Genomic DNA, 72,089 nt, shown 5'->3' with positions numbered 1-72,089 from the left:
CGCGTATCATAATACTAGTTATATTAAAAGCACGAAGGCCATTGGCGAAATATCGTTCGCTTTTTTTACCCTTTAAAAACAGTTTTTACAGTAAACAAAATTGTAATTTAATTTACTCTCCTAATAATTAGGATTTTGAAATCAATTAAACTTTTGCATATATTAAACCTTTCCTTATTAAACTAGGTAAGAAAACCTAATATTTAGGAATTTAAATCAATAAATATTTTACCTTATATAAGTTATACTAATTGAACATAATTCCTTTCTGATGTGCACGTTCTTATATGGTGACTTCAAATGATTTTCAATCAAAAACTTAAAATATGGGAACCTAAAATCATATATTAAATTAAAAGTATTTAATACAATAATGTATAAACTAAAATTATTTTAACGCGAAACAATCATATATGCATTTTAAATATTCTTATTTTAATCAAATAAAATATTTAATCCATGTTCAAATAAGCACCCAAAATGATTATTTGATGCCTTATATAATCATATTAATTAGTACAAGCCTAAATTTATATAATAAAAACACGAAACCTCAACACGAAATGTAATTAAATTTGTATCCTTTAAAAATAAATTTCATATTGAATAAAAATGTAATATAAATAATTTATAAATATTTAAGACTTTAAAATTAATTAAAAGTTTGCTTATTAATTTTTTTATGTGAACTATGTACGGAATCCAAATATTTAAGACTTTCAAATGAATTATATATATAGAAAAAATATCTATCTAAATATTTAGGACTTTCAAATGAATTATATATATAAAATATCTAAATTAATATGTGCACAAACACAATTAGTGAATTCAATAAGTTTTTATAGTAATTTGTTCGTCCTATAACTTATGTTTTAATGTCCACGCATGTTTCAACAAAGTTATATAAATCATAAAAAATTTAAAAATAAAATAAATTAAAACCTCACTACATGGATAATATCGAAACCTTTGAACGAAGATAAATTGAGAAAACATATGAGTGATATTTTTAAAATATGTTATTCGATAAATCTTATTTGTGTCTTCTCGAATGAACTTGAGAATATCTTTTTAAAAATTAAAATAATCTTAAATCTTCAAGAGTTATGCATTCTTATTGAAACTAACAAAAAAGCACGATAACTCATGAAATTAAAATGACAAAACTATAAAATTGGAACATAATTAAACGTGAATATATTGAATAATGTTTGAGGACTTTTATGAACAAAATTTTTTCTTTTATTGTATTAGTTATAGACGATCAATAGTCATCAATTTCAACAGCTTATACTTTATTTATAACTCAAACATAATTTAAAACATATATAATTTTCTTACAAAATATTACTCATTGAGACGGGGAACACGCGCATCGCGCGTACACTAAAACTACTTATTATAAAAGCATGAATATAATGTCGGTTTACAAAAATAACCTTATAATATTAAGCATAATAACTCATAATAAAAGGACATAACCGGAATTCCAGATATTAGCCTTATAATCCTATTAGTTTTAGGACATAATACTACACGTTAGGAATCCTACATGATTATCTTTAAGAATCCTATTAGTATAATTACTTTCAGGATGTCTAATTCATATAAAATTGAACAAGTAAATATCTTTAGTCCTGTAATCTTATTACTTTTAGGATACACCTTAAAAATTCCTATTTGATTCTTATTTACTTTTCGGAAAAAATTCTTAAAAATATTACATTTAGAACAAGTAACTATCTTCCATACACGTTCTTCTTGGAGGAAGTTGACACAAATCTAAATTTCTTTGACGGGTGAATCTACTAAGCTATCACATAAATAAATACCTAATTATTAGAATTCAATTTGCTTATTTTTATTTCAAGAATATTAAACTATAGTACTATTTAGGGTTTGATCTAATTTTTAGGATTTTGAAGTCAACTATTAAATGTATTATCCACCTGGACAATTTAACATTGTGCAATAGAATCATGACTTTGCATAGACTTCTAATTCCAATTTTCTTCTCTTATAAATATGAAGTATGGAATATTTCATGCTGTAGAAACATTTAACGCGTAAGCTGAATGTTCATGTATAATAATAGTCGCAAGAAATATATTTCTTCCATGGATGATGAAAAGCTGAAGGTAGTCAAATAGAACTATTGGCACTACAAAAATATACAAAAGATCTCATGGCAACTATTGGTGGTTGTATAATAGCCAGAGCCATCAACGATATTTTTCTTACCAAGATAAGATGATCTTTAACGTATATGCATTATAAAAATTATTTTATTTTGGTCATCCTAGAAGTATATATATGTTAATGCAAACAATCTAATATTCTTTGCATGGTTAATATATAAGTATTAATATCACCGGACGTGATTCATATTTTTATTTTTTCTATTAAAAAAGAGAAGTTGGTCGACCAAGGGCAAAATTGCCCTTTTACCTTGCCATTTTATTTTTCCCCTATTTCTATCTTTAACAGTGCTCACTATTTCGACACAAACGAAAGATATGGGTCTAGAAACATCTCTCCTATGTTCCATCAAAAACTTAGGTGAACTCTTTGAGTTCTCCTTCTTCAGAATTTGAAGAAACCATTTCGGGTATGATTCTCTCACGGTTTTTGCTCCAATCTTTTTCTTTTTTTCTTTGTCTTCTTCTTCTTCTTCTTTGAGATCTCTTAACAATTTTCTATTTCATGGGTGAATTTCCTTGTCTGTTATTATTCTATGGTGACATAACATTCTTTATTTTTATAAGCAGTGATTGGTACTTTCACTATACTGTTTAAGATGTATTGTAGTTGGTAAAGTTAACTCACTATAAAAGAATGTGAATTTAAAATGGATATCTTTTTTTGCTCAAATTTAATATGCCAAAGTTTAATTTATCCTTTGTTAATGAAAAAAAAAAGTTATATTCTTTGGATTTATTTAATATGGTCATCAAAGTTATGAAAATGATATAGTAATGCCACTTTTGTATTTTTTGAGAGATTTATTTCTTATATTGCTTTTTGTTCACCAGAAGACATGGCAGTAACATGGTTGTGAACTTGTGATCCTTTTATATGTCAATAACTTGCTGATCACACGGACGATGACAAGATGGTTGAAGAATCTAAGAGGTACTACACCGAAATTTCAAGATAAAAGATCTAGGAGAGTCGAAATTCTTCCTTCGAATTGAATTTGCCGGGTTATAATAACAAATCTGATGTATCAACACATGTATGCTATCATAAATCTTAAAGCTGAGATTAGAACAATGAGATTACAGATTAAATTGACGGTATCATACAAAACTAACAGGTAATCCTTTAGAGCTCAAGTTGAATTTCGCAAGTGCTAAACTTGACGAGCACACAGGAAACAGTATAAGGTCCTATAGAATGCTAGAGTTACCATAGATTGATTGGCATAATTGTTATAGTCATAGTGTATAATTGTGTTGCCGAGTATTAGATTGTTACATAGTGTATAGTAATTGACATGAGGTTGTTTTCTTTGTTTATTTAAGTTGATAGATGTAGTAGTGTGGACATATATTTGTTTTTCCCATCTTTTTGCTGCGGCTTTTTCCAAAGAGCTAAAATACATAACCTGTCAGAAATATAGAAGCTTCCATTCTTGAGAAGTTGCAAAGAAATATAGAATGAGACCACAAACTCTGAACATTTTCCCATCTCAGTCCGTGCATACCAACAGTTAATGTTGGCTTAAGCTTGCTACTCTCGGAACAGGTTATGATTTCTCCAAATAGCTGCACCGTGGTTTTTTTTTTGGCCATGCTAATTGTTATACTTCGTCCACTACATTCGTCTCTTACATTTTATTATATACAGAGTTGATATTCTATACTCATTCGACACTTAACTGAAAATTAGCTTCGTTGTTATTTGGTTATCTTTGACATGATATTTATGTGTCCGGCAATATGATATAAGGAAGGAAATGGGACAATATGGCCACCATTAATGTGTTCAAGTAATGGAAATGTATGATAGTTCTCTGCAAAGAAGTGTTCCAGTTATATGTCTACTTTATAGTAGTTTTTAATGGGCAAACTTGTGCGAAGCAGAGACTTATATCTTTTATGCAGCTCTTTAAAGACGATTCTTCAGATAGTACCATGACACTGACCTTCAGATCTACTGATTGGGAATTATGATTTCTTATATTTGGTAGATGAATACTGGATTAGCTTCACCAGCTATTAGTGATTACAAGAGTCCATGGATGTGTTAACCCAAAAATAATGTTCTCTCTGCTTCTGGTCTTTAACCACCCAACGCTGGTAATGTATTTTCAATTGAAAATTTCTTTTTTCAAGATACTAAAATATTTCCCCTTTTTTTAGTTTCTTCTTAAAAGTTCTTATTGCTTTCAGCGTGGTGGTAGCGAGAGGGAAACAGGAAAGGTACAACTTCATTAGAGCAAGATTCACCAAAAACACTAGATATAAAAAGTTTGGTTTTGTTAATTGAGAAAATTCATCTGTTTATATTTCCTTTACTTATTATGTTGTTGAGTCCTTCTATTATTATCATTTGAAGGAGGTTTTTCTACGTGATTGCATTCATTGTGTTATTTTGATCTTCATATTTAATTTGTCCATCAGTTTGAGATCAGTGGGATAGAGATGCTTCCTGAATAGTTCAAAGAAGTCCAACTTGAGAGACACTCTAAACACTAATTGCAAGCAATAAGAAACAACATGGACATTATAATGCAATTTCTGGTCAACTCAGTGATGCTGGCTTGAAATATTATGATATCTTATTCATGAGGAATGAGTAATTTCACAATGAAAAGGTTATAGGACTTGATATATGTTAAATGCAGAATATAGTGATCCCTGCTGGCTGCCGCTAATAAAATATTGACTTTTCTTGGTTGTCTGTCTTCAAAATAAGAGTCCAACAGTGGGGCGCTTTAATGTTATTGGCTAATGTAGCATCTAGATATATGTATGTATCTAGATATATTGGTGATTGCATATTAAGATTATCTTGATAAATTATTGACTTCACTTTAAGATTCTTGAAGCTCAAAGCAAAAAGAACACATTACTTTTTTGACTTACCGAATTAATTAGAATGTCTTTGACTTAGATTCTTATGATAGACTTGGAAACTTTGCTTTATGACGCAAGATCTGTCGTCATAAAAACTTGAAGAAGTGTCTTCCACTTATATAATTTTTGTACTTTTTGTATATTTATTTGGTTATTAATTTTTTTCAATAAAATTCAATTTATTTGATATATCTTGGAACATATCAGTAGAGCCTCTAATTTGCATGTTCACTTTCTCTTTTACAGTAACGTTTATGATGCTTCTTAAATGGATTTTCTTTCAATACTTGTACGAAATCTCTTTTTCGTGGAAATTATAAGCTATTTCCCAATAAAGGATAAGTATTAGCTTCTAACATTCGAAATTTTTCAAAAAATTTTTATGTTACTATATTGTTGATATGCAGGACTTTGAATGAGTATACATGTGATGGTACAAAATACTAAAGGAAATTAGCTTTTATGAAAATGAAAGATTTTTGACTTCGATTCAATGGACCAATTCCTCCCAAGCTTGGCAATTCTCCAACCATTGTAGAAATATTATGCATTTTAAGTCTCTTACTGTTATTGTCATTGTATGTGGATGTACCTTTATAGTCTCAGCTAAATATGGTTTGTCATTGTTCACTGATTCAGATGGATTCCCTGAGTTCAAGCGTATGTGACATAGCCTACATTATGCTTTTTAAGTTTTTGTACTTTTATGTTTGAGACTTTTTATTTTTAAGAACTTAAAAATGTACATTACCTTGTAAATAAATGATGTTTGAGACTTTTGAAGTCATTTTACAGTCCAAATTCTAAGGTTCATGCTTAGTTGTCACCTCGAGTTACGTTTACTTGACTTCCATGTTATGGGAATATACTGGTTGAAAGCAATGGCCAGTGATATCAGAGGCATTTACAAAATTATCAATATTCTGAATGATATGTATTGGTATTTAAACCAAATCAACGATTTAGAAAAAAAGTCTGCTACCTAAAAGTATGAAATGTTGTGCCCGTGCAAAGCTATCTAGTTTCAATAGAAAACACATATGATTTTGTAAATAATATTAGGTGAAGTTTTTCCTTTTTTTTTGTTTGTTATAAATCATATTTAATTGATATACATATTTCTTTCCGAAAGAGTAGAAGCTATAACCAATTAATCATAAAATTAGCAAATATCCGCAAAAGAAAACAAATAGCGGATGGTTCTTGTGGTTCTTTTTGGGGCATCAAAGTAATCGAATATTTAAGATTTCTCCTAATTCTTTATTAATGGGATATTAAATTTGCATGTACATAAAAATAATAGATTTTAAGCATAAAAAAATCTGATGGATGTTTAAAAGAAGGAAACCCTAATTCTTTTTCTCCTTCCCTCATTATAAATTTGTATACCTATAATAATTATCTATATCTATCTATTCCCTTTAATTTTGAGTATTTGAGTATAAGTTAACCAACATGAAATTATCTCTTTAAAAAATTATTTAACCAACCTAAATATCCAGAATTTTAGCAAGAAAGAGAAGACAAATGAAAAAAGTGCATTAACTTCAATGATAACTAACAACTAAAATTCTCAAGATCCATGATATATATATTGAAGTACTATTCTTGTCCATGTGGAATTGGTAAAGGGATTAGCTTGATGAGTTCTTGGAGTATATTTGTCATGCTACTCAATTAGATATATTTAATATCTCATTAGTGAAAGTTAGATGATAATTATCAAGTAAATAAATTTATAGTTAAATTAGGGTAAGAGGCACTTTAAAGTGTTCTTATGCAAGTAAAATTGTAGAACCAGTAGGAAATAACGATTCAAATAGTAAAAAAAAATTGAGTTAAAATTGAGTTCTTATAAGAATTGATGATACTTTTAGAAAAGAATTTTGGAGAAAAGACTGAAGTAGTAGAATGAAGTAGCATGACAAAGAGAAGACTTCTAGGTTTACTGTGAACCATGATTTTTTATTCTTTTTTTTTTTTTGAATATTTCAAAACCTTATATTTATTAAAAATAGAAGTAGGTTAAAGGCCGTACAATTTGTTTTTTAAGGGAATGAATAGGAAAAATACCAACTTATTTTGAACTTTTTGACAACTTTTATTTGTATAGCTGATAAAATAAATTTGCAAAGGAATATTTTATTATACTCACTTTGAGATATTGATTTTTTGTCAATTTATTTTCTCATTGAACTGCTTTTCAATGGTGATACGGGTACTTGATGTTGTTTAATTCATATATACTTTCACACTATTGATATGTATCTTGGGGAAAGTCCATTAATTTGTTCTAAATCATCCTTTAGGCTTATTTAGTTGTTTATTTCCTAATTGTTGATTCCAGTTCTTCAAAAGCATCGTTTGATTTTAAACATCTTTCAATTGAAGGAACTATGTCTCATTTTTCTTATTATTTAAGTTTACTTATATATATATTGTATGCATGATAATTTTGGGATTTACATGCCTTTTAGTGATTAATACGAAATAATTACGTGCTAACACACGTATATAGAAATTAGTAATTATAAAAAAAGGGAAAATAGCGCCAATTAGGAGTACGTAAAACACTTTTTTCCTTGTTGAACATTAAACAAAGCAAAAGAGAGAGTTAATTCCTTATATAGTCACCCAAATTACGTTGATAAAGTCACTTTTGTTTTTTTTAACAATAAAATCATTCATGTTTTGCTTATTATCCCACGGATCACACCGGAAAACCTCTTTCTTTCTCCGGATTATATGTGATGTTAACGGGCGGATTCATAGCCCATGTTATGGGGTACGTGAACCAGTGGCCTTTCCGTCAAACTAGATATCTTATGTATGTAGTTTTAGAATTGGTCTACTATTATCCGCTGACTCCATACATATTTCAGAAGGACTAATGGTGCACTTATTGAATACAAAATTATTTATCCAAAAGGAATATATATCAATTTTTACTCAATACATCCTTTTTTCTCTTTCTTTAATGGGGCATATATGTCCTAAATATTCTAGATCCGTCTCTGCCATTTTTCAGTCGGGATCAGGAAACAACTTTCGTTTGACTATTACAGCTCTTTGTTAATGCTTTATTTATTATTTCTATAATTGTCGACTTGGTTGTTTAGGAAACAATAAATACTCCAATAGAAAAGGGAGGAAATCATGTGGTCTATTTAATTTTTATAACTCGACGGAGCAAACTCTAACCCCCCCCCCCCCCTCTCCTCCCCCCCCAAAAAAAAAAATACCACAAGATGAAAGGAAAAAAGCGAAAGTCTTAAGGCTGTTTAAATTTATGAAAAAGTATAAGGGTGCTTTAAATTTTAAAATAAGGTGCTTAACGTCATATTCAGTATGTACCAATTTCCTTTATTTTATGCTTTAAGCTTTTCATTGGTTTTGTTATTATGCCTACTTCTTGAAATATAATGAGAGAGCAAATAAAATTAGAATTTGCAATTCGTTTATCCAATTACTACTAATGTTAAAAAATACTACTACTATATATGAAAACTTTATCACTGTTGAAAAAAAAAGAAGCTTTATGGGTGACGCGTGACAATCAAGGAATATTCTCTTGAAACTTGATGTGTTAGAGTCATGCACTGGCTGCCGGAAAAAAATAATAATAAACACTGGGTGTAGTGTTTAATCAAAAAATAGAATTTTAGTCAAAGTTAGAATTTAAAAGAACGCGGGTTACTGATAATCAAAAGAATATGTAGAAGAAAGTAATTTAGAGTAACCAGAGTATAATCAGGAGAAAAACAAATGAATCAAAGTATATTCCGATCGTGTCTTGTCTTTACAAGTGGCCAAATACCTCCCTTTTATAGGTATCTTGAAGATATGCGTTTCCTCCAAATCATAATGAGTCTATTATGAATAATTAAAGACATTGAATGCTACATTACACAATCATTGTAATCAATACAAATTCTCTAACGTATCCAGTATTTAATGCCTGTCGAATTCCGTATCTGCGCTCTTTATCCATTCCTTTTGATAAATGATTTAAATAGGTACGGGCGCTGAATCCTTCAAATGTCCTCCAGTGCCTCTTCCTTTGCCTTTGCTCGTTTCTACTACTGCTCGTGCCTCTTGACTAATTATAATTCTTTGATCATTTGACCACGTGTCTCAACATGTCACTTGCATATATAAATGCAATTTTTCCCAATACAGATAGTCCCCCCACTTTCCATTTATTCATCAATTGAATATTTGGGAAGTGGATTTCATTAAAACGAGAATTTTTGTCACCATTAATGCTATGACAAAATTGATGCTTCAATTGTCACTTCCATTTAATATTTCGTACACGTATCAATTTTTCATTGGCTCTGCAGTTTTTGCAGTTTTTTTCAAGGTTTTCACGGTTCCACTATTAATGAAGTGTCAGTTATCATAATTATGGTCTTTCCACCTCCGCACTTTTACCTTTGGCTGTTGCTTATCGGTATAAATATAATTTTTTTCCCTTGCCTTTTATCACATAAAGCTTATTGAACACTTATTTCTCCAAATCTCTGTTTACTTCTTCCTTAGATCATTCCTCTTTGATATGTCTTCTCCAAGCCCTAACCCTGAGAGAGTTTCCATTACTGACTCCTTCCCCAATGCCCCTGTTAGGCATAGAAGGGGAGGTAGACTTCGTAGTTTAGGATCTACTCGAGGTGGTTCGTCTATACCTTCTTCTGGTTCTGGTCCTTCCTCTAGAACCAGAGGTTCCCTTTCTCACAAATCTTCTTCTAGGGGTAAAGATCATTCTGAACCTTCAGCAACCATGAAGAGGAATGATCTTTACCCCTATCAGAATGATCTTCTTCTAGGTTCAGAATGGTCTATACCCCTATCAGAATGACAATTCTAGAAGAAGGGACTATCTCATCTAATTTTACCTCCCCCCCTTTTTTTAGCAACCATGAGAGTTGTGGGGGATGTTCCTAATTTCCGTGGTTGGGTAGATAAATTGCTGAAGATCGCGCCAATGGACGGTAGTTCTTGGAAAATACTTTCTAACCGCTTTGGTTGGAAGGTAAAGACTCATGGTAAGAGTTCACATTTTGTTCTTTTCGTGCCTATATTCTCCTTTATTGTTTTAACTTTTATCCTTCTTTTTGTCAGGATTTGCTATTCGAGGGGTTACTGCTGAAGCAGTTGCAGCCTCTCGTGTCTCTTTGGGGACTCGTACTCCTTCGGGAACCCGTATCTCTTTAGAGAGAGAGCCCGAGAAATCGTCTAAGGTTCCTCTTCTGCGAAAAGGAAGGTTGTTGAAGAGGAAAATTCTGAAGAAGAGGAAAATGAGAGTTCCTTGGTAACGAGGCCACGAGTTAGGAGACACATCGTTTCCGATGACGAAGTTGAAGTTTTGGTTTCTCTTATCGAACCTGTTGAAACCCCAATAATAATTCCTGATGATGACGTCACTCCCCACGATACTCGTGAGTCTATCGACCAACTTTTCGTCAATGGATTTGGTCGTGAAGATGTCGGGCCTGTTTTAGACGAAGTACCTTTATCGTCTTTTTCATTACCCGTGCCTGTGATTCCTTCTTTACCGGCCCCAGCTATTTTCGTTCCTTCTTCTACTGCTCTTACCTCTTCTCCGGCTCCTCCTTTGACTATTCCCCCTCCTATAGTTCATCATACTGAAACGGGCTCTTCAAGTAGAAGTGCCGCTATGAGGTGGGTAACTATTGAAATTCCTGCTGAGAACAACCTTTTGAGAAAGTCAGGTCAGGCGGATGTATGGCTGGAGCCTCTTATTGGCCCAATTGAAAAAGCAAAGCTGGAGAGCCACAGTTCCCTGACTTTAATGAATGATATCGTGCATGCCACTCTGAAGGTATTTTCCTTCTCTCCCTTTTTTACTTTGCAAAATTTTTCATCTTTGGGATTCTTATTTCTTCTCTTTTTTTAGGCCAATCTTATCGGCACAGAATTGATGAAAAGAATTGCCCCTTTGGAGAAGATAGCACGCGACTCTCAATTGGAAGCAACCAATTGGAAGGGGCAATTTGAGAGTGCTCAGCTTGATATAGAGAGCTTACAAGAGAGCAAGAATATCTTAGAGCAGTGAGTACGGGCTTTAACTTCAGAATTGACGGTTACAAAAGCTTCTTCACACCAAGCAGAGAAAGACAAAGAGCATCTCGAGTCCTCCTTATCAGAGCAGCTATCTAAAGCTAGTGAAGAGATCAGAGAATTAAAGGCACTTTTAAACCAAAAGAAAGTTTACACTGGGGAGCTTGTGCAAAATTTGACTCAAGCACAAGAAGACCTCAGAATATCTGCTGATAAGGTGCGTGCTTTAGAATGCTCCCACGCCTCTCTTCAAGCTTCCCACAGCTCCGCCTTGGCTGAAAATGAAGAACTAAAAAATGAAATCGCTGCTTGGGAAAAGGATTATGAGATCCTTGAAGAAAAATCTGTTGTTGAGGCAAGTTGGGCTTTTTTGAATTCCCATCGTGATACCCTACTTGAAGTTGGCCAAGAAAACTTCAACCTGGAGTTAGAGTTAGCTAAAATCAACGAAATCATTGAAAAGGCTCAACAAACTCAGGACTTCCCTTCTCCTGTGGATGAAGTTCCCGTGGCTGAAGCTCTTATGAATGTTGAAGCTGATACGGGTATCATGACTATTTCAAACCCGATCGAGCCTGTTGCTGCAAGCCAAGTTGAAGCCGTGCCTGCTGATGCACCTGCCCAAATTGAGCCTGCTGCTATCGACGTTCCTGCCTCAATACCACAAACTTCTCAGTGACTAGTTTTAATCATTCAAATGATTTTATTTTTGTTTTGATTTTGGAAGATTGTAACCAAACCCTTAACTTCATTTGAGGGTTGATTTTAGAAACGTCAGTCCCCAAGTCTTTTAATTGGTCAATCTAAACAATTTCGTAGTTTTATGACTAAGTTCGAACTTAGTCTTAGATTTTTTTACATATTAAGAAGTTTATTATCTTAAACTTCTGCTTGCTTTATTCTCGCCTTTCTTTTTAAGGACTTACAGAATAATTTGCATTTTCGTTTTTCAAAAAATGCTTCTATTAACCTCATGATTAATTTAAATATGAGTTTTATAAAAGAGGGCCATTTTATATTCCAATACTTAATGAAGAAGACGTATCAACTTCATAATGATATTATCATATGACAAAAGAAATAGGAATACATATGTTTCTCTGAAATAACTTTGACAAGATTTTATTTTTGAACCTTGTCTAGTTCCGAATAAAACTTTACATGTATTTGAATTACATCTATAACTTTCTCGTAACTGTTTTTCTTGTAATAGATTCAAAAGAAGAATAATAGATACGGGGTTTTTCCTTATAACTTGTTTTAGTACATAGCCTTTGCCCTAACTATAGTGAGGTTTTTCTTTGGCCTTAGCTCGTGGCTTTATGACTTTACTCTGTACTTGACTCTTTCAGGCTTGATTTTTTCTTAATCTGCTTTGCCTTCTTTATACATATGTTCGTGTATATTATGTAGTCCCCCAAGTGTTTGAGTGTTGAAGTATGAAGCCTCGAGCACTTGGTAGTTTCTCTCATTTGGTCCTTTTCCTGAAAAGGAAAAACATATGGGACTCGGAGGGACGATTATAGATGAAGACTGCATAACCCGTTTGCATTTCTATCAAAATAATTGTAACCTTAGGCCAGAAATTTTAGGTTACTCCATGTGCCTTACAGGTCGTGACTCATCATTTAGTACGGGTTAGCATTTTGCCTGACCGTGGGTTTTCCTTAGAAATAGTATCTCTTTAAATGAACAGCATTCCAATGCGAAGGTAGTATCTTGCCATCCATTGTCTCCAGTTCATATGCTCCTTTTCCTGCAACATCACGCACTCTGTAGGGTCCTTCCCATATTGGACTTAATTTCCCTGTGTTAGCTACCTTTGTAGACTGAAAAACCTTTTTAAGCACGAAGTCCCCAATTTTGAAGAACCTGAGGCGTGCTTTTCCATTGTAGTATCGTTCTATGACTTGCTTTTGTGCTGTCATTCTTATTAAAGCAGCTTCTCTCCGCCCCTCGAGTAAATTTAGGTTGACCCGCATCTCCTCGTCATTAGATTCTTGTGTCGCCTGTGTGAACCGTGTACTTGGTTCCTCTATCTCAATTGGAATTAAAGCCTCAGCTCCATAAACCAATGAGAACGGTGTTTCACCTGTACTTGTTTTTGCAGTTGTGCGATATGCCCATAAAACTCCAAGTAACACTTCAGGACAGTTTCCTTTTGATTCCTCTAGCCGTTTCTTTAAATTATTGATAATGACTTTGTTCGTTGATCCTGCCTGTCCATTACCCACTGGATGATAGTGTTGACGTAATCCTTTTAATTTGCCAGCTTTGAAAAAATTCTGTGATCTGAGCTCCAATAAACTGAGGACCATTATCACATACGATCTCCTTTGGTACGCCGAATCGACATATGATATTCCGCCAAATAAAGTCTCTGACTTCCTTTTCTTGCACCTATTTGAATGCACCTGCCTCTACCCATTTAGTAAAATAATCAGTGAGAACAAGCAAAAATTTTACCTGTCCTTTTGCTTGCGGTAATGGACCTACGATATCCATTCCCCATTTCATAAATGGCCATGGCGCAATGACCGGATGTAATAATTCTGCAGGTCTATGCATATTGTTACCGTACCTCTGGCATTTATCACATTTGGCCACAAAACTTTCTGTCTCATCTTCCATTTTAGGCCAGTAATAACCTGCCCTAATTAAGGTTCTTACTAGTGATCTTTCACCTGTGTGATTCCCGCAATGACCCTCGTGTATTTCTCTCATTACATACTCTGTTTGCGAAGGCCCAAGGCATCTTGCTAAGGGTCCACCGAACATTTTACGATATAAATTGCCTTGTTCTAAGCAGTACCGAGCGGCCTGCCTTCGAAGCGCATAAGCCTTTTTCTTGTCATTAGGGACGGTTCCATACTGCAAAAAAGCAACAATTTCGTTCCTCCAATCCCAGGTTAAGTTATTAAAATTTACCTCATTCGCATCAGGATCAAGAACTGAATGAAATAAATGTATTACTGAGGCATTTGCATCATTTGCCATGTCGGCCGCAGATGCGAGATTTTCCAGGGTGTCTGCTTCAAGATTTTCGTCCCTGGGTATTTGTCTAACTTTCCAATCTTGAAATTGTTTTATCAATTCCCGTACCTTTTCCAAGTACTGCTGCATCCTTGCTTCTCTGGCTGTATAAGTCCCCAGCATTTGATTAACTACGAGTTGTGAATCACTCTTGGTTATAATCTGATTTATGCCAAGTTCCCGTGCCAGTTCTAAACCTACAATCATAGCCTCATATTCTGCCTCATTGTTAGTTATGGAATGATATTTAATAGCTTGCCGAATGGTTTCACCCGTAGGTGGTACCAATACTACCCCCAAACATGCTCCTCTCACATTAGATTAGCCATTAGTGAATAAAGTCCAAGTTCCTGGGTTAGCTCCATTGAACACCTGTAATTCTTTTTTGCTTCTAACTGTATTCCCTGACTAAAATCAGCCACGAAATCAGCTAATACTTGTGATTTTATAGCAGTTCTAGATTGGTATGCAATTTCGTATTCACTTAACTCTATTGCCCACTTAGCTAACCTACCTGATAACTCATGCTTATGTAATATGTTACGTAAAGGGTAGGTAGTTACCACAATGATAGGATGATACTGAAAGTAAGGTCTTAACTTTCTAGATACCATGATTAACGCAAATGCAAGTTTTTCTAACTGAGGATACCTCATCTCTGCATCTAAAAAAGATTAACTTACGTAATAGATAGGTGATTGTTTACCTTGCTCTTCTTGGACCAAACAGCACTTACCGCCACCTCCGAAACAACAAGGTAGAGGGGTAGCTTTTCCCCAGCCTTTGGTTTTGTCAACAAAGGTGGATTTGATAAGTACGTTTTCAAATTCCTAAGTGCTTGTTGACATTCCTCATTCCATTCAAAATGATCCTGCTTCTTAAGAGCTGAGAAGAATTTAAAACACTTCTCTGATGATTTAGAGATGAATCTTCCCAAAGCCGCAATTCTCCCTGTTAATCTTTGAACTTCTTTCTTATTTGAAAGTATGTCAGGGATTTCCTTAATAGCTTTAATCTGTGCAGGATTTACTTTAATTCCACGGTTAGAAACAAGAAAACCGAAAAACTTGCCTGATGCAACGCCAAATGCACATTTTTTGGGATTTAACTTCATATTAAATTTGCGCAAAATTGAAAATGTGTCAGATAAGTGTGCTATGTGATTTTTTGAGTACTGAGTTTTGACAAGCATATCATCTATATATACCTCCATTGTCTTTCCTAAATATTCCTGAAATATTTTGGTAACTAACCTCTGATACGTTGCACCTGCATTCTTTAGACCAAAGGGCATTACTTTATAATAATAAGTTCTCCTGTCTGTTATGAATGAAGTTTTTTCTTCATCTGTCGGATCCATTTTAATCTGATTATAACCTGAATATGCATCTAAAAACTTAACAATTCGTGACCTACAGTTGCATCAATCAATTGATCTATGTGTGGTAGTGGAAAAGAATCTTTAGGGCAGGCTTTGTTAAAATCTGTATAATCTACACAAACCCGCCACTTACCATTTTTCTTTGGAACCACAACAGTATTGGCTAACCAATTAGGATATTTTACCTCTTGAATGGAACCAATTTTTAGCAATTTTTGGACTTCTTCTTGAATCACCTGATTCTTGAAAGTTCCTTGCTTTCTTTTCTTTTGCTTCACAGGAGGATATGATGGATCTTCATTTAGTTTATGAGTCATCACCTCCGGTGGTATTCCTGTCATGTCGGAGTGGGACCAAGCAAAGCAGTCCATGTTAGTTTTCAAAAAGTCAATTAACTTACCTTTCATTCCTTGGTCAAGATTAGCTCCGACATAGACTTTTTTATCAGGACATTAAGCGAATAACACGACAGGTTCTAATTCCTCTATCGTTGTTTTGATATCTTCATTCTCTTCTGGTTATTGAATGGTATCAGGTCTTGAGTCTACATCTGTTCGCGCTTTTTCAATTTAGGTTTGTGTTGTGATGTCCTCAACTGCCTTCTGTGATTGCAATTTGCCTCCACTTCTCGTGCTTGTATCTGCAACGGAGTTAATAGCCCTGGACGTATGTTGATCTCCGCGAATTTGAAAAATTCCCCATGGCGATGGAAATTTAATAACTTGATGCAAGGTTGAAGGAACAACATCCATTTCATGGATCCATGGTCTCCCCAGAATCATGTTGTAAGCCATCTCCATGTCTACTACCTGGAACTTTGTATCTTTGACGACCCCTTCAGCAAAAGTGGTGAGTGTTACCTCTCCTTTTGTGACGACACTGGAATTATCAAATCCAGATAGAGTATGCGCCTTTGGTATTACTCCATCTTCAGCTTGCATCTCACGTAGCACTCTTAGCAAAATAATGTTCACAGAACTACCTAGATCAATCAAAACTCATTTCACATTAGTATCATGCACAATTAAAGATATTACCAGTGCATCGTTATGAGGGATTAATACGCCATCTGTATCTGCATCATTGAATGTAATATTGCCTTCTTCTAGAACATGCCGCACCCATTTCCCTTGGGTAATAGTTACTTTGGAAGTTTTGTTAGCTGTAGTATATGACACACCATTGATGTCTTTACCCCCACTTATAACGTTAACAGTTCTTTTGGGAGAAGGTGGTTTTGGAGGCTCCTGCCTGTTCTTCATGTAAGCTTGCTTGCCTTTCTCGCTGAACAACTCAGTAAGATATCTTTGTTTTAATAAATGATCAACTTCACTTTGTAAAAATCTGCAATCTGTTGTTTTATGCCCGTGATCATTATGGAACTCGCACCAATGGTCATGGTTGCGCCTGTTTGGATTCGATCTCATTTCCTTTGGCCATCGAACCTTATCTCCCATGATTTTCAAAACAGCTACGAGCTCGGAGGTGCTGACATTGAAATTGTAACCTCTGAATCTCGATTTTAAATTTCTTTCATCATCCCGTGACTCATAGTTGTTTCGCTCGTTCCTAAATCTTGATGAAGAACCTGATTCTCTGTTTCTTGATCTGTGATCATACCTTTGATTATCCGATTTTGACTGCGAGTCTTTCCCCGCAGGTCCCATATAGGGCTCGTACCTGTTTTTACCAGATCTTTTTTCGTTCTCTGCACGTCTTAAACGTATACTTTCTTCTTTTTGGGATCGGGGAACAGTATCTTCCTCAATCCTCAACTTCGTGCTATACCTGTTATAAATATCATTCCACGTTGTAGCTGGGAATTTTCGAAGGCTTTCCTTGAGTCTCCTCGTAGCTTCCGAGCTTTTTCATTCAAATTGCTTGTGAAAGCTATAACTGCCCAGTTATCAGGTACACGCAGCAATGTCATTCTTTCGCGTTGAAATCTGTCCACGAATTCTCTAAGCAATTCTGAATTTCCTTGCTTCACCATCCGTGCAGATCTTGAACGAGTACGTTTTATCCCAATAGAAATCTAAACTATCCCGCTTGAGCTTCTTCCTTTGGTTAGAAGAGAGCTCACACGGGATTATACCAATCACAAGGAAATTAGCAACATAGGCAAACCATGGCATATCATTCATTGACACCGAAAGGAGTTGTTTGTCGGGAAATGAATCATTGATCTCTAGGCCATCACGAGGCCTCCCCTCCTCCTTCAAGCGGGACAAGTGGTCCGCCACTTGGTTCTCACTACCCGTCCGGTCCATAATCTCCAAGTCAAACTCTTCAAGTAACAAGACCCATCACATCAGTCTAGATTTTGGAATCCTTCTTCGTCATCAAGTACCGGAGTGCGGCATGGTCGGTATGAATAATAACCTTAGCACCCATAAGATACGGCCGGAAATTTTCCATTGCGAACATAATAGCCAAAAGTTCTTTCTCGGTCACCGTGTAGTTCACTTCAGCATCATTCATTGTCTTGCTTGCATAGTACATTGGATGAAATATTTTGTTCACTCTTTGACCCAAAACCGCCCCAACCGCAACATTGCTCGCATCACACATGAGCTCAAAGGGTAAGCTCCAATTATGCGCGTCAATGATAGGAGTGGTGGTCAACTTATACTTGAGAAGTTCAAAGGCTTGCATACACTTTCCATCAAACACGAATTTAGCATCTTTTTTCAATATCTTACACAAGGGATTCACTACCTTCGAAAAGTCTTTGATAAATCTCTGGTAAAACCCCGCATGCCCAAGAAAACTTCGAACTCCCTTAATGGATGTAGGGGGAGGGAGCCTTGAAATTACATCGATCTTTGCTTTATCTACCTCAATACCATGCTTCGAAATTTTATGCTCAAGAACTATTCATTCTTCCACCATAAAATGACATTTCTCCCAATTGAAGACAAGATTGGTTTCTTCACAACGGGCCAAAACTCTATTAAGATTCTTCAAGCACTCATCAAATGAATCCCCCACAACACTAAAGTCATCCATGAACACCTCCAAAATGTCTTCCACCATATCGGTGAAAATGGCCATCATACGCTGCTGAAATGTAGTTGGTGCATTACACAACCCAAAAGGCATCCTAGAAAAGGCAAAAGTGCCATATGGACAAGTGAATGTGGTCTTCTCCTGATCTTCCAGAGCAATCAAGATTTGGCTGTACCCATCCAAGAAATAGTAGAAGGCACGCCCAGCAAGTCGAGCCAACATCTGATCAAGAAAAGGCAAAGGAAAGTGATCCTTGCGGGTCACTTTATTCAACTTGCGGTAGTCCATGCATAGCCTCCAACCGATAACAGTTCTTGTATGAATCAACTCATATTGTGAATTTGTAACCACGGTCATGCCACCATTCTTCGGTACACATTACACCGGTGAAGTCCAAGAGCTATTAGAGATGGGGTACACAACCCCGGCATCCAACCACTTGATCACCTCTTTTTTTACAACTTCTTGCATTGCCTCGTTCAACCTCCTTTGATGCTCCAAGGAGGGCTTTGCATCATCTTCCAGAATAATCTTGTGCATATAGAATGTGGGGCTTATTCCCCGAATATCAGCTAAAGTCCATCCAATTGCCTTTTTCCACTTTTGAAGCACCACCAATGTGGCATCAACCTGCATGTTAGTAAGGCAAGAAGAAAGAATAACTAGTAAAGTAGAATTTGAGCCTAAGAACTCATACTTGAGGTGTGGAGGCAGCGATTTCAACTCCAACACCGGAGGCTCCTCAATTGAAGGTTTTGTTGGTGGAGTCTTTCTATTCTCGAGATCCAAAGATAATTTCATAGGCTCATAAGAGTAAGAGCCCATTCCATGTAAAGCATTCACGCACTCCACTCGGCTTGCATCCTCATTAACATCAAGATTCAACAATACGGCCTCCAATGGGTCCTCTACATTAATCATTGCACTGGTGTCATCAATTATCACTACTGTGATGAGGTCCACAAAAGAGCACACCTCGGTACTGTTGGGCTGCATTATTGATTTGCACACATGAATTACCACCTTTTTATCACCCACCCGGAAGGTGAGTTACCCTGCTTCCACATCAACTCTTGAATATCAATCCTCACTTATTCATTCACATTTTTATCAATCACATTTTCAACCGCCAAAGGAACTTTATCTTCTTGCAACTCAACATCATCATCCACAATCTGATTTTGTTTGGAGGCATGCACATCACCGGCTCTCCCACTTCTTGTTGTTACCGCCATAACATGATTGTTCCCACCCTTCGTGTTTACTACTGTGTCACTTGGCAGCGCATCCTTAGGGCTAGTATTTAAAGACTGTGAGATTTGGCCTAATTGCACCTCCAAGTTCCTGATAGAGGTATTGTAGGAAGCCAACTGAGCATCCGAGTCCACATTATTCTTTATCATCTGTTCGAACATCATTTCAATTCTACCCATATCATTGCTAGAAGAACTGAGACCTTGAGATGGAAATGGGGGTGGATTGTTCGGTTGTTGGTACATTGGAGGCCTTTGAAAGCCTTGCCCCCGGTTTCTTTGGGTTCCATTGTTCTATCCACCTTGATTGTTATTACCACCCCAATTGTTGTTATTACCATTCCAATTTTCTTGGTTGCTTTGATTGTTGTTCTGATTTCCCCAATTGTTGTTTTGGTTGTTATTCACCCAATTACCATTGCCTTGTTATTGATTGCTCCGATTGCCTTGGGGTTTCCATTGTTGTTGGTTGGAAGAATTGCCTTTTTGGCCTTGATAATTATTCACGTATTGTACCTCTTCACTTTGTTCATCATAACCATAATTTTGAAATCCACCACAATCATTATCAAATTGCTCTGAATTCCCTTAGTTCTGTTGCCCTCTCTATCTTTTTTTTTTTGTTGACAAGCATGTTAACACCCTCCATGGCATTCACTTGGCGCGGATTTTGAACTTGTTGCAACTGTGTCGTTGCTAGTTGGCATTGTAGTTGTCAACTCAGCTATAGCCTGCCCATGATCGTGTAATTCCTTGTGCAAATGGATAACCGTGGGGTCACCCTGGGGCACATTGGCTCTACTTTGCCAAGCGGAAGAAGTATCAGCCATCTCGTCAAGAATGTCACAAGCCTTATCATACGGCAGCTTCATGAAGTTGCCCTCAGCAATTTGGTTCACTATGCATTGGTTTGTTGTATTAATGCCCCGGTAGAAGGTTTGTTGGATCATCGCCTCAGTCATATCATTGTTTGGTCATTCCTTCACCATTGTTCTATAGCGCTCCCAAATCTCATGCAAAGGTTTCGTGGGCCCTTGCTTGAACGCCAAGATCACATCTCTCAATGCAGCCATATGCCCCAGTGAGAAAAATTTTGCAATGAACTTGTCCGCCAACTCATCCCAAGTAGTGATGGAATGGTTGGGAAGTCGCTCGAGTCAATCCAATGCCTTCCCTCTAAGTGAGAATGGGAAGAGTCTCAACCTAAGAGCATCCTCGGACACATTAGTTTGCTTGTTCCCCCAACATGTATCCACGAACCCCTAGAGATGTTTGTAAGCATTTTGATTTGTAGCGCCCGTGAAGTACCTGCGTTGCTCTAGTAAGGTCAACATCACATTGGTTATTTGAAAATTGCCCGCCTGGATTCGGGGTGGGACAATAGCACTTGCATAACCTTGGTTCAGAAGCACTCTAGGAGCCACTCTTGGAGGTTTCAGAGGAGCGTCTGGAATATTGTCATTAACATTAGCATTAGCCTGACGGCCTCTACGTTGTCCTTGAGGTACAAGAGGCACCTCATCATCTCTGACACCATCTACCTCCTCCCCCGCAATCACATTTCCAAGATGGTCATTTGCGTTGTTCGCTGTCATTTGGTACCTGAGTTGTGACACAAACAAATTAGTAACAAAGAAGGAAAGAAGAACAATACACAAAACTATTTAAATAGATAGCCAAAATCGTTAGCTCCCCGACAATGGCGCTAAAAAGTGATCGAGTGCCTACCCTGCACTACTATTGAGTAGCAAGAGAGGGTCGAAGCAGCTTTTACCCGATTTAGGGTCGGGATCAATTTTCACGGTGAGCTAGATGTTAGAATCGGGTATCTATCTAATTTAGAGTTGGGTATGTGTTCCAAATTACACTTCTAAACATTTTTGGGTTTTTATTTTTACTTCTACTTTTATCAAATTACAATGATAAATTAAACTAGAATAAGCTAAGAGTAAAATATTACGGGTTGTTCAAATGGTTTAAAAGGCACTAGGGTAGTGACTTTCGCCTAGGTGGTCAATTGACGGATACTTGAGTCTAAGTCATGATTGTCATACTTGGGGAGTATGATATAACCGTTGCATGATTTTATCCACTCTACACCTCTCGGTGGTTCAAGTGATTTTGCCCGAATTGACTTTCTCAAGACCAATTGGGTATGAAAATTTTCAGAAGCAATCAAGGTTCAAGTCGGGTATTACTCTCTTGAGGTTTAACCCTTTAATTAGGGCTATCAATCTCTTGAGTACGCCCCAATTCGTTGTTGGAACAATTTCAAAGACTCAAGCTCTCTTTCTCAAGAAAAGCTCAAGTCAACTAAACACAAACTAGTATTTGCAACTACTAATTCAGCAATTAAACATGAAATTAGCACAAATATCAAACACCCATAGCCCTAAAACACAAGACCCATCAATTACCCATACTAGGGTTGAGCCACAACCCTAGCTTATGGGTTTAGCTACTCATAACTAAAGAATAAAAACAAGAAATAGATGAAGAAAAACTCATATTAATTAATTACTAAGATAAACAAGAAGATTCAATGTTGAAATATAGATAAAATTGTCCAAAATAGCTAAAATATTCGAACCCACGAGCGCAGTTCTTAGCTAAAAACTATCTGATGACCTAAAAATGGGAAAAGAAGCTATTTACACTAAGCTAAAAAATTTGGACAAAAATACCCCCGCGGGACTAGTGCAGACTGCACAAAATCACGTGCGGCCGCACTAAGGCTCTTGACATAAAAATCCATCTCTCTGAACTCAGGCAATACGGATCGCACAAAATGGAGTGCGACCGCGGAGGCTTCTAGTGCGGTCCGCATGAAATGGAGCGCAGACCGCATTGGCTTGAAACTCGGAACTGGCAACTCTCTGATCCTTCTTACTGCGGACCCTACTAAATCGAGTGCGGCCGCATTGATCCCCGTGCGGACCGCACAAAACCTAGTGCGGCTGCATTGCCCTTTTTGCCTAAATATCATACTCTCTGAACCTCGCTTGTGCGGACCGCACAGAATGGTGTGCGGCCGCACTGACCTTTTTTTGTCTGAGTTTTGTCTTGTCTTGATACTTGTGCAAATTTCACTCCTTTTGAGCTGATTTTTGACATCTTGTCACCTTGTTGATCAAACATGCAATCAAGCACAACTTGTGAGCCTTTGGGATTATTTTGTACACATTTCTAATCAAAACTTAAGCAAGAAGGAGTATAAAATATAGCAAAATCCCTAGTTATCAATTTTCCCAAGAACCCTTCTTCCCCAATCCATTGGTAAGTGATTCTAACTTATTTTTTTCAATCTGTCATTACATTTCATAAGATTTCAACCTAACATCTAGTGTTTTCATGGTGGAAATTGGGGATTTGGGTAAAATTAATTTTTTTTGTTAAATTGGGATTTAGACATCACATTGAGTTTGGATTTCAAAACAAATCACATAACCGGGCTCGGGGGTGAATGAGTAATCGAATTTGGTCTAAATTTTGGGTTTGGACCAAGCGGGCCCGGGAGTTGACTTTTTCAATAATGACATAAATTGAATCTTTTGCAGTTGTGACTAGTTCCTAAGGTTTAATGTGAATCGCTTGGTTGGTAATTTGCTAGATTCTATTAGTTCGGAGGCTTGTTTGAAAGGCAAAGTTGCGGTTGAGCTTTGAGTTGATCTTTGGAGCGAGGTAAGTGTCATGATTAGCCTTGACTTGAGGGATTAGGATTTGTTTGCCTATTTGCTACATGTTTAGGTGTTGGGTACAATGTATATGTGAGGTGACGAGTACTTATGTGATATTGTTAGGTTAAAGCATGTGGGTGAGACTTGTTCCTGTTTATTGCCTACTTTGATCATGTTATCCACACTTAAACTAGTTACTTGTCACATTGATCGTTCTTTCCGCGTTTATGGGCTTTCTATGATAATTGAATATTGTTCCTAAAGTTGAGGTTGGTATTGTGGAACCATTTTGACGTAAGGCTTGTTCTTGTTCATTCTATCTCCTTGTTGTTATATGTTCATTGTTATATGGTAAGGGAGAGTGTTAATGCAAGAAGCGTGATGTTGTGCCGTATTTGAGTGTTAATGCACGAAGGGTGATGTCGTGCCATATTGTGAGAGTTAATGCATGAAGGGTGATTCCGTGACATAATTTGAGAGTTAATGCATGAATGTGATGTCGTGCCGTATCTATTAATTTATGATGAAAGTGAGAGTAAAAGCACGAAGGGTGATGCCGTGTAGTATTATTGTTCCATTGTGAGGTTGAGAGTAAAAGCACGAAGGGTTGATGCCGTGCAGTTTTTATTCATTTTGTTTATCAATTTTATTCATTTGATGTTGTGCAGTTTTTATTCATTTTGTTTATCAATTTTACTGGTTAAAGGCATATTGACTATTTTGGTTTTCCTTTCCTACTGTATTTTATCATATCTTGTACCCTTTTTTCATGTTCCCTCCCAATAGTACATGTTTAGCCTTTTTTTCGTTGTTATCTTGTACATATACTATTATCTGCACATGTTTATTATGTGGGTGTCTTGTCATAGCCTCGTTACTATCTCGTCGAGGTTAGGCACGACACTTATGGAGTACATGGGGTCAGTTGTACTCATACTACACTCTGCACTTCTTGTGCAGAATTTGGTACGGGTCCCAACTGTCCGTGAGACATTTCAGCTCAGAACTGCTTTTGGAGACTCGAGGTAGATTTGCTGGCGTCCGCAGACCTTGAAGTCCCCTTTCACTTTCCCTATTTTACTGTTCTTTTCGTTCAAGACAATTGTATTTATTTGAAAGGCTGTTTGTAGAGATTCTAGAAGCTCGTGACTCCAGATTCGGGTTGTATTAGATAATATTAACTTTTATGTTATTCCGCACTCAGTTTTAGTTTCAATTCGGTATAATTGACTTTACTTATTGAAATTGAACAAAATTACCTTAAAGATTTTCTAAATATTGTACTACTGTCATATTTTAAACAGGTATTAGTCCAAAAGTCAACAGAATATTCAACGTTTTAAAAATTTACACTTTTCTGTATAATGAACAAATGACATACGTACTCAAGCACTTACGGGCTTGCAGCTGCATCCCTTTTTTTAATTTCTTTTTCTGTTTTTGGAAAATATTCAGGAAAGTGTTGCAAATGCAGTTGCCTATAAATAGAATTTTAGCTGAAAATAGTACAAAACGTACAGACCAAAAGAACCAGAAACAATTTCAGTGGTATCTCTGTTCCTTTCTTTTCCAAATAAAAAAAATTAAAAACAAAAATACAAAGAGCAAGGTGCAAGGACCAACCGATCGACCAAAGTGAAGAACTGTTTTTATTTTTTTTGGTTATTTTGTTCCCATAATAATTTTATTGAAACCCTCAGGCTCGTTTGGCCGGTGGACAAGTTATTCCGAAATTAATAATGATGAAATTATAATACTAAAATTAATAATGGCAAAATTATTTGCAATAATATACATTTATTGAAAATGTTTGGTTCGTTGTACTAAGAATAAAATATATATGGTATAAAACATGTGTTTAATCTTGTTTGTCTAACTAATAATAATATATATATAAAACATGCGTTTGATTTAAACAAGATAAAGCGAGATAAATTTTAATTTTTAATTTTAGTCTTAGCTTTTTTCTGAAAGACTTTGAGAGAAGAGTTTTGGAGACCAAAGCTTTTTTCCTTGAGCAATCAACAATAAAGGTGGCAAAATAAAGTGCACCACCCAAAGTCCTTGTCTTCGTTGAACCACATAAATCTGAATGCACCAACTCAAGCAACTCTGTCTTTCTTGAAGGAGGATGAGACTGGAAAGAAACTCTTTTTTATTTTCCAGCCAAGTAGTGCTCACATTTTTCTAATTTTGCACTTTCAAAATTCGACAACAATTTCTTCTTGGCCAGAACATTTAGTCCTTTCTCGCTAATGTGGCTAAGCCTCTTATGTCATAACGTTGAAGAGTTATGGCTCTCAACGGCATTCACCATATCAACACACGTAGAGGCCGTAGTCTAGTATAGACCACGACTCTTTTCCCCACGAGCCATAATCATGGAACCCTTAGTGAGCTTCCACTTTCCAGCACCATTGGTACTGACATATCCCTCATCTGCCAAAACACCAACAGAGATCAAATGCAAACGAACATCAAGTGCATGTTTTACATTGTTTAAAACTAGTTTAGTTCCAATACAAGTTTCCAAACAAATTGTTCCAACACCAACCACCCTAGATATAGTCTCATTACCTATACTCAAAGTTCCAAAGTCACCCTGAGTATAGGACGAGAAAAATTCCTTCCTTGATGTTACATGAGATGTGGCGCTACTGTCCACAACTCAGCTTGACTCATCACAAGAAATATTTATCAGATCCGCATCAAGGATAGTAACAAGATCTTCTGTAGTGATGGTGGCCACACGATTGCCATCTTCTTTCTGTTCTTCCTTGTCTCAATTCTTCTTTTTCAAAATCCGGCAAAACTTCTTTATGTGCCCTTTCTTCCCGCAATGATAACACTCAATATCTTTAAGTCTGCTTCTAGATTTGCTTCTATTATGTTCTCTATTTTGAGAACCCCGATTCTTGCTTCTCCGTTTAGAGTTAGCCACCAAGGCATCTGATGACGAGGAACCCTAAGATTTTCTTCTCATCTCTTCATTTAAAAGGCTACTCTTGGTAAGATCCATAGAGATCACACTATCCGGAGCAGAATTTGATAATCAAGTTCTAAGAACTTCCCAAGAATCTAGTAGGGAACCAAATAGAAACAGGAGCACTCAAAGAATCACTAGGCATGACCAGATATGGTGCAAAATAAGATGACACATACGAGTATGTAGACTCTGGATCAAATAACACTGAAGCATCTCAATTGCAAACTAGAACCGTACCTTTCATAACCGCATCTGAAGCCTCAGCCTCGGGCCTGGCTGGAAGAGCATAACATCGGGGCTGGGCCCTACCACCCTGAACTACATCTCTGGGATGGCCTGTTGTTGGCTGGCCTCCACCTTTAGCGGCCTAAGCTCCACCTCTAATACCTCTACCTCCACCTCTAGCACATCTACCCCTACCTCTAGCTGGCTAGGCGGGTTGTGCGACACCTGATGCATGAACCATGGCATGGGAACCCTGATGTTGAGAGCTACTCGGTGCTCGAGGGCAAAACCTAGCAATGTGACCCATATCACCACAAATGTAGCAAGCCCTCGGCTGCTGTGACTGCTGGCCTTGACGACCTAAATGACCACCCCGAAAACTCAGAAGCGGCAGTGCACTGATAGGAGCAGGTGGTGCACTGTAGGACTGTGATCAGAATACTACATCTGAGGACCACGACCACCTGAAGTACCATAAGAAACCTGAAGTGCTGACTGAAAAGGCCTAGGAGGATGGCCTCTACCATATGAATCCCTACCTCCAGACGAGGTACCACTGAATCGCCTGAATGACGGGGCCTCTTGTCCGACCCATGACCACTTCCCTGTGACAGAACCATCTCCATTCTCCTGGCCACATTGGCCGCCTCCTGAAAAGATATCTCCCTCCCTCCCTCCCTAGCTATCTGAAGACGAATCGGCTGAATAAGTCCATCAATGAACCTCCTCACCTCTCTCTCTCTCTCTCTCTCTCTCTCTCTCTCTCTCTCTCTCTCTCTCGGTGGGTAGTATGATATGAGTATGACGAGCCAAGTCAAAAAATCTGGTCTCATAAAACCGCGCTATACGTTGTGTTACACATAGCGCTTTTAAAGACTGCGCTATACGTTTTGTTCATTTTCATTATCTTTTCCAATCTGACAATAGTTGCACGGCTTTCATGTGAGCCGGTGATGGGTCCCACTATGGAAGTTGAATTAAATAGTGCAAATTTATTTAAACAAATTTATTTTAACCTAACATAGGATTAGGTTAAAAGAATTTACTCCTTTTTTAAACAAACGTCACTAGGCCATTTAAAAGTTGAGTTTAAGCGGGCGTTTGGACATATATAATTTTTGGACATAAAAATTATAATTTTAAAAAATAATATTTGGACTTAAGTCGAAAAATAATATTTAAATATATATTTTACTTGAAAAAATATTTGTGGACAAATAGGGCCTAATGAATTTTTGTAGCAGAGTTGATTAGCAACCTCAATTTTTGTTTTATTTATGAGGGTTCGATTGTTCATCCTGTCATCCCCTCCCCTATTTCTCCTTCCAGAAAAAAAAAATAAGCTTAAGAACTTTACTAGGGTGATTGAAATTGTGGTATCATTCAAATGTAAAATTAAACTTAAGTCCTTTTGCATTTATTTATTTTTTATTATTTGCAGATTTTCCTTCCTTCAATAAATCAATAAAATAGGAGATAAATTGTTTTCTCTTAAAAGTCAATTGTAGCTAAATATATTTATGCTAAACATAAATTATTAGTCCCGGAAAACAGTGACGCTTTGAAAGGATAGATATATGATTGAAAAGAGATATGTATAGCGTAGTCTTTAACAATGCTATGTGTGAAAATACAAACACAATGTATAGCGCGGTATAATATCGCGCTATACTTTTAACGGCCAAAACACCCTTAAAGTATAGCGCAATATAAAACCGCGTTATATATAGAATGATCACTCTTTTTTTACGTCACACTTATCCAAAAAGATCATAATTGGATTTCGGACTCCTCAAGCACTTACAGGCTTGCAGATGCATGCCTTTTTTTAATTTCTTTTTCCTGTTTTGGCAAATATTCAGGAAAGTGTTGAAAATGCAGTTGCCTATAAATAGAATTTTTAGCTGAAAGTAGTACAAAACGTACAGATCAAAAGAGCCAGAAACGTTTCAGTGGTATCTCTGTTCCTTTCTTTTCCAAATAAAAAAAATACAAAGAGCAAGGTGCAAGGACCAACCGATCGACCAAAGTGAAGAACTGTTTTTATTTTTTTGGTTATTTTGTTCCCATAATAATTTTATTGAAACCCTTAGGCTCGTTTGGCCGGTGGACAAGTTATTCCGAAATTAATAGTGATGAAATTATAATACTAAAATTAATAATGGCAAAATTATTTGCAGTAATATACTTTTATTGAAAATGTTTGGCTCGTTGTACTAAGAATAAAATATATATGGTATAAAACATGTGTTTAATCTTGTTTGTCTAACTAATAATAATATATATATAAAACATGCGTTTGATTTAAACAAGATAAAGCGAGATAAATTTTAATTTTTAATTTTAAACTTAGCTTTTTTCCGAAAGACTTTAGAGAAGAGTTTGGGAGAAAGGCAAATATTTATTTTGGTGTTAATCATGTAATTATTGATCTCTAGATTGTTATTCCACATGGAGTTGTGGGATAAAAATAATAGTTACACAATTGTGGTTAGTATATTAGAGCCGGCTAGAGGGTAAAGCCAATGAAGATTGGGCTTTAGGATCCCAAAATATTAGGGCCCCATTTTTTAGTTAATAATATGGTAATCTTTTCCAAAATATATTGAATATTTATGGTAAAAGAGTATAAGATTTTCTTAAAAAGATAGTGAATTATTTAGCCAATGTTATTTAGGGTGATTTATAATTAATTTACATTTTAACATTAATATTCTTCTTCTTTTCTTTCTCATAATAAAAGCTATTTTCTGCCAAAATAAGGGATAAAAAAAGGGTAAAACTTTATTTGCATATGATATTTATAGCAAGGCAATGAATATAAGACATATGTCTCGCATATATAATTTTTAACACTTAACCATGGTGAGTAATATATATTTTCACTTTGATTTGTTCACTCTTAATATTAAATTTTTTGTTAGGTGTAAACTCCCGGAGGGTATGAGTGTAAATGTTTACTGATAAAAGATATTGAATAAATTATAATTGCTTCTTTTTCATTTTCAGCATGCAACAACGAAATTTTATTCTGATATATTAATTTATGGATTCTAGAATCAAATTCGATTATTCTAACTTTCTAATTATATTTTTCTGTAAATTTGAAATTTTTATTTTTATCTTTTTACCTCATAGTAGTATATTACATTTTTATTATTATTTATTTGAATTTACATATGTCAACTATAAAATTTTACTCTTTTTTTTTTAAAAAAAAAGTTTAAGGCCTTTAAAAAAGCATGACTTTAGGCCTCCAATATTCGTAAGCTGCCACTGGTATAAACATTTCGAGATTGTTAATCTCGATTTAAAAAAATCCTGCTTATTATAAAACAAGCAAATCCCATATTGCATTTAAAAATTATAGTCTCTTATCTCTCAAACCAAACGACCCCTGATAGTGAGATGTGAATAGTCGTAATAGAAATAACTATTTTGTGTAAAAATAGCAGGGTATAGCCAGTTTTCGGACTGATCATTCAAAAGCGTTTACGAAGTCAATTTTTTAACTCATCTGTTAGGCAAAAGTATGTGCGGATGGTTAGAGAATTAAAGTCTCTTAGGGAAAAGAAAATTGGTTGATTCCTATTGTTTTGGGCTTAGGCAATCTTTTAAGATATAAATAGGATAAATCAAAATTCAAAATAACAATTAAATTGCATAAAAAATTTAAAATTATTTAGAAAAAGATATTATATTTTGTATAAATAATTATTAAATTTTGTATATAATTAATCGGTTTGGTTCGATTTATTTTTCGGTTTTTTGTAATAGAACCAAAACCAAACCAAATATTATCGGTTTTTAAAATTTAAAACCAAAACCAATCCAAATTTAAAAAAATATCGATTTACTTATTCGGTTTGGTTTGGTTTTCAGTTTGGATCGGTTTTCCGTCAAAACTTGAACAATCTTATGGATAATTATACTTGCTGGACTCCAGTATATTATGCTGGAGTTCTAGTGTAGTTATGCTGGAACTCCAGCATATACTTATCCTGGAACTCCAGTATAATATGTTGGAATTCAAGCATACTTATGCTGAAACTCCAATATAATATACTGGCGTATTTTCCGGATTTTGAATAGTGTTCTAGAATCAGATTCTATTATTCTAACTTTCTAATTATTTTTTTCTGTAAATTTGAAAATTTTATTTTTATCTTTTTACCTCATAGTAGTATATTACTTTTTATTATTATTTATTTGAATTTACATATGTCAACTATAAAATTTTACTCTTTTTTAAAAAAAAAGAAAGGTTTAAGGCCTTTAAAAAAGTATAACTTTAGACCTCCAATGTTCGTGAGTTGCCACTGGTATAAACATTTTGAGATTGTTAATCTCGAATTAAAAAATCCTACTTATTAGAGAACAAGCTAATCCCATATTGCATTTTAAGATTATAGTCTCTTGTCTCTCAAACCAAACGACCCCGGATTGTGAGATGTGAATAGTCGTAATAGAGATAACTATATGTTTGGTTCCTCTGACTTTAATTCATTAGCTCTAGCTAAGCGTTTCTTTCTTTATTTGTTTAGATTGTCTTTTTAGCAGTTAAGACAAATTCCCAGAGTTATTGATTAATTAAACCTAGCTTTAAACAGTAATCATTCTTTAATGTCAAACTAAACCACATGAGCCCATGGACTGTACATTATCAACAATACATTTTCTTTGTCAAGCAATTTATTGAAATCTCGAACTCCCTATACATATCCAGTAAATAAACTAACAAGGAACCAAAAGTGCAAGAATCAAGAAAGCCATAAGCAAAGATGTAAGAAATAGTAGTGATTGAAAATTGGACTTTAGCTAATTAACTAAATATCACACATAGTGAACGATGATATTTTGAATCCTCTCTTTGATCCCTAAACAATAAATTTCTTATAAAGTGGTTTGTCATTTGTACTACTTCTACCTCAGGAGCAATATTTCATCTAAAATGGTCAGTAAAAGGATGCATTAAGCATTTCATCAAGAAAAAAATATATATATTCAGTAAGGCATTTCATCTTCCTGGGAAGCTCTTTCTTTAATAGAATTATTATTATTATTATTATTATTATTGACTAATATATTTAAGATTAGAGGATAATGAAATAACTTTTTATCTTCTTGTGATATAAATGTGATACAAAGTGTTATGTTGAAATAAAGCATTCTTGAGAAAAGAAAATAAGTCTTGGGAACAAAAATGTGATAAGATATGATGAGACATGAGAATGATTAATTATTGGGAAGACAAAAAAAGAAGTCTTGAGAAGATAAAAAGGTAATAAAAATGTGATGGATTATTGGGAGTACTATTTTTTTAATTTCATCTTAATAACCATGAAAGATTATGCAATTTTTTAATATTGAAACACTAAAATCATTACGGGAATGAAAAAAAAAACAACTAATATATACACAAATTATGAAACGAGGTAAACCAAAGAATACTAGAATAGAATTTGTTTTGCCCCATTAGTTGCTTGAGATACGTAATAAATTAAGTAGAAGGGAAAAAAAAGGGAACTTTAGGTGTGTTTGGTATAACGAAAAATGTTTTCTTGTAAAATAAGTAGTAATCTTATTTATTTTTCGGTGTTTGGTACACAAATTAAGAAAAATAATTTCTCAAGAGTATTCATAAATAATTTAGGTATAATAAATATGAAATCATAAACTTTCAAACCAACAACCTTCCGAACTCAAAAATTTCATTAACTTTCGAACCGCTAAATTTTCGAAACCGCGGAATTTCGAACCCGTAAACTTTGTAATTTCTAAATCCATAGACTTCCAAATACATAAACCTCCGAACTCATAACTTTAGAACTTGTAAAATTTTAAAATTTTAAACCGATAAATAAAAAAAACTAAAACTTAAAAATATATTTTAAAGATATTTTTTTCGGGGGAAGGAGGGGCAGGTGAGGGGGTAGGGTGGGTGGTGCAGAAAAACGAATAATAGAAATTTGAAATTGCAAAAAAAAAAGGTAAATTTTTTTTTTTGCCGGGGGGGAGGGAGGGGGGGTAGTAGGGTGGGTGATAACGGAAAAGCTGAATTTTGAAGAAAAAAAAATTTTTTTGGAGAGAGGGGGTGGGGTGGGGTGGGTTGGTGAGGGTGGGGAAGGTTGAGAAGGAGTTTTGGAAAATATTTTCCCTTGTCTTGATAAAGAAAATATTTTCCTCCAATTGAAGGAAAATGAGTTCATAAGGAAAATATTTTCCAAAACATTTAAGTCAACCAAACATGCGAAAATTCGAAAAATATTTTCTTTCATACCAAACACACCCTTACTCTAGTTACATTTTGTTACTACTAAGTACTAACATACGTAGTATTTGATAAGAACCTTAAGTTAAATATTACAGTACTATTAAAAGCTATGATTCCAAACGTCAAAAGAAATTATGTTATGAAACAATAAAAGAATAAAAGGAGTATTGGAGAGAAAAGTAGAGAGAGGATTTTTATTGATTTTGGGGTGATTTACAATGGAATAGAACTCCTCTATTTATAGGGGGAACGTGATTTAGCCACCAAGTAACAAACGCTAGAATCTCTCTAGAATATAGACATTCACCTTAAATAGAATTCTATTTATAACACTCCCCCTTGAATGTCTATTCAACAAATAATGTGCCTCATTAAAACTTTAACTAAAATAAAACCCTATGGGGAAAAAAATTCTAGAGAAGGAAAAAGAGTATGCATATCTACAATACGCCTTTTGGTTGCCTCATTAAAAACCTTGCAAGGAAAACCCAGTGGGACAAAACCTTGTAAGGGAAAAGAGTGCAACGCGCATTAATCTCCCCTGATGAGAGCATCAATTCACATCCTTGAGTCTTCACATTCCAATCTTGTGCACCATCTTCAAGAGATCGTTGGTAGAGATTTGATAAATAAATCAGCCATATTAACTTGAATGAATATGTTGAACCTTGAAATCATCATTCTTAATAGATGTATTGTCTTCATATGATCTTATTGGAATCGTCAGTTCAATATCTTCACATAGAGGTGAAAACTCTTGCTATCATATTATCATGCTTATAGATATAGCAAGATACATTTGTGCACAAATTGCACTGAGAAAGTGGTACTTCAAGATCAAGAATTGTATATGCTTCAAGCAACTTAAATCTTTCATGGATTGTCATATAAGTTAAGTCATATAAGCCATATAATAGACTTTAGATGCATATCAAGTTTTTATGTCATGCTAGACATATAAGATATCAGAAACTGATTGAACATACCATTGACTTTATACTTTCAAGTATTTGAACTACATGTCTTTCATATTAAACCAATTCTATTTGAATTGTGTATCGTCTATTTGGCCAATATTTTTGTATCTGTCTCGACAGCCTTAAGATCCTCATCTTTATTTAGCGCTATGATAGATGTCGTCGACGAACATTTTATATCAGTTCCAATAAATTTTCATAAAGACATAACATAGAGATCTCTTCATTCATATATTCAGGTACCTGAATCTCTCATGAGATTTTATGAAGTGTTATGTCATGTGATCTTCTAGATCACTTGCCTCCTTATTATGATCAGTTTGATCATTTGCTCATCTTCTTTATCAAGAATTTTTATTTGAAACCGATTTGTCTATACGCTTTAAGCATACCATAGACTTTGTCCTTCTAGGACTTAATATGAGCATTTGCAATGAGAATATAGCTACTTTCTTTGGGTCAGCAAATGTGTCTACATGCTTTGCAATATATTGCAAATGAATTACCTTTTTATGAACTTCAAGTTCATATTATTCCACTACAACAAAAATGGGCTTTAGCGGCAATACAAAACGACTTTAGCGGCAATAACAATAGCCGCTATATCTTGTACCGGCCATTAGTGTTTCACCGTTGAAGCTGGGGCCGGCAAAGTCTTTAGCGGCTATTGTCACAAAAGCTGGTAAAAGGTATGGTTTATTTCCGCTAAAGATTATTATCTTTAATAGCAATTGTTTGCGGCAATTATAATGGCTGCTAAATCCAATCCATAACGGCTAATTATACTCATTTAGCATCCATTTTTATAGCCGCTAAATTCAAAATAATTTCCGCTAAAAGTTCGTATCTTTAACGGCAATTGTTTGCGACAATTATAATGGCTACTAAATTCAATCTATAATGGTTAATTATACTCCTTTAGTATCCATTTTTATAGCCGCTAAATTCAAAATAACTGTCGCTAAAAGTTCTCATCTTTAACGGTAATTATTTTGTGGCAATTAAAATGACCATAGTATCCCTTCTGAAAACATCTTAGATTGTAGTTTTAGCGTCCATTTTATTGGATAATATGTTTGACTAAATTTCCGCTAAAAGTCAATATCTTTAACGGCAATTATTTTACAGCAATTATAGCGACTGCAATATTCCTTGTGAAATGAGTTATATATAACTTTTTCTCTCGGCGCAGGTTAACGTGGCTAGCTAACCTGCGCTTGGGAAGCCATGGGAGGGAGGGGAAGACCAAAGCGAAATCAACAGAAGAGTGCGACTAATGAGCAACGTTCTTCAGCAACTAGGAATGCAGTGCTAGAGTTGTTTGTATCTCCAAAAGGGATACGAATCGAAGAACTAGAGGGAAGACCCAAATCGAGAAACATGCAAGCTGAGATAAATAGAAAAGAAGGAGATCTAGCTAGAAGCAAAGGAAAAATGAAGGAAGGGATGAGTACTCCAGCGGTAATGGCAATTACTGCTAGTGGAGATGAGACGGGGAGACAAGAGCAAGGGACAAAGAAGAACATGAATGGAACAATACCATGCAATTATGGTACTGTAGAGAAAACTAAAGATGATAAAATGCAGAATGAAAGTAGGACTAAAACATGGGCAAACATGGTGGTTGGGAACAAACTAGCTATGAAGGGTATAAATCTGCAATTTATGGCCCCAATTGTGCAGAATGGGGAGAAAATGGTGAAATTAGAGTTTGAAGATGTAGAACAGGAGATCGAGAAATAGAAAAGTGTTATAGTGATATATGTGATAGGAGAATCTCCCGCTATTGGAGCTATGGACAGGTTTTTGAATTCAATGGGTAAGTACTCAATGAAACATCAGATCTGCTATCACAATGAAGATTATTTCATTATACGATTTAGCAGCATTGAGGAAAGGGACCAGGTATTGTACTCTGGGCCACATACAATCAATAATCGTCCAATTATTATGAAGGCATGGTCGGAGGACTTCAATTTACATGATGAAGTATTAAAGACAATTCCATTATGGGTTAGGTTGCCTAACTTACCCCTTAACTATTACATGTAGTTGCGTTTCAAGTGATTTAATTGCACGTGTATTTGTTGACATTACAAGTACATAGAACTTATAATGTTCTAGATATACATTTGGCTAGGGTAAAGTTGAGCGGATTTGTCAAGACCCAGACCCCGATCCGATCGTGATGGCGCCTCTCGTGAAGACAAGGCCAGCCAACCAACCCATTTCGCCTTTTCAGAATAGTTAATATTAATAAACAGTTTTAGCATAATTAAATAACCACAGTCTAAACAAAAGATTTCTTTATTAAGTGCGGAATACAACCCAAACACAGTCCAAACCGGGGTATCACAAGTCACGAGCATCTATTAGAGTATAAATACAACTGCAAGGCCTGAAACATATAAAATAGGAGTAATAAACAAAAGGAAGAAATGCGGTGCTGCGAACGCTGGCAGTCACCTCACTAAACTCCGGTAACTTAGCCTCCGACCAGCTCAAAACCCGCTACCGGGTGAACAAATACATGCATCTGCACACGAGGTGCAGGGAGTAAAGTGAGCACTCCAACTCAGTGAGTAATAAAAGTAAATAATAATTGAGCAGTAAGAAATCATGTAAAACAACCATCATGCTGTATAGAGCAGTGTAAAACCCTTTGAGACAAGCAGTGAAGCTGTGAAATCTTTAGAAAAACATCTTAGCTCAGTTTAAACCTCTTTTGAAAATGAGTTTTTTTTCAACAGTTGCGCAAATGAATGCAAACAAATAGTGCAGATAAGCACAGAAATCCGCCCTTCGGGCACAACACTCAATTAACAGATAATGCTAGGCAATCAGGTAGATATCACATGAAGTAGCACAAACAACAGATAATGGCAGACAAATGAAACAAAGTAAACACATAGAACAGTACCAGCACCGCTGCGGCGTGCAGCCCGATCCATATATCGTTGTGGCGTGCAGCTCGATCCATATATCGCGTCGACGGTGCTCACTGGGGGTATGCAGACTACGGGAGGGGCCCCTTACGACCAAAGCGCAATATCAAGTCATCTCGTGGCAGCAAATCTAGGCCCTCGGCCTCATATCAATCAACAAGCCACCTCGTGGCGTACATATCTCAGGCTCTCGGCCTCATAATCAAATCAGTATCTCACTGCTGCCACGTGCAGCCCGATCCAAAAGTATCCTCACAATACAGGCCCTCGGCCTTACTCAGTCAAAATCACATAAGCCACTCAGGCAATAGTAAAACATGATGCTCAGCCCAAAAATGTTGTTCGAAATATCATTTCAAGTGTTAAAGCAAAATAAACTTGGCTGAGTTTTGAAAACAGTGAATAATAACATGACTAAGTTCAACTATAAAATCAAAACAATGAGGAAATATCAACAACAAATCCTCGAAGGGTTCAAATAGCTGGCACTAGGCCCAAATATGGCATTTAGCCCAGATAATGATGATAACAATTAGTTTCTAGCTAAATACGCGGTAAAATCATCAATCGGGATGGACCAAGTCACAATCCCCAATAGTACACGACCCCACGCTCGTCGTCAAGCATGTGCCTCACCTCAATATAGCACTACGATGTGCAATCCGGGGTTTCAAACCCTCAGAGTATCATTTACAATCATTACTCACCTCGAACCGGTGAAATCTCTAGCTCGTGATGCCTTTGCCCCTCAAATCGGCCTCCACGCGCGTCGAATCTATCCAAAATTAGAATGAATACATCACAATATGCTAAGGGAACACAACCCAAGCGAAAACAATCAATAACGGGCACAAATCCCGAAATTACCAAAACATGAGCCTGTGCCCACTTCTCGATACTCAGAAATTTTTACATCAACGGGTTCCTTATCCTTCCACGAGTTCATACATATCAAAAGTTCTCAAATCCGACCTCAAATGGTCTTTCAAATCCCAATTCAAAAGTTTCAAAATCCCAAGCCCTAGTTCTTCCATTTTTAGCTTAGTTTGCATAAATTTCTAGGTGGATTTCACAATAGATTCGAGTTTTAGGTTCGAAAATCTTACCTCCAAACGTTTCTCCTTGAACCCCTCTTCGATTTCCTTCAAAAAGCTCTCAAAATGCTCGGCTATGAAGGAAAAATGGCTCAAAATCGTGGATGAAATAACTTAAAATATTCTGCCCAGGGGTTTTCGCATCTGCGACCTCAACACCGCTCATGCGGTCATTTCTCCGCATCTGCGGAAATCACTCCACTGGCCAAAATTTGCATATGCGATAAAGTCCCCCACATTTGCGACATCGCAGATGCGGCCCGCCTAACCGCTTCTGCGGTCTCTGCCCAGCATGCACATTATCGCTTCTGCGATTAATCAACCGCACATACGGTGGCACATCTGCGGTCCACAACCCATAGATGCGGAAATAACAGAAGCAGCAAATCTGATGCTGCAACAAATTTCCAAATTCTCTGATAACCACCCGAAATCACCCCGAGGCCCCCGGGACCTCAACCAAAAGTACAAACATAACCTAATACCTTATTCAAACTTGTTCCAATCATCAAAACACCTCAAACAACATCAAATCTACCAAATCACATCGAATTCAAGCCTAAGCTTTCAAAAAAACTTCCGAAACACGCTTTTGATAAAAAACCCAACCAAACCACGTCCAAATGACTTGAAATTTTGCAGACACATCCCAAATGACACAACGAAGCTATTGCAACTCTCAGAATTCCATTCTGGCCTTTGGATCAAAATCTCACCTATCAACCGGAATTCGCCAAAATACTAACTTCGCCAATTCAAGCCTAATTCTACACCGGACCTCCAAAATCAATTTTGATCACGCTCCTAAGTCATAAATCACTCAACAAAGCTAACCAAATCATAAAAATTCCGATCCGAGCTCATATATAAATAAGTTAACTCTTGGTCAAAGCTTTCAACTGAGACTGTTCTTTCAAATTTATATCGATTTCCGTGAAAATTAAAATCAACGATTTACATCAGTCATAATACATCATACGGGGCAAGTCATGCCCAAGAACTGCGATCAAAGTGTAAAAGCTCAAAACGACCGGTCGGGTTGTTACATGGACATCACTAAACCCCTTCCAAGGCAAGTGAAACTACATGATCCTAAAGGAAAGGTAATGGTACAAGAGGTGGAGTATGATTGGGATCCGAAGTACTGCAGTAAATGTTTGAAAATAGGACATGACTGTGCTGAAATCCGGAAGCCAATGCAACAACAAAGAAATATGCATCGGAAGAAGGCTAACAAGGGCAAAATGATATGGGTAAGAACTGATAAAGAAGGAGGAAATGAGAACAAGGAAAATGATAAGATGAATGATAGTTCAGTCAATCAAAGGACTGAACTAGAACAAGGAAGAGATGAAATGCAAAATAAGGAACCAGGATGGATCACAATGGAAGGCAGATCAACAACAAGAGCAACCAAAGCTAAGCAACATGAGGGCCACAATGTTGAAGAGAATAATGGATTTCAGAGTTTGATAATTGACCAAAGGAATGAAGAAACAGGTACAAGTCAGAGTAGTAGCCAACGAGAACAGGGGTGTTATCGTGATCCTTATTTCATTCTAGTATGAGCGTTATAACTTGGAATGTTAGAGGGCTGAATAAACGTACAAGCATAAAGAAGCAAAGGAGTTTGTTAGAACAAATAATAAAGCTGTTATAGCATTAGTTGAACACAGGGTCAAAGATTTGAAAGCCAATGGAATTATTAAAAAGATAGCACCAGGTTGGGAATGAGTATCTAATGTTAGAACAGGGCAGAAAGGCAGAATATGAGTAATGTGGGATCCTAGAATTTACATATTTGATCCTAGTGAAGTAGATAAGCAGTTTATACATAGCCATATTAAAGTGAAGTCAATGCCAATTATTTTGGTTTTACAGCAATATATGGACTGCATACCATCAAAGATAGGAAAACTATGTGGGAGAAATTGAGAAAGATAAATAGCAATCAACAAGGACCTTGGCTTGCAATGGGGGACTAAAATATTGTGCTACATGTAACAGATAGACAACATGGAACAGAAGTGCAGGACATAGAAGCAAAAGATTTTAAAGAGTACATGATGGATACAGGTATGAATGAACTGCAATATATGGGAAGGGAATATACATGGACTAATAATCACACATACAGTATGATAGACAGGGGGCTGGAGAATACAAATTGGATGATGACTATGCCTAGTTTGAAAATACAGGTGTTAGAGCCACTAATATCTGACCATTCACCTTTGAAGTTGATGATCACACAGATGCATACAAAGAAAAGTAGGCCTTTCAGATTTCTAAATTGTATTACAGACCATCCTCTTTTTATTCAACAAATTGAAATGGCTTGGAAGGAGAGAAGGGTAGCTGGAAAGATGCAAACAATCTGGCATAAATTAAAGAAGACTAAGGAACTTGTTAAAGAGTTAAACACAAAGCATTACAAAGGGATTGAAGAAAGAATCAAGGAGACAAGGAATGAGTTGCAAACAGTACAGGAAGACATGAATAACAGAATGCAAGACACTGAGTTAATTGAGAAAGAGAAAGTATTGAAGAATAATTTAGAGAAGTGGGTGATGATAGAAGAAAGTGTCTATAAGCAGAAATCAAGGGTGCAATGGTTGAAACTGGGAGATTCCAATTCAGGTTTTTTCTTTGCGCAAATGAAACACATAAATAATACAAATGGAATCCAAATGTTAACAGATGATATGGGAAGACAACTAGTTCTAGATGATGAAATAGAGGCAGAAATCCTTAGTTACTATAGGAAGCTACTAGGATCAAAAGATGATTCCATTCCAGCTATTAATCCTAATGTAATCAGAATGGGAACAGTTTTAAGTAGAAATCAACAAATGCATCTGATCAGACAAGTAACTAAGGAAGAAATAGGAGAGGCATTGGAAGAAATTAATGATTTGAAGGCTCCGGGATATGATGGATTCAATGCTGTATTTTTCAAAAGGGCATGGGGAAGTATAGGAGAAGAGGTGACACAAGTTGTTGAGGAATTCTTTGATACTGCACAAATGTATAAGCCAGTGAACTGTATTGGCATAACTTTGATCCCTAAAGTAAAAAATCCTACAAATATCAAAGAGTTCAGGCCCATCTCATGTTGTATAGTGTTTTACAAGGTGATTTCTAAGGTATTAACTAAAAGGCTACAATGTGTAATGGATGATTTGGTTGATAATACTCAGGTTGCCTTTGTGCCTGGAAGAGTTATCACTGATAATATTATCTTGAGCCATGAATTGGTTAAAGGGTATGGGAGAAAAGGAGTGTCCCCTAGGTGCATGATGAAGCTAGACATGCAGAAAGCATATGACTCAATAGAGTGGGAGTTTATGGAGCAAATATTGCATGCCTTAGCCTTCCCAGCACAGTTTGTCAGATGGATAATGAGTTGTATGGGGACAGTCACATATACTATCCTGATTAATGGAGTACAAATAAGACCCTTTGAAGCAAAAAGAGGTTTAAGACAAGGGGACCCTCTGTCCCCTTACCTGTTTGTCCTTGCAATTGAGTACCTGACAAGAAGGCTAAAAATACTCAACAATAATCCAGATTTTAACTACCATCCCAAGTATGCAAAGATGCAAATCTTGCAACTTAGGTTTGCTGACGATCTTTTATTGTTTTGCAGGGGAGATTTGAAGTCAGTCCAATTATTATTCAATGGATTTCTAGAGTTTTCAAAAGTATCTGGGCTGAAGATCAACAAGAATAAGAGTTCATTATTCTGTAGGGGAGTCACACAAGAGGACCAAGATGAGATAATGAACTTCCTGGGAATACAGAAGGGAGAATTACCTGTGAGATATCTAGGAGTTCCACTAAGCACAAAGAGAATCTCCATAACACAGTGCCAACTTTTGATTGAGAAGATAGTAGGAAGAATAACATCATGGATTGCCAGATTTCTATCCTGTGTTGGAAGAATACAGCTTATCAATAGTGTCCTATTTTCTGTGCAAACATACTGGGCAGTGGGCACAAATATTTGTGTTACCTCAAAGCTAATAGAGGCTATTTGCAGGAGTTTCCTATGGACAGGTGAGAGCAATGTGTCTAAGAAAGCTCTATTGGCATGGGAGAAGATTTGCATGCCCAAGACAACAGGAGGTTTTAACATCATGAATATAGGATTGTGGAATAAAGCAACAATATGCAAGCATTACTGGGACCTATGCAGAGAAAAGAAAAGTTGTGGATCTAATGGATTCATAGCTACTACATTAAAGGTAGAGATATATAGGGTATTCAGTTGAAACAAGCATCATGGATGGTGGGAAAGATACTAAAAGCACAGGAAACACTTCTTAAGGCAGGATTCAATTATGAAGATGTTATGAAAACCAAGAAGTGCAGTATCAAGGAAATATATCACAGGTTGCATGGTACATTTGAAAAGGTGAGATGGAAAAACGTAGTATGCTAGAATGCAGGATGTCCAAGATGGACTTTCATGCTAACACTGACGCTCATGGTAAGCTATACACGAAGGATAGACTACAGAAATGGGGTATGCATATAGAGGTTGAATGTGTACTTTGCAAAACAGAGAAAGAGAGTGTTCAACATCTGTTTTTTGAGCGTAAATATACAAAAGCACTATGGAACAGTATGGTAGCTTGGCAAGGAGTTAGTAGGGTAATATAGGGATGGGATCAAGACCTGATATGGGCTGAAAATATAACCAAGAAAAGGAATCCAAAGTCAGAACTTTTTAAGATGGTATTAGCTGCAACAGTGTATTATGTGTGACAAGAACGAAATGCAAGAATCTTTCAGGCAAAATCAAAGGGATGGGAAGCAATATGCAAGAAGATTGTGCAAGAAATTCATTGTAGAAGCAATAAATACATAGAAACAAGGCTGAATAGACTTAATTGGTATCCATGTAATAGATAGATATATGATTTACGCAAAGGAGGGGAGGGGAACATAGAAGAGTAGGATGAAATGTATGGGTTTCGTATTACTTGTAAATATTTTTCCCTAGTAAATAGAAAGTTTAATTATAAAAAAAAAATATTCCTTGTGAAAGCATCTTAGTTTGTCCCTTTATCATCCATTTATATAACTGGTATATCTAACTAAATTAGCGCTAAAAGTCACAAGCGATAATAGCAATATTGTAGCCACCATTAATAATAGTTACTACATTCATCCAGAATCTGACCCCAAATAAGAAAATATATTATATTTAATTCAAAAAAACAAAATATATCTCATTAAATCTTAACAAACAAAAGGAAGTATCAAAAATATTGATGTCATAGTAACTAAACTTATATTGATGGTATTCAAATGATTTCCGCAACTTTTCGGTCATTTTGAAATCTTCCACTTGCTAAATTATCAAATATCAACCTGTATGACCTGAAATTATTAAAATAATTGTGTCAGAAAATAAAATACAATGTGAAAAAACATCTTGAAGATTACATTGCTATCACAATTCATAAAAAAAAGTCATTGTCTGCACTTGGGGATGTCATTTCTGCATTAGCCTCTAAGACAACCCACATTATACAAGTATTTCTCCTTTCATTTGTGAATGTGATAACCACTTATTACTATCTTTCCTTTAGATAACATTGACCCCCTGTGTACAACAGGAATTCAAAGCTCACTTATATGCTGCAGAGTTCCCTGGGTAAGACTCTTTAAAGCATATGTATCATTACTTATCAGATAATTCTGAATTTTGTGAACCTTAAAAATATTAAGCCATCAATTTAGATTCCAAATGAACCTGGTGAAACAACAAACTAATTCTCTCAACATGATTGTTAATCATTTTCTTAAATTAACTGAAATATCTCATGTTATAGATATATGGATCTATGGAAGATTCTATACTGTAAAAGTATAAAAATGATGTAATTTCCTATCAGCTCTTATTACAAAATGCTATAGAAAATTCCGGTGAATCACGGAAGATAATTTAGAAGACTAAAGCATCACCAAACATTTAACTTGAGATGAATTTATATTACCAAGTTGGTGTTTCAATTTATCTTTTTCCTTTTTTTAAAAAAGCAAATAATTGGTGAGAACATAAATACAAGGCACGGGTATCTTACCAAATAGTGGAGCAAGCTACTGCAACTGTTCAAAATGCACAAAACTATGAAAATGCAGTTTATTATGTCTGCTCCTTGACTAGATTTTGCTCCCATAAATAATGAAATATTAATTTATCCTATGATAGCAGATTCTTAAGATAGTGGTACTAAGGACCACAAAATAATAATGATATTGCTGTAGTGCCCAGGCTTGTAAAAGATATATTTATATTTTACAATGATTCGGAGGAAAGACTTGACTCAGAACGTAACATAGGAGTAGTTGTAAATAACATATTTGTGTTTTTAGTGGTACCTGTTGTGAAGAGCCTGCCCAGCAACATGTGGAAAAGGTATGTAATCAATTCAATCTCGACTCTTCAGTCTCCTTTGGCACAAGAGTTCTCAAACATAAAATTAAGAAGCTGGCTATAAATATATACTATGACACATTTGAATTGTGAGCATACAACACTTTTTTTCTACACAAATTCATAGCATAAAGAATTGAGGTTATACTTTTTTCTGTAGCCACTCATTGGTGGTTTTATATAGGGAAAAAAATAAAGAAAACTGATTGTGACTGCATTAATTAGGTAGTATACTTTGCATCATCTTGTAAAATAAGAGAGGTGAAATTATGTAGATATAATTTTTGCAGCACGCCATCAAGTACTAGTCATTGGATTCATGCATTAGACATAATCCTTGTAAGAGCATCTACGTTTTCACCTGCATATTATTCAGGACACTTCAGAAGCTTCAGACACTCATAAAACTGCAAAAATTCTATAACTTCCCAATGGCTGAGAACTACCACACAAAAAGCCATGACCAAAATGGTGTTCAAGATGCACAAGTGGCTGACCTAATGGTACCACTTTCTGCACAAAGTCATCTCAACCAGCTTCTCCACCTTCATAGGCTTATCTTCTCGTATAATATCCCGGTACACTATATTGGAGCAACCACTCATATTCGCCAGGCTGAGTTTCGTGTCCATGGTTTTGAACCTCTCGCAGCTAAAAACCTATATTTTCATGAATTCCCTACACCACTTTTTGAAAATCCCCCTCTAAATCCTAATGCGTCTTATAAGTTTCCTAACCAATTAATCCCTTCATTTTATGTAGCAATACATCTCCACGAGCCAGTGTGCTCACAATGTTGTTTAACTCATGATAGGCCCAGAGAAGTGGCTTCAACTACTGTAGCAGATTCTTTTTCTGTAGGTCCCCAGAGTTAGTAGACCATTTGTGCTTGCATAGCCATCAAACATGAAAGATCTGGAGTTTATTCTTAACATGTTAGATAACAATACTTTTATTGATCGGAATTTCATTAAAAATGCCTAAAGCTTATGTAATAGAGTTACCTGTGCACATGAGGTGCCATTGCTACTTTGAGTCATAGATACATTAGGAGCATATTTGCGCAAGAATTGTCTCATTTGTTAACAATATCATGATAAAACTTTAGTTTATGCACAGTAAAAATAGTAATAAGATGAAACAATGAAACATCTAAGACTAGAGTATACTCAGAGAACACGGACAATTACTTATTCCAAAACCTACTTCATAATAGAAATCATGCAATTTTACAGCATTCCTTTACACCATTTACTAAATGAAACATCTTTCAAAGGCTTTTTTGATTTGTTTTAGTGAATGTATCTATGCAAAAATAACCAAATCCACTAAATATGGGATAGTCCATCTTTTCATTCCCCGTGTATAATATTTGAAATTGTCAAATATGAATAAAATTTCCTACATCTTGTGTGCTTATGTAATAGAGAATTATTGAACTCCCCTTGTCCTCTCTCCTCCTCTACTCCAAGCCTTAGGTGTCAATTTTCTTCTTGTTGTCCAATATCGTAACACAAGGTATAGGCTAAGACCATGTTGGTTGCCAGAGAAATTGGTTCAGGTATTGCTATCCAATGCGGAGCTGGCTAGACTAAGCAAGGATCTAGTATGCAGTTTTTTCCTATGATATGTACCTGTGACTCATCATTCATCCTGCTGATTAATTCTATCAATTATGCAGGCAATATTACGATGTGATCTGCCATCCTACATGGTTTTTTCCCCCTGATGAATCGATATTTAAGAAACCAGAGGTGAGTCAATATTAATATGAAATAGCTTTTCCTCTAGAAATTCACTTTATGACAGACCATGTTTGCAAGCATCCTAAGATCTACAGTAACAAGCTAGGCTCATTAAATCTCTACAGATAGTCCTGCACTATATAATTCCTTTTGGTCATATAAAATATCAGAAGGCTACCCAAATTAAGCTTATGGTTTATAAGACACTAGAGAAGAATTTCTCCCACTAAATAAATTTTAACTATGAAAGGCTACCCACAAGCTCTCTTTTCAATGGAATTGAGATGTTTTGTGGATTAACTATGCCCATTTTGGACACACTGACAACAGTGTTAAACAGAAATATGCGCAAGTATCAAGTTTATCAATAGTATTGACGGCTCACTTAAATACATCACAAAATCAATTGAAACCAACAAATACACAAGTGTTTAGAGAAAATACTTTATAGTGTTTAGAAGTTTTCCTACTTACTAAAATCAGTCAATTCATGGAGGATTAACAGGCCAAGGGACAAAGAAAAAAGGAGTTATGCACTTGTGCTCCCTCATTTTTTGGAAGCTTAACTATTTATACCTAGTCAATCCAACACTAGGATCAACTTTTTTATTTGGTGATCACTATGGGAATGACATTACATCATGTAATTTTGCAAAATTTGGGGAAGACAGATGAGAGGGAGAATATTGACAACAATTTTCGCAAAATTTGCCTGGGGAAGAAGAGAAAATTACCTGTGAATTGGGAAAAAGATCGTCGGAGCTGTGGCACGGTGAAGATTGCCGCAGGCCACGGCGATTTTGTTAACTATTGTTAACTGGAGAGATTTAGCAGGCCGGAGACTGTTGAAATGGAATAGGTTTTGTCATTTTTTTTTTCTTTTTTGGCAAAATTCGTATTGGCAGAAGGGAATAGTTTCTTTTTTCTAATTGGAGGGAATACTTAATTCTTGTCCAAAATATTAGAGGGAAGATTTTAATTTACTTTGTATGGAGGGAAAGATAAAATAACAAAAATTGGTACTATTAGTTAATGATTTTTAATGGCAATTTATTTTAGTGTCACTAAAGAATATCTTTTATTGGCCAATGATCATATGCCGCAAATATTTCAGCTTAAAGAATCCATTAGCGACAATTACCTTATTGCCGTTAAATAATTGTCGCCAAAGGCCCTTCAAGTTCATATTATCTTATTCGAGGATCTATATGTATAAATAATAATTCATTCCATGTAATTTTTTTCTCAACTATTGTATCTTGTCTCCCCCTCATGTTAGAAAAACTAACTTGCTTCCTCAACTTTGGAAATCCATCTTTGTGCATTATGGTGTTAATGAAAATATACACCGCACATCAATAATAATAAGATGAAATTATTTGGTTCCTGACCCTGATCCACTTGTGAGGGGAGAATGCAATATACTTTCGTATATAACATATATCAAATTGATATATAACTTTATTCTCATAAGAAATAGTTTAGCTATTAAGTGGAGACACTCAATAAATTATTTTGCTAAACCAACTGTGATGTAAAGCAACTTATCAAGATGAACTTGTTTAATAGAAAATCTGGAAATTATACTCGAAATTAAATTATTGAGCAAGTTACCTCGCAAACACCAGCCAGGTTGCAAGTTAATAATAATGGGTTCGCAAATGCGAAGCCTGCAGGCCTAGGCACACCAGCTAAAATTCTACAACTTTTCAAAGTTTAAAATGCACCCCATGGACTATCCAAAACTCATCCGAACCCTCGGGGCTCCAAACCAAATATACACACAAACTCAAAAACATCCTACGGACTTATTCGTGTACTCAAATCACCAAATAACATCAAAAACATCGAATTAAGCCTCAATATCAATAAAATTTCCTTTGCCCCGCAAAGGAGGCGACTGTGCACTTTTTTGAAAGGAAGCTTTAGCATCAGAGAAAGCTAGTTCGGGGTCGGTGAACAAAAAAAGGCTAGATCTTCAGTAGAGAAAGAGATAGACTGAGATCTCAGCTAGAAGAATCTCACGATTAGAATGAGACAAAGGAGAAGAGAGATAGCATCCCGACTGGCTAGCAATGAGGAGAAAAGAATCCCAATGTATGGTCTTAATTTAAACACGCCACCTACACGATTCACTACATAGGTTTAAGGAATGCAGGATAATATCTGGTTTTTCATCCTATGCAACCCTTATTTGTCTTTTGTTCTTTGGCCTTTACTTTCCCCCTCCCCCCTCTTTCTTAGAATTCAACATTTATGATATGTTTTGCATCTTGTTCGCCCACTCTTCCCCTGCGCAGGGGCTCGACTCCCGAACCGTACGTGAGTTATCTCGTACGGCTCTTCCTAAGAACTTGAAGCCCCCTCTCTCTAAATAGAAAAAAATGCATTTACAAGACAAAAAAGACTTTTTCAAAAAGCCTTCGCCCTCTCAAAACTTCTTTAAACACCAAACTTTCCAATTAAGGTCCGAATCACGTCAAACAGACTGTGTTTCTTACCAAACATCACAGAGTTATCTTAAATTACATATAAAACCTGTACCGGGCGCTGGAACCAAAATACGGGCCCGATACCAACATGTTCTAATCAAAATTCATTTCAAATTCCTTTAAACAATTTTAGAAAATAATTTTTCTTTAAAAATTCATTTCTCGGGCTTGGGACCTCAGAATTCGATTCCGGGCATACGCCCAAGTCCCATATTTTCTTACGGACCCTTCGGGACCATCGAATTACTGGTCCGGATCCGTTTACCCAAAACATCGACCGAAGTCAAATTAACTCATTTTATAGTCAAAATTCATCATTTTTCTTATAGATTTCCATACTTAGGCTTTCCGGTTATGCGCCCAGACTGCGCACACAAATCGAGGTAATGCTAAATGAGGTTTGCAAAGGCCTTGGAAATAGAGAATTCAATTTAAAAGCAAGTGATGACCTTTTGGGTCATCACATTCTCCACCTCTAAAACAATCGTTCGTCCTTGAACGGACAGAAGAAGGAAGTACCAGAGTCGGGGTAAAGATGGGGATAACGGCTCCGCATATCGGACTAAGACTCCCAGGTCGATGCCTCAGGAGGCTAACCTCTCTACTGAACACGAACAGAAGAAAAACTCTTCGATCTCAACTGACGAACCTGCTGGTCTAGAATAGCCACCAGCTCCTCCTCGTAAGACAAGTCCTTGTCCAACTGGACAGTGCTGAAATCTAACACCTGGGATGGATCGTCGTGATGTTTCCGAAGCATGGACACATGAAACACTGGATACACGGCTGATAAGCTCAGCGGCAATGCAATTCTATAAGCCACCTCTCCCACTTCATCAAGAATCTCAAACAGGCCAATGGACCTAGGGCTAAGCTTGCCCTTCTTCCTAAATCTCATCACGCCCTTCATAGGCGACACTCGATGCAATACCGGCTCACTGACCATGAAAGCCTAAATCACAAACCTTGCGGCCGGCATAACTCTTTTGCCTGGACTGAGCTGTACGAAGCCTATCCTGAATGATCCTGACCTTGTCCAAGGCATCCTGAACCAGATCTGTACCCAACAACGGAGCCTCTCTCGGCTCAAACCATCTAACCAGAGACCGACATCGCCTACCATATAAAACGTCATACGGAGCCACCTGAATACTCGACTGATAGCTGTTCTTGTAGGCAAACTCTGCTAAAGGCAAAAACTGATCCCACGAGCCTCCAAAGTCAATAACACAAGCTCGGAGCATATCTTCAAGAATCTGAATGGTCCGCTCGGACTGCCTGTCCGTCTGGGAATGAAATGTTGTGCTCAACTAAACCTATGTGCCCAACTCTCGCTGAACTGCCCTCCAGAAATGGGAGGTAAACTACATACCTCGGTCCGAAATGATAGACACGGGCACACCATAAAGACGAACAATCTCTCGGATAAAGATCTCAGCTAACTTCTTGGAAGAATAGGAGATTGCCACAGGAATGAAATGCAATGACTTGGTCAGCTTATCAACAATGACCCATACTGCGTCGAACTTCCTCCGAGTCTGTGGGAGACCAACAACGAAATTCATAGTGACCCGCTCCCACTTCTACTCGGGAAGCTCAATCCTCTGAAACAAACCACCAGGCCTCTGATGCTCATACTTAACCTACTGACAATTCAAACACCGAACCACATATGCAACGATATCCTTATTTATTCTTCGCCACCAATAATGTTGCTGCAGATCCTGATACATCTTTGCGGCACCCGGATGAATAGAGTATCGGGAGCTATGTGCCTCCTCAAAAATAAACTTCCGAAGCCCATCCCCATTTGGCACACAAACTCGACCCTACAATCTCAAAACTCCATCATCATCTAAGGTAACTTGCTTGGCACCTCCGCGCTACACCGTATCTCTGAGGACACACAAATGGAGATCATCATACTGCCGATCACGGATATGCTCCAATAAAGAAGAACGAGCGACCGTGCAAGCTAACATACGACTAGGCTCAAAAACATCCAACCTCACGAACTGATTGGACAAAGCCTGAACATCCAAAGCAAGCAGTCTCTCACCGATCGAAATATAAGCAAGACTGCTCATACTGGCTGACTTCCTACTCAAAGCATCGGTCACCACATTGGCCTTTCCTAGATGATATAAGATGTTGATATCATAGTCTTTCAACAACTCCAACCACTTCCTCTGCCTCGAATTCAACTCCTTTTGCTTGAACAAATACTGAAGACTCTTGTGATCTATGAACACCTCACATGCCACACCATACAGATAATGCCTCCAAATTTTCAACGCGGGAACAATGGCTGCCAACTCCAAATCATGAACTGGATAGTTCTTCTCATGAATCTTCAACTGCCGTGATGCATAGGCAATGACCTTGCCATCCTACATCAACACTGCGCCAAGGCCAATACGAGATGCATCACAATAAACTATATAAGGCCCTGAACCTGTGGGCAAAACCAACACCGGTACCGTGGTCAGATTTGTCTTGAGCTTCTGAAAGCTCTCCTCGCACTCGTCCGTCCATCTGAACTGGGCACCCTTCTGGGTCAACCTGGTCATCGGGGCTGCGATAGATGAGAACTCCTCCACGAACCAACGATAGTAGCCTGCCAATCCCAAGAAACTCTGAATCTCTATAGCTGATGCTAGTCTAGGCTAGTTCTTGACATCCTCAATCTTCTTCGGATCAACCTGAATACCCTCTGCTGACACAACATGACCCAGGAATGCAACTGAACTCAACCAGAACTCACACTTCGAGAACTTAGCATAAAACTGACTATCCCTCAAGGTCTAAAGAACCACTCTGAGATGTTGCTCATGCTCCTCCCGGCTGCGGGAATAAATCAAAATATCATCAGTAAAGACTATCACGAATGAATCCAAATAAGGATTGAAAACTCGGTTCATTAAATCCATAAAAGCTGCTGGGGCATTTGTCAACCCGAATGACATAACCAAGAACTTATAATGCCCGTACCGGGTGCGGAAAGTTGTGTTAGGGACATCATATGCCCTAATCCTCAACTGATGGTAGCCATATCTCAAGTCAATCTTCGAAAATACCTTGGCACCCTAAAGCTGATCAAACAAATCATCAATCATCGGCAATGGATACTTATTCTTGATTGTAACCTTGTTCAACTGCCGGTAATCAATATACATTCTCATCGACCCATTCTTCTTCTTAACGAACAACACCGACGTACCCCAAGGCAAAACACTGGGTCTAATGAAACCCTTCTCAAGCAAGTCTTGCAACTGCTCCTTCAACTCTTTCAACTCTGGCGGGGCCATACGATACGGCGGGATAGAAACGGGCTGACTGCCCGGAGCCAAATCAATGCAAAAGTTAATATCCCTATCGGGTGACATACCCGACAGGTCTGAAGGGAATACCTTAGGAAACTCACAAACAACGGGCACCGAATCAATAGAAGGAACCTCGGCGTTAAAATCACAAACATATGCCAAATAGGCCAAATACCCCTTCTCGACCATACACTGAGCCTTCACATAAGAGATAACATTACGAGTAGAATGACTAGGAGTCCCTCTCTACTCTAAACGAGGTAGACCCGGTAAGGCTAAGGTCACAATCTTGGCATGACAGTCCAAGATAGCATGGTAAGGTTATAACCAGTCCATTCCCAATATAACATCAAAATTGACCATGTCCTGAAGCAACAAATCTACTCGAGTCTCAAGACCCCCAATCATAACTATACAAGAATGATGGAATCGATTTACCACAATAGAATCACCTACCGGTGTAGACACATAAACAGGAACACTCAATGCATCATTAGGCATGACCAGATACGATGCAAAATAAGATGACATGTATGAGTAAGTAGACCCTGGATCAAATAACACTAAAGCATCTCTATGACAAACCAGAACAGTACCTGTGATAACCGCATCTAAAGCCTCAGCCTCGGGCCTGGATGAAAGAGCATAACATCGGGGTTGGGCCCCATCACCCTGAACTACATCTTTGGGACGGCCTACTGTTGGCTGGCCTCTACCTCTAGCGGTCTGAGCTCTACCTCTAGCACCTCTACCTCCACCTTTAGAACCTCTACCCCCACCTCTAGCTGGCTGGGCGGGTTGTAGGAAAAAAGATCAACACTCTAATTTGGCCTACTGCTTCGACTAAGTACCTACCAACCTCGAACAAGCCCTCCTGATATGACCATACTCACCACACTCATCGCATCCACCTGAGTGCTACGGTTGAGGAAACTAAGACTGACCCTGGCGACCTGAATAACCACCCCGAAAACTCTAGAGTGGCGGTGCACCGATAGGAGCTGGTAGTGCACTGTAGAGCTATTGATCAGAATACTGCATGTGAGAACCACGGACATCTGAAGCACCGTGAGAAACCTGAAGTGCTGACTGAAAGGGCCTAAAAGGATGGCCTCTACCATACGAATCCCTGTCTCCAAACGAGGTACCACTGAATCTGCCTGAATGATGGGGCCTCTTATTCGACCCATGACCACCTCCTTGCGATAGAACCATCTCCACTCTCCTGGCCACATTGGCAGCCTCCTGGAAGGTAATCTCACTCTCAGCCTCCCTATCCATCTGAAGATGAATCGGCTAAATAAAACCGCTAATAAACCTCCTCACCTTCTATATCTCGGTGGGGAGTATGACAAAAGCATGACGAGCCAAGTCGATGAATCTGGTCTCATACTGGGTAACAGTCATAGAACCCTGCTGGAGACGCTCAAACTGCCTCCGGTAGGCCTCTCTCTGAGTAATGGGGAGAAACTTCTCCAGAAATAGCTGTGCAAACTGCTCCCTAGTCAAGGCTGGCGATCCGGCTGGTCTAGCCAAGCAATAATCTCTCCACCAAGTCTTGGCGGATCCAGATAAGCGAAAAGTGGCAACATTGACCCTATTGGTCTCAACTATCCCCATGTTCATAAGAACCTCATGGCAGTTATCTAAATAATCATGGGGATCCTCAGTAGATGCACCGCTGAAAGTGGTAGTGAAGAGCTTGGTGAACCTATCCAGCCTCCACAAAGCATCGGCAGACGTAGCTGCTCTATCACCGGCCTGAGCTACCACACCCGGCTGAATTGCTCCAACTGGCTGAACTGCTGGAGTCTAAATAAGGGGAGCTACCTGCTCCAGAGTGCGAGTAGCAGGAGTCGCTCGGGTGACACTCTCCATAAGGCCCACTAGACAGACCAGAGCATCCTAAAGAACTGGGGTGGCAATAAACCCCTCAGGGACCTGAGCTTTGCCCACCGGAACTGCTGGGGCCGGAACTTCATCATCAAAGTCAACTTAAGGCTCCGCCACTGGTGCTACTGCTCGGGGCTGAGCTATGCCCCTACCTCGGCCTCTAGCACGGCCTCAGCCTCGCCCTCTGCCCCTCGTGGGAGTTACTGATAGGGGCTCGGGCTGCTGAACGGTAGATAAGGAAGCGCGTGTTTTCGCCATCTGCGAAAGAATAGAGTAGAAATTCAATTAGCATTGAGAAACAAAACCGCACTACAAGAAAGAAATGTGAAGTTTTTCCTAACTCTGTAGCCTCTGGGGGATAAATATAGATGTCTCTGTACCGATCTCTCAAACTCTACTAAGCTTGCCCGTGAATTGTGAGACCTATGTAACCTAGAGCTCTGATACCAACTTTTCACGACCCGGATTTTCTATCCTCGGGAGTCGTGATGGCGCCTACTTGAAGAAGCCAGGCAAGCCACGAAATATAAAAATTTCAATTACTTTCATTTTTATCTCCTTTTAACGAATTGAATTAACAGGTGATCATCGTTTAAATAATAGAGAAAGATGAAATTAAGCCGAAGACTTAGACTAATATAATACCAAAATCAGTACGAAAATGCCAACGTGCGTCTCTACCCAAAAACCGGTGTCACAATATCCACAGACTATCTATGAAAACTACATACAAACATCTGAACAAGGAAATACAGTCTGTCTCGGAGACAAGTGAAAACAGAACATATAAGTAGATAGAAGAGAACGCCGGGCCTGCGGATGCCTGCAGGACTACCTCAGGATCTCTGAGTGGACTAAAGGATGGCTCTCCAAGTGCTACTGTCCAAATGTTGATCCGGTATCTGCACATAGTTCAGAGTGTAGCATCAACACAACCGACCCCATGTGCTGGTAAGTACCTGGCCTAATCCCGGCGAGGTAGTGACGAGGCTAGGACCAGACTCCAAATAAACATGTGCAGTTATATGATATACAACGAAAAATAAACAGGAATAAACAATTTAAATGGGAGGGGGTACATGCTACGGGGAAATATCAAATTCAGCAGAAACTTAAGAAAAATATGAGAGAACAATTCAAGAACTACAACAAAACAATAATAATACTCTTGCGGCGCGCAACCTGATCCCTTATCAATTAACACTGTTGCGGCGTGCAACCCGGTCCATTTATATCACTGCTGCGGCGTGCAACCCGATCCAATATAATATTTGTTGCGGTGTGCAATCCGATCCAATATAACATTATTGCGGCGTGCAACCCGATCCATATATAATAATGTTGTTGCAGCGTGCAACCCGATTCATATATAATAATGTTGCGGCGTGCAACCCGATCCATATATACAGTCAACAATAATCATAACAATAGTCCCGGCAAGGGATCAATAACGAACTACACTATCCCGGCAAGGGAATGACAACATAAATAAATATGTCCCGGCAAGGGAGAAACAGCTATAACCAATCTTAATCCAACATCTAACCATTTCTGTTATCACCAATACTCAAATTTAGTAATTCCCACGAAAACAAACTTAATCCTTGCACAATATCAAGAGTCATCAATTGAAACATCCATAATATCATTTAAGAACACAACAAGTTGCAATTTAAGACTCACGGTCATGCTCGACACCAACGTATAGATACTCGTCACAGTGCCTATATATCATACTCAACAAGAAGCAAATAGCAAACAAGACACAACTTCTAATCCCTTAAGCTAAGGTTAGACCAAACACTTACCTCGATGCTTCGAACATAACTCAAGTTTCAATTATAGCTTTACCCCTCGATTCCACCGTCAATTCGCTCGTATCTAGTCACGAGTTGCTTAATTACATCAATAAACGCTAAGAGAATCAATTTGAATGCATGAAAATGAAATTCCCAAAGTTTTGCCCAAAAAGTCAAAAATCGCCCCCGGGCCCACATAGTCAAAACTCGATGTTCGAACCAAACCCGATTACCCATTCCCCCGCGAATCCAAATATATAATTTATTTTGAAATCAGACCTCAAATCGAGGTCCAAATCCCCAATTTTTGAAAAACCTAGGTTCTACCCAAAACATCCAATTTTCTCAATGAAAATCATTGATTTTAAGTTGAAATCATGTTAAAAGATGTTAATGATTGAAGGAAACTAGTTAAAAACGACTTACAATTAATTTGGAGAAGTAAGGCTTTGAAAAATCGTTCTAGTGTGTTTGTGTTTTGAGAGGATATGAAAAATGGGTTTAAAATCGTTTAAGTATAAAGTTGCAGGTCGCAGGTATGAAAAATGCGAACAACTGTTAAGCTGGGAAATGCGAAACAAGGTTTGCATTTGCGAACCCTTCAGAATGCTGAACTTTCGCATTTGCGAAAGTAGTGTCGCATTTGCAACTTCGCATTTGCGATACATAGGTCGCATTTGCAATCACTGGCCAATTGGCAAATCTTCGCATTTGCGAAGAAAATCTTGCATTTGCGAGCCAAGGCAGGCCTCGGCTGGTTTCGCATTTGCGAGCCAGGCTTCGCAAATGCAAAGCCTGCAGGCTTGGGCACACCAGCTAAAATTCTACAACTTTTCAAAGTTTAAAATGCACCCCGTGGCCTATCCAAAACTCACCCGAGCTCTCGGGGCTCCAAATCAAATATATACACAACTTCAAAAACATCCTACGGACTTATTCATGTACTCAAATCTCCAAAATAACATTAAAAATATCGAATTAAACCTCAATATCAATGAAATTTCTCAAAACTTCTTTAAACACCAAACTTTCCAATTAAGGTCCGAATCACGTCAAACGGACTCCGTTTCTTACCAAACTTCACAGAGTTATCTTAAATCACATATAAGACCTGTACCGGGCGTCGTAACCAAAATACGGGCCTGATATCATCAAGTTTTCAACACATTTCATTTCCAAAACTCAGAAATAATTTCAGAAAATAATTTTCTTTAAAAATTCATTTCTCGGGTTTGGGACCTCGGAATTCGATTCCGGGCATACGCCCAAGTCCCATATTTTCCTACGGACCCTCCGGGACCGTCAAATCACGGGTCCGGGTCCGTTTACCCAAAACATTGACCGAAGTCAAATTAACTCATTTTATAGTCAAAATTCATCATTTCTTTTATAGATTTTCATATTTAGGCTTTCAGGCTACGCGCTCGGACTGCGCACGCAAATTGAGGTGATGCTAAATGAGGTTTGCAAAGGCCTCGAAAACACAGAATTCAATTTAAAAGCAAGTGATGACCTTTTGGGTCATCACACAAACCCTAAAACCTGTCTAGAATATAGACATTCACCTTAAAATTATAAGCATCATCTGTGTGAGCTTCCTCGCATCGTTGGTTCAAAGCTCGAGTAAATAAGGAAAGTTGCGGTTAAATTAGTTAATTTATGATCAAAATAATAAAATAAAAATATAACTTGTAAGTTTCCAATTTTATCAACCGGTATGTACTAACTTTTGGCATGTTTTAAAACGTGTAAAATATATAAAATAAATATGCACATATAAAGCATGTTCAAGAATCCTTTGATCATTATACGGGAAGCACTAGTTTTCTTGTGACATATATTCACTCAATAGTATTTCATAGTGTGATTTCAGAAATTATTCAGGAACATTCTACAAAAACCACTTAAAGTTCAGTTAGTAGCTCATATAAGCATTTCTGGCACGAAGAAGACAAGTAAAGGTCTTTATCTTTTCATTAGTCTAATATTTATGTATTTATTTAGACAATTATTTTGGATATTTTTTTTGGGTGGGGGTTGGGGGGGGGGTTGCTTAGACCAGATATTAGAAAAAAATTGTTTGTTTAGCTATACGAACAGTCTTCTTCGAATAAGGCTAGCAAATTCAACTATTTTGAGACATTATGCCTAAGCATGTTAACTCCAAGTGTTAGCCCCGAGATTTCATCTACTAATTTTGATGATAATTCATTTAATGATAAAGGTATAAGGGGAGATGGAAAGGGTTCTTGAGCAGAGTTCACGAGCGCAAAACACAACACGAAAATAATGTTCGCTAACCAAAGATAGTATAGTTATGATTATTATCTCCACAGGGATTGGATTTAAACAATGCTCTAGTAATTATTGGTTTAACTGCTATTCAGGATGATCAAAACTTGATTTGGATTGATTACAAACTACGATTAACTACTAAAGTAAAGCAATTGACAACTGACTGCAAAGAACTAGATATCAACAGAGTTAGTTTCTTATCAATGTGAGGAATAAGAGTTTGACTTGATAGGTGTAAGATAGCTATTTGAGATTTAACTCTAGTTTAATTCACTATAATATTCTAATGATTCTCACTAATTCACTCGATGTTTAGTTCAAACGTGTAGTCAAGATTCCTCTCTCGATTAAATCTTAACTGCACGAGGTGAACTAATATAAGCATTGTGAAAGTATGCATGCATGCGTTAATGGATTAGTCTTTAGGAAAACGTCTCTCGAATATTCTGCTAACTTGATTTAATCAACAATTCAACAATCTCTTTCAATTACTTAAGAGAATCAATGAATTAAATAAACTAAAATAATGCAAAGATAATCACCAAAATATTCCTCTTTCGATTAAATAAACCGGTGAATAAAGTTGCAACAATTCTAAGCTCCGCAAACGAATTCAAGCAAAGAAATAGAGTTAAAATCCACAAATATTTATCAAAACACTCAAACCCTAAGGGAAACTACTCCCCATAATCATGGAGGAAGTTATCACAAATATAATTAAAGAATAGGAAAACATCAATCTAACGTTACAATCCAAACTCTCGTATTGAAATTGATGGAAAGATGATAAAATCATGTGTCTTGTAGTCTCCAATGCTCTCCCAAAGCTTCCAAGGTCAAAAGTCTTCTAAAAATCATATTTTTGGTGTATTTATACTATGTAGAAACGGGCCCGGACGAAACTAACCTTTCCAAACCGAATTGGGATAATTGGACCGCAAAAATACACTGGCATGGCGCCCCATGCACCACATTAGTGAGGATTTTCAGAGAGTTAATGTTTTTCACTCTGCATGAATTTTGCACTAGCGCCTTGAGCCCCATGGCGCAGTAGCGCAATTTTCTCATAGTAATTTTTGTTTTCTCACTTTTTGACATCTACACTTGGTCCTCGCACCCCGAACGTGATCTCAACTTAATTTCTTGAGTTTTTACTCAGCTTCAAAGCTCCAACTTGTTCAAATTAGCTCCAAATTGTCTTAATAGCTCGGAATCATTTCGTGCAAGGCATAAAACACGTAATAAGTTCAAATTACCATTATTTAATTAGCTCAACCACAAGTAAAATGCAATAATCAGAGTGAAAACTATGACTAAAATACGGATTTCTAGCGTACCATCAAAAGTCAAAATAATTTTGAGAAGATTAAAAACTGATAGAGAAGGGATGAAAAATATGATGAGTTCTTTGAAACAAATACAATTAGAAGTATTTTTTTTTTTTTGCTTCTCCATTATAACCATGAAAGATCATGTAAATTTTTAATATTAAAATTTTAATTAGCTCCAAAATTGATACCATTAAGGAATGAATTTACAAATAGAGGAATAAAAACTTGAACCGAAAAAACAAATGATACACAAAATATGAAAACAAGTAGAACACAGAATAAGCATGAAAAATAAATAATCCAAAGAATAGAACTTCTTTTGCTCCTTTTAATTGTTTGAGATTAAAAAAATTCAATTGTTAATCTTTGTCACAAATATATTTGATAAGAATTAAAGAAAAATTCAGCATTCTAAAAACATTACACTTTTCTGTTATGAAAATGTGGCAGCTGCGTCCCTTTTTTTTTGGGGGCATGTTCTGCAGAGTGTTGCTAATGCAGCTACGTGATTGTTTGCCTAAAAATAGAATTTTGAGCTGATATTGCTTGTTTTTAATACCCAGACTGAAAGATCGTACAGACCAAAACAACCAAAAAAATTTCAGTGGCATTTATCCGATTATTTTCCACAATAAAAACAGAATTTGGCAGGACAGAATACAAAGATCAGTAAACCAGCTAGGTGTACAACTAATCTTTTTGTTGGTTATATATTTTGTGTTATAACATTTTTGAAACCCTGATATAAAAAAAACAAAGAGCTAAGAGGAAAGGAAAAAAACCTTAATACTCAAAAATGTTGGATTCATGCATTAATCATGGAAGAAAGAGAAGAACTCATGGTTTCACTTGTTGATGAACAAGTAATACCCATTTTTAGAGTTGCTCATTTTCTGAAACCAACACTACTCTCTGCCCAAAAGTTCCCATTTCTCCCTTCAAGACCCAATATTATTCAAGAACTGAGAAGTACTTGTTCAGTGAAGGTCCAGTTCAAGGGTGGTTTCAACACATGAAGGAATGGCCTACTTGGGTTGATCTGTTAAAGCCTTTATACCAAGATATATGGAAGAAAGATGGAATCTTTGAAGCTGTTATAGCTTCCACGTTCAAGATTCATAGGCACAATGATTTGATTATTGCTCTTGTTGAGAGATGGTGTTTGGAGACAAACACATTCATTTTACCTTGGGGAGAAGCAACTGTTACTTTGGAGGATATGGTAGTTTTGGGTGGTTACTCTGTTTTGGGCCACTGTGTCTTGAAACCTGTTAAGGCCAAAGATTCTGTTGCAGTTGAAAAAACTCTTTGCGAAGCTCATAAGACTGTTAGAGCAAGGAATGTTACTCACCATGCCTGGATGGAATATTTTGCAGGAAAAGGTGACCATTTGGAGCATGTTGCATTTTTGACCCTTTGGTTGTCAAGGTATGTGCTCCCTTCTAAAAGTTATCAAACTGTGGATAGAGCTCTTTTCCCTATTGCAATTTATCTTTCTCAAGGTATACCAATAGCACTTGCCCCTGCTGTTCTTTCTAGCATCTATAGGGATTTAAGGTTGCTTAAACAAATTATTATATCTTCATCTAGTTCTAGGTGTAACCAAGATGAGTCAGATCCTCTCTTTAGGGCTCCTCTTCAATTTGTTCAGTTATGGGCTTGGGAGAGATTTTCCAATTTGCAGCCTAAGCCTAGTTTCATCTGTTCCGGGGAGCCAAGATTGGCTAGATGGCATAATGTGAAAAAACTAAATTGTGTGGATCCTAGGAGTGCAATAGATTCTGCAGCAGAATTGTTTCTGTGGCGTCCTTATGCTATTGATACAGTGAAGAATTGGGACATCAACAAATTTTACAAGAAAAAGGAGGAATATGTGGTGGTTGGACCAAAGATGGGAAGAGAAATCTTGGTTTTTGCTCGATTTATTCGAGCTTCTGAACTAGTTGGAGTGGATTGTGTAGAACAGTATAATCCACATAGAGTATCAATGCAATTTGGATTTGATCAAGATGTGCCAGCTTGTGTGAATCATGCTAGTGATAACCCAAAAATTGCTTGGAGCAATTATAGTAGACCAATTAAAGATGCCGAACTCTATATACCTTCTAGGCTCTTTGAGTCAGATGTTACCAAACGATACTTGGAGTGGTGGAAGAACAACAAATTTGCACTTGAAGATGCAGTTAAGCATGTAACCAAAGGACAACGGTCTAGAACTCACCAAAGGATACCAAGACTGTCGTGGGAAAGCTATAAAATGAGGAATGCCTCCGTATGTTGTGAATTTGCACAGAAATTTGATGAGGTTAGAACAGATGGCAATATTCAAGATTGTGAAATGAGAGTTGTAGAATCATCAGATGATGATGACAATTTACCGATTGCAGAATCTTTAAACAAAAGGAGGCTCGTGAAGAAAGAGATTACTGTACCTGGTAATCAAGCACCCCTAGCTAGCATCCAAAGCCAATCTTCTTCCGCTTCTAATGATGAAACTGCCAGAGAAAGGGAGACGCTAATGGAGTCAAAACCATTGAGCAAAAAAGGTGGCTGTAAGCTCAACTTGTCTCACAGTTTAGAACTTGCAAATGTAAATAGGAGCTGTGGCAAATATACAGAATTTTCGAGTACTAGTCCTGTTAAAATGAGTTTGCAGATGAGCAATGATTCAGTGGAAGCACCTAAGGTAAGTACAAATGGTATCAATAGGACTGAAGGAAATATGCAGATGGAAAATATTGACAACCATGAGAAAAGGAGCACAAGATATGAAATGACTGATCTTCTGAAACTTGAGATGAGGCTTAGAAACCTTGAGAACATCATGGCTGGAAAGGTTCCAAGAGTTGGGAAGAGGTGAAGAGAAGATCAAACTAAACTATAACGCTGATGTTTCTCTGATTTAGTTTTTTGTTTTGTTCAAAAAGTTGTGTATTCTTCCCTAATACCTAGTATTCAACGATACTGTGACAGTGCTACTATAAGATTACTTCTATTTAGGCCTTCTCTTGTAACTATATATCCCAGCTTTAGTAAAAGCCTTTCAGTATTGCTTGTTTGTCAAACGTCAGATTCAAAAATAGTGTATCCCAAAAGAATCAGAAACATTTCAGTGGCATCGGTTCCATTCTTTCTAAGAATTATTTTTGCAGGGAGATAATTCAAAGAGCAAGGAGCAAAGGTAACTTTTTTTAAGTCTTTACATCACTTCCGCATCGGCATTTTGTCTACGTATTTCATGCCCTTTGGTCTGACTCTTCGTCCAGTATGATGGTTCCAGTGCATTTTTATAAAGCATAGTATATAAAATAGAGTAGTATAACTCTAACAAAATTGGGTGGAATTGTGTTATAGAGGAATAGTGTTCCACAATATTTCTTTTAGGATTTAACTTCGGCTCCTCTGGTGACCTTATGTGTGTCATTGTTGGTTCTTTTTCATTGTCAGATAAAATTAGTTCTCTATTAGGAGTAGACATTTTCAGGTTCTTTTAATTTATTTCTTTCATTGCTTGATCTTTCTATTATCAGTGTTTTGCTTGGTTCATAGTGAGAATCTGAAAACTCAAGGTCAAAAGTTTTTCTTTTACGGCTTAAAGGAATAAATTCCAAGCATGTGGAACTAGGGGGAGCCCAAGAAGATTAGTGGTCTAAAGCCACTTTTTAATCTGGGGCCTATCAGAAGGGAAAAAAAATTCATCTATATTTTTAATGGAAGTCTATTTTTCTATCTTTTTAAGATGTAATGTTGCTAATAGTTTCTTTTATAAATAATTTAATCTCTCCTAAGATATTGTTGTTCTTAGATAATTAAACCTTATTCAAGAACTTTATAACTTGATATCAAAATAATTTTTGATGTTCTAATATACTTCTTGAAATGCTTGAAACCTGAGGGGAAAAAAAGGAAAAAAAGAAAAGAATGCGCAATATAGTTTTATTCAACGGTACTCTTCAACTCTTGTTTTTTATAAAAAAAATAAAACTCTTTTTTTTTCTATAGAGAACAATATAACTTATCGAGAACTTAAACTTTTTTTTTAGAAATCAAGAAGAGAATATAAGAATGTAGTACCCGCTTTCTTATGAGAAAGATAAAAAATAAGACTTGGACTATTGAAGATACCAAAAAAACGAATTCTGAAAGTTTATTGCACGTTCTTAGTGAGAAATATAAAAGGAGAATAATAATATAAATTTTCTGCTGGTTAAGGTGATTTCTAGCATTGATGTTGGGTCAATGACTCAATAAAACACTATCTAGTACAAAGCTGTGGCGCTATAGCATATAGGTACCCAATAAATAGATGCATATTTTTGGTGTTCATCTTGTTTTTAGTAGCAGGTGCTGAGGTTACTGTTCTTTGTATAACTAATAGCTTGTTTGGCCAAGCTTCTTTTTGATCAAAAGTGTTTTCTTTTTTTTTTGCCAAAAATATTTTTGGCCAAAAATTAAGGTGTTTGGCCAAGTTTTTGGAAGGAAAAAAAGTGCTTTTGAGGAGAAGTAGAAAAAAGTAGCTTCTCTCCACTCCAAAAGCACTTTTTTGAGAAGCACTTTTGAGAAAAATACACTTAGAAGCAGTTTTTTAAAGTTTGGCCAAACACTAATTGCTATTCAGAAGTACTTTTCAAACTAATTAGCCAAATACAAACTGCTTCTCACCAAAAACACTTTTGAGAAAAGCACTTTAAATAAAAGCACTTTTGAGAATAGCACTTTAAATAAAAACACTTCTCAAAATAAGTTAGATTTTTACAGCTTGGCCAAACGGGCGATAAATTTAGGGAAGTTCTAAATTATCAAGCATTCACAAACTCAAGGGGCATTTACAGAGTAGCAGAGACAATGCCAGAGAGTGATCGTCGGGATGCATGCCTTGCGAGATCCATTAGCAGCTTCCATGAACACTGCACACATATACTAGATGGAAAATCGGGTATGAAGTTCAGCTATAATCATCCTTCTGGGTATTCCCACACAGTTAGACCATTTATGTATCGTCCAGCCAGTGTCCCAAAATTCTACATCTAGTAAAACTTTACACATCTTTATTTGACCAAAAAATGATAATCTTTGGATAAATTAATTAATCAGTTATTAAAGGGAGCTAATCCTAGTTAAAGCTAGTAACTACAGATCTTAGATCAATGATGTGAAAAGAAAGTGGGCAGTGATGAAACGGATTTAATTCGTAAGCATTAAATGCATCGAATGTAATAATATGTTAGAGGTATCAGGTGTTAAATAGTAATAAATGACGCTAAATATAAATAAAGAGACAAATCCACCCAATATTGAATGAGTTGGATGATTTCTTCCTCTGACAATGATGAATTACAAGAATATAACAAAAATAGTGAGTACTTTCTCGAATCTAGTGGAAATGACAATGGATACTCCAAAAGGTCAAATCTCTTCAGAAAGTTGTTCTTTGTATTTATTTAGATAGCTTGTTTTTCAAAAGAGTTCTTATCATATGGAATATTATATGTCTTTTGCCTTATCTCTCATACTATTTATATGGTATATTCCCAAAGAACCTTAAAAAGTACAAACAAAGAGAATATTCAATAGAATATTCCATCTGAAGATCCCAAAGCAAAACTAGCCATTACTTCTATCTATGCCGCTCGACCTCGACCCCGATGAAGCACTCAATGGCTCGTTCTGTTGATCACTGATCGACCTCGGCCAAACTGCCCATATTGATTTGCAAGTCACTCATGACAATCGTCTCCGCATGACGAATTTTTTTAGTCGGATAGCGGTATGTTCTTGATCATGATAACTTGGTTGTAGTGATTTGATCGAAAACCTAACTGCAGTCTGGCTTAGTCTGTTGTAAATTGTGTCTTATGTACTAAATTACACTGTATATATAAGACAAAATCTGTTTTTTACTTCTATATATTATGTTTTGAACCCCCTTAACACAACTCAAAAGTGTAGTTTAGTGGTCAAAGAGGTTCAAAATCTTTATAAGGTCGTAAGTTTAATTTCCACTAGCTACAAAAATTTTTTTTGAACCCCTTCGTGATACTAGTCCCTTTGGAGTCCTAGCGAGAAACCCCACGAAACTTAGAGCCCGTTTGGACATAAGAAATATTTTCTTTTTTTTTTCGAAAAATTTAATTTTTTTTCGAAATCAGCGTTTTGTCATAAAATTTTTAATTTTCACTTGAAGAAAATTTGAAAAATTCCAAAAAGCAGTTTTTCAAAATTCACTCGGATCACTCACAAAACATAAAAAACAACCCAAAATTATATTCATGTCCAAACACAATTCTAATTTTCAAATACCATTTTCACTTAAAAAAAATTCACTTTTTTTGAAATTTTACAATTCTTATGTCGAAACGCTCACTTAGTTTGTGAAGTTTAGGATTATAAGTGTTTCTGGTAACTTGAGGCAATACAGTTTTTGTAAGGGAAATTGTGATTCGAATTACGAAACTATAACTTTAGATAGGTTGTTTTTACGAGAGAAAGGGGTAAAATTTGAAATTATCACTTATATTCTGATTCATAATTTGGTTTTTTTTTTTTCATTCAATTTCTTGCAAAAATACAAGGATGTGAATTTTGGATATGATTTTTAAATTTCATGGGATGTAAAAAAAGGTGAAAACTTAGATTACGGAATCTCTATCTATTAAAACAGAAATCATAAAAGAGAAACTTGTTCTTTTAGTTCTTTTCTTTTCTGGGGGAATATCATCTCCATAGATAAAAGTAATGGAAAATTATTTCACTTGAGCAAAACTATAATTCTTTAACTTGCTTCATAATAAATGACAACTTGTTCATTCGTGCCAAAAGAAAAGGGGACTTGGAGTATGACGCAGAAAATATCTAATTTTCGATGTGAATGAATATATTTGTTCTTTAACTATTCTAAAATAAAATTAATATTTTCTAGAAACTACAGTAAAGTTTAAATAAATACTTCTTGTCCGATCGAATAAAAAATTTTATTGAAAAAGAATAAACACGCAATAAAAAGATGGAGTTAGGGAAGCTCACTGACTTAATAAATATCAGAGCCAGGTTTCGATCCTGGGACCTGTGGGTTATGGGCCCACCACGCTTCCGCTGCGCCACTCTGATTTGTTACTATCTACAATGTTAGATAAAATAGTAAAAAGCAGAACTAAGCATATTTTCACAAATTAAAAGTATATGTTGCATCAAATACTAGTCGTAGTACTTTCCTGTGAGGGCAACAATCCTCAACTCAGGTCATACCTCTCTGCCGGCGGGAGAAATACAATTTCAGCGGTTCGTTCTGGATCTTTCCTTAATCAATCTGTAAGGGGCTACTGGTGACTGCTCAAATTTCCCTCTGATTTTGATTTCTCTATGCATATCCACCGTGTTGTATGTGTTCCATTGACATATAGTAATAAAATTCTCTTTTTTTGAAGTATTATTTGGATTTGAAGCGCTGGAAATTTATCAAAAAACCAAAGATGGCTTCCAACGATCCAACAACTGTAGACCGAATCAGTGTGTTGCCAGATTCTCTTCTCCATCACATTCTCTCTCTCATGCCGATAGAGGAGGCATTCATAACGCATGCTTTCTCGAAAGGATGGCGCTATCTCTGGACTTCACTTTATAATTTCTATTTCAATTGTGAACTTTATAATGAAGAATACGTGTCCTTTGTTGACTATGTATTAGCTCATTCCGTTTCTCCTAAAATAAAAGAATTTGTGCTCCACTTCCATGACCCGAATGAATACAAGTCCGCACTCAGCAGATGGCTTAGTTTTGCTGTTGAAAAGAAAGTGGAAAATGTTGTGCTTTGGTCATACTCTGAGGATGATGCCTGTCCATTGCCTGAATTTTTCTATACCTGTTCGTCGTTGATAACATTAATTTTGGGATTTTGTTACTTTGACGCTGGCGTGGTCATATCGTGGAAGTCACTAAAGAGCATACCATTCAAGTGTATGGCCATATTGTGAACTTACTGTTAGGTTGTCCTGCTTTAGAAACTATGGAATTTAACTCTTGTAAGCGTTTTACTCGCCTGGAAATTAGGTCTTCAAAATTAAAGACACTGAAATTGATAGATTATGGTGACAATGGAAGTGATTAGTCCTTGGAAATTGTTGCTCCCTATCTTCAGCATTTGGAGATTTCAGGAAGTCTTGATGATTTCAAGTGTAGGCTTGTAGATGTGACCTCTGTGGTTAATGCTAGGCTTACCTTCAACATTACCTGTATCAAAGACATCCAGGACGATCATGGTGAAGAAGTTGATGATGAGGAAGATAGTTGTGGGGACTATCATCAAGTTTTTAGTATTCTCGTCCAAGATTATCTTCAAAAGTTGAGTTGTGCAACCGATCTAACAATTGCAAGTTGGTTCACAGAGGTCCTATGCATGTTGCAGTTCAAAGGTGTGCTGATTCCAGAATTGAAATGCAAATATGTAACACTAGAGTTGCAGATGGAAACGTTTAATTTGTACAGAGCAGCTGACCTTTTGCAAGCCTCCCCTTATGTTGAGACACTCAACATAGACATGCATACTATGTATTTTTACAAGTCTCGGTGCCAATTTGAATCAAGATATTTGGCTAAAGGAGCTAATATTGATTTGCAGAGTTGGGTTGCATGCTTTGTATTTCCCAACCTCAAGAATGTTAGGATTACTAATTCCTTTGGGTGTTTGGCGGATCATTTCAAACAGGGCTATGACAAGCTTTTCAAACTTTCAGAATTTCTGTTAAAGAGAGCGACTGTTCTGGAGAAGTTCATTATCATATCAAAGACGAGAAGGTGCAAGACATGTTCAATGAACTTTGTGTCTAAATATTTATTTCAATTGGCTGGGGAATTATTAGGTTGCCCAAGATCCTCCACCAATTCTGTGTTTGTCTTCCAGGAGCGAGATTACCAAGGCTGCTGGTAGTTTTCTGCCTCAGGATATGAGGAACGTCGCCTTATATTGAGTTTTTGATAAGCTGCTCATGTAATCGTGAAACTTTAACTTCTCTATGTAACTACTTACTACTACTTTTACTTTTGGGCTTACCCTTGTGGCACATGCCAAATGTTATGGTATCTTACTTTCTCATGAAGAAAAAAAATGGGTTTGAAAAATCCTTTGATGGCATTTTGAGGATTCATTTTGCCAGTGATATCGGAAACAGTCTCTTGCCCTTCCAAGATAGGGGTAAGACTGCGTACATTCTACCCTCCCTAGACCCCACTTGTGGGATACGCTGGGTTGTTGTTGTATTTTGCCAATGATGACTTGTTTCAGGATTTTGTGACTTTTAGGAATCCCAATGAAGATTTGTTATCAATATCAGTAGTAGTAGACTGAAGATGTTCATTGTTGAAATATAGTTTCTAAGGGATATTTTATCTTGTTTGTTTCACTTGTTCATTTGAGTAACTCCCCTCTGTCTTATTTCTGCACAATTCAGTAGCTCATACACTATACAGGCTTTATTGAGCTCCGGAATTCTGCCATCAGTTAATGTGATTTGTCTTCCTTAAGTTCTAAGCTTATACTCATTACCACCACTTATAGGGAGTTAGAAATTGGTGAAGCAGAGGTCAATGAATTCAATATAACAACTGTACTCTATTTACCATAACAAAGATCACTGTTTTCAATACTTCAATTCTGTGTCTAAAAATAAAATAGATCTGAGCAATTTGCCTTTCTTTTTCCTAGAGAAGATGAATGTTAAAACTGAACCTTTCTGATTGACAATTCAATTTCTTGAACATCTTTGCAACTAGTTATCAGATGAGCTGACGAGTGTGGATTTCGGTGCCTGTGTCATAACTTAAAGTGCTTTGCCTAGAGATAATGTGCAGATGTTAATTGATAATGTATCTATGATAAAGGAAGAGCATTAACATAGACAGCCAAAGTTTGCTGTGTTCGCTTGTGTTGTTCAGATGTTTCCATTACCCTGATTCGGGAAAATGACAAAAAATGGTGTCTTATGTTTGGCGGTAGGTCTAAATAATACTGTATGGGTCGAAATCTGATCAAGAGAAATTTCGCACGAAAAGGGGCGACAGAAGGATCAATAAAGCAAAAGGAGTATTTAAGAGGCCCTATGACGACGAATACCTCGACCACGGTCGAGGTCGTGCACTCGGAAAGCCTGCACGGCGAAGTAAATGATATGGCGCTTCAGAGGGTTAATCTAAAGTATGGTCGAAAGATTGAGGTACCCAGGTTAAGAACCGTTGGGTAAATGATCTCAGAAATATCACTCATAACAGGGTGAAACCTAAGAGCCTACTTCGAAAATGAGGGAGAGCCCAGAACCATGCGTTCATTTGTAACCATTATCGTTACATAAATGAAGAGAAGTTTAGTCTACAAATTGGTGAACTCCTTTCTTTTCTATATTTATTTTACTTTATACTATGAATTGATGTCGTCGAGTATGTTACTCCATTGTATATCAAAGGTGTCAAACGTGTTCATAATAAATCCTTGAGTCCAGCCATTTGGCTCCTTTTGTTTATCATTTTCTGATCTAGAGTTAATTATTTTTGGCTAGAATTTATCCTTCTTCTTATTATTTACATTAATTTACCAAAAGATTTGAAAATATTTTGGTAAACAATTTGGCATCGTTTGTGGGGAATTTTCCAGCCAAAGTATTTGTTTCCTTTAGATCTAAACTTGGTCTTAGCTCTATTACCCGTTCGTGGTAGCTTCAACTTACCGCGACACATGCAGACTTGAGAAATTTACAGGTAAGCCCGCGAAATTAAACCAAACAAGGTCACATCCTCACATAGGATCAGGGCTATGGCTGATTTATGTGCGAAAACCACACCGTGCCGTGATAGTAGATCCGAGGCTTTATATCTTAAGCACACCGCATTCCTTCTCATAAGTTGCGTCTGTTGTGCAACTCTTCGAAACGCCTGACGGGCGAGGAGATCCACCAGCCCATGAAAGTGCCCAGATTCGACTAACGGCAAAGCCAAGCGCGAGGTAAAGATCAGATTTGGGGCCAACACTACAAGGAAGACGAGTCGTTTCATGACATGCCCCCCAGTTTGCCGCCGACCGAGTAGAAGGGACTTCCCAGACCTAAGTAGCGGAGAGCATACCTATGAAGAGAACGCGACCGGTCCACCCCTCATTCATCAGCTAACAAGCCAATCGAGGTAACAAATGATTCCATTTGCTTCTAACCTGTTATTCCTTAAAAAAAAAAAAGAGACGAGGGTGCCCTCCCAAATACACGAACGAGGGACTGCCTACATGCAGGCTTTGAGTTCTATTGGGAAACAGCAAATCGGGAAGAACGCCCCACACTATGTCATACTGCCAGATAACGGGCAAACGGTCCAAAACATGCCGACATCATGAAGAAAAATCCCCGTAGTCTGGGATTGGGCGGCCAACCCTGAAAGTACAAATCTCTCCAACACATACGTTACATAAAGTACGCGAAGCTCTCTCGCACACGCGCTAGAGCGGGAATTACGCCGACTCAACCAACTAAATTCGATGAGTTACATCCGAATCCTGTTCGAATCAGTCAAGGCCCAGGATGTCCCGAAGCCTAAGTAATAAGTTCATCGCCCGCCCCGTCAACTGCCTTTCTAGGCCGAGCAATGAAGGGATTAGATAGACTGGGACTCATCCAAACAGGCGCATAAAACATGCAGCAACACGTGATATTCTCCAACGAAAGCAAGGCAGTGTACGACATTCTTACACCATTGAATTTGCACCACCAACACAGAAAATATATGTTCGACCTCGTTAGAATTAACAAGTCAACGATCGACCTCGTTTGAACTCATTACGGGTCACAATTCGACCTTGTTCGAATACACACCCATGCGACCCCCAGCCATCGCCAAGCGAAAGTTAAATTCGACCTCGTTCGAACTAACAAGTCAATGTTCGACCTCGCTCGAACTCATTACGCGTCACCATTCGATCTCGTTCAAATTCACACCCATGCAGTCCCCGGCCATCGCCAAGCGAAAGTAAAATTTGACCTTGTTCGAGCTAACAAGTCAACGTCTGACCTCGCTCAAACTCATCACGGGTTACAACTCGACCTCGTTCGATTTCACACCAATGCGGCCCCCGACCATCGCCAAACGAAGGCGAAATTCGACCTCGCTCGAATCTACAAGGCAAAATTCGACCTTGCTTAAATTTACAAGTCAAAATTCGACCTTGCTCGAATCTACAAGGAAAAATTTGACCTTGCTCGAATTTACAAGATAAAATTAGACCTTGCTCGAATTTACAAGGCAAAATTCAAACTTGCTCGAACTTACAAGTCAAAATTCGACCTCGTTCAAATTAACCTACATTCGACCTCGCTAGAATTGGTCTACATTCGACCTTGTTCGAATCGATCTATGTTCGACCTCGCTCGAATTGATCTACATTCGGCCTCGTTCGAATTGATCTACATTCGACCTCGTTCGAATTAGCCTACATTCAACCTCATTCGAATTAATCTGCATTCGACCTCGTTCGAATCAGCCTACATTCGACCTCGCTCGAGTTAACTTACATTCGAATCCGTGTGAATTAAGGACCTCGTTCAAACCAAACCAAAAGTCAAGGACTTCCTCAAAAAAGAGAAGAAAGGAAAAGCCAGAAACATACAATCAAAGACGAACCAACTATTCCTTTCAAAAAAAAAAGATAAAGCATCTTACAAAGGGCCAAAAGGGCCCCCACCCACCCAACCAAGTACAAAAAAAAAATTAAATGCA

At 36.9% G+C, this 72,089-nt stretch overlaps 2 protein-coding genes and 2 long non-coding RNA genes across 6 annotated transcripts; 3 read left to right on the top strand and 1 right to left on the bottom strand.

The window, feature by feature from the left end:
* Positions 1–2,502: 2,502 nt before the first annotated feature.
* LOC107796349 (uncharacterized) lies at positions 2,503–5,871 on the top strand. Of its 2 annotated transcripts, XR_001650380.2 has the most exons (5): positions 2,503–2,611; positions 3,036–3,135; positions 4,196–4,304; positions 4,398–4,427; positions 5,492–5,871. It is a non-coding gene; the product is annotated as an uncharacterized LOC107796349 (long non-coding RNA). The 2 variants fall into 2 exon arrangements; XR_001650381.2 differs by lacking the exon at positions 4,398–4,427.
* A 38,655-nt stretch (positions 5,872–44,526) lies between these two features.
* On the bottom strand, positions 44,527–47,204 carry LOC142164711 (uncharacterized). Of its 2 annotated transcripts, none has more exons than XR_012695649.1 (2): positions 45,472–47,204; positions 44,527–45,382 (listed from the first exon to the last, which is right to left on the bottom strand). It is a non-coding gene; the product is annotated as an uncharacterized LOC142164711 (long non-coding RNA). The 2 variants fall into 2 exon arrangements; XR_012695650.1 differs by having other exon boundaries at positions 46,947–47,204.
* Positions 47,205–60,357: 13,153 nt separating this feature from the next.
* LOC107793990 (serine/threonine-protein phosphatase 7 long form homolog) lies at positions 60,358–62,205 on the top strand. Its single transcript, XM_016616438.2, has one exon. It carries the CDS (start codon positions 60,358–60,360, stop codon positions 62,203–62,205), a length of 1,848 nt encoding a protein of 615 aa, XP_016471924.2.
* A 4,609-nt stretch (positions 62,206–66,814) lies between these two features.
* On the top strand, positions 66,815–68,308 carry LOC107793989 (putative F-box/LRR-repeat protein At3g18150). The gene is made up of 4 exons (XM_016616437.1): positions 66,815–67,205; positions 67,328–67,441; positions 67,496–68,135; positions 68,242–68,308. Exons 1-4 carry the CDS (start codon positions 66,815–66,817, stop codon positions 68,306–68,308), a joined length of 1,212 nt encoding a protein of 403 aa, XP_016471923.1.
* The last annotated feature ends 3,781 nt before the right edge of the window (positions 68,309–72,089 follow it).

The sequence above is a fragment of the Nicotiana tabacum genome, chromosome 10, assembly GCF_000715075.1.
Source record: "Nicotiana tabacum cultivar K326 chromosome 10, ASM71507v2, whole genome shotgun sequence".
Lineage (NCBI taxonomy): Eukaryota > Viridiplantae > Streptophyta > Magnoliopsida > Solanales > Solanaceae > Nicotiana > Nicotiana tabacum.
This window is presented reverse-complemented; position numbering and strand designations above follow the sequence as displayed.

What these genes read in the sequence shown, in the direction of transcription:
- LOC107793990 (XM_016616438.2), top strand. Translation starts at nt 60,358, where the DNA reads ATGAAGGAATGGCCTACTTGGGTTGATCTGTTAAAGCCTTTATACCAA.
- LOC107793989 (XM_016616437.1), top strand. Translation starts at nt 66,815, where the DNA reads ATGGCTTCCAACGATCCAACAACTGTAGACCGAATCAGTGTGTTGCCA. An exon ending in GCCTGAATTTTTCTATACCT is followed by an intron (nt 67,206 to 67,327) that starts GTTCGTCGTTGA and finishes ACTTACTGTTAG; the next exon opens with GTTGTCCTGCTTTAGAAACT. An exon ending in AGATTATGGTGACAATGGAA is followed by an intron (nt 67,442 to 67,495) that starts GTGATTAGTCCT and finishes TGGAGATTTCAG; the next exon opens with GAAGTCTTGATGATTTCAAG.